This window comes from Heterodontus francisci, chromosome 47 (assembly GCF_036365525.1).
Source record: "Heterodontus francisci isolate sHetFra1 chromosome 47, sHetFra1.hap1, whole genome shotgun sequence".
NCBI classification, from domain to species: Eukaryota; Metazoa; Chordata; class Chondrichthyes; order Heterodontiformes; family Heterodontidae; genus Heterodontus; species Heterodontus francisci.
This window is the reverse complement of record NC_090417.1, coordinates 11,482,343-11,554,431: the sequence shown is the minus strand read 5'-3', so window position 1 is coordinate 11,554,431 and position 72,089 is coordinate 11,482,343. Positions and strand designations below refer to the sequence as shown.

The window sequence follows — 72,089 nt, the reverse complement described above, 5'->3', positions numbered from 1 at the left end:
ACAGATCAATGATGAATTTAGCGTTTGATACAACCTGTTCACCTTTCAACACACCTGCTCCACAGTTGGTCATAGGTGGCACATAAGCACTCATGTCCGAATGGACCTCATGGAGATGAGCCTCCACGACAAGTGAATGTCCATTCTTTTATTTCAGCGAAGTAGCCCATTTGGCCCCTTGAGCGTGCTCCGCCATTCAATAAGATCTTGGCTGATCTGATTATGGCCTTAACTCCACTTTTCTGTCTTGACACACTTGTCGATGAACAAAAATCAAACTCTGCCTTAAATATGTTCCAAGACCCAGCCTCCACTGCTCTCTGACCCACAGAGAAGAAATCCCTCCTCATTTCCATCTTAATGGAAATCTTATTCTGAAACTGTGCCCCTAGTACTAGATTCCCCCATGAAGGGAAGCATCCTCTCAGCATCTACCCTGTCAAGCCCCCTCAGAAACTAATCTTTTTGAAGAAGATCACCGCTCATTATTCTGTTGATTTCGGAATTTTCCTCTTCCCTTCAGGCTGAACTTGCCAGAAGGAGAGGGACAACTTGTTGGCTTCCAACTGTGAACCTCAGACATGTTGTTGTGGGTTTTCAGGTTTTGAAATTTGACAAGCTCAGCTTTAGTACCATCACTACCCACACGTGTATTTATATAGCGCCTTTAACAGAACAATCCATCGCAAGGTACTTATCAGGAGTGACTGGCTAACAAAATCTGACACCCAGCCACAGGAAGTGATATCAAGACAGGCGACCAGAAGCTCAGCCCAAGAGGAGCATCTGAAAGGAGAGAAGTAGAGAGGTAGAGAGGTGGAGAGGTTAAGGGAGGCAATTCCAAGGATGACTTTGAAGCTTTATGCTTCAGATCACAAACAATGGACTACAGAAGTGCCCACAAGCTGGAAGGCACCAGTGTGCAGACTGCTCAGTGCGAGGGCTTGGTAGCACCAACAGCCCACATACCCTTCAAGTACGAGCGAGCTCGCGGGGTCCTCGCAACTTGCACCCAGCTGCATACAGCTTTGCCCCTGGAAAGCACCAGGAAGACAAGCGAGGAATCTGACTTCGACTTAAAATATAAGCTATTTATTCCTCTTAGTCTGCTGGGTTTTGTTAGTTTATTGATATTTCTGCTTCACTAGTCATTTGAGCTAGTGCAAAAGGGAAGCCAAGTTGTTGATAGCTGCTGAAAGCTGGCTGCCAATTGAAGGTCAGGTTCGTTTAGCACATCGAGGTGGAGGGTCACATCTTTGCAAACTGCTTGTTGCTGAGTCTTGCCTCAACAGAGTGCTTCAAGTGTGCCAGCTCCTCCTGCATTCAAACTCAGCTCCTGCAGGCTGAGTTTAGCCATCTGGGACATGACATCGTCTGCGCAGAGTGCCCCACAGACCAGAATCCATCACCCTCCAGAAGACAGAGTCCTGGGCAGTGCCAGTCCTTCACACTCTCAGACTGCATTTAGTGCCTCCATTCAGCTTTCTATCCCCCTCTCACTGTCTACCTCCTGGCTCCATTGTAATGTCTCATTTCCATCAAACCACTTCGTACCATCATCAGTAACAGTCAGAACTTGGTGTTCCTGTCAATTTGAAAATTGGTCAGCTGGCATCCCCTTCATCCTCCTCCGATCAATTCAATTCCTTCATACCAATTCCTATGCTTCCTCACTTTTCCCTTGGACCTTAAAAATAGTAACAGGTCCTTACCTCCTTCAGTCTTTCCATTCCCGTACAACCGACAAGCTCCTAAGTGTCTTCTCACTTGGGTTCAAGGAGCTTCCACATTTCTGCATGTGGAACTGTGGAATCAAATAGAGACCGAGGGGCAGCTGCAGTCATTTGTTGGTAAGCTGCAGGATGATGCTCACCAGAGATCAGCCATGTCGTCAGAGTTAACTCAACAACAGAACACCCTCATGGACATGGCAGTTGTCTGTGGACAAGTAGCACTTGTATCAAACTCTGCGGCTTAACCTCCAGCGCACACTTGGGGGATGAAGTATCTGTTCTTAGCTAAATGGTAGAGTACACAGTCTACTGGGCAGACATTCTACATTTGTAGATTTCGCATTCGGTCGCACTGAAGTAAAGGCCTGCTACCCGACGGGACCAGACGACGTGTTGGGTTCGGGTCCGGTCGGGTCCTGGTTGGACACACACACACACCAAGAAGTGTTAAAAATAAAAAACCTACCTGAGCTGGGAGTGCGGGACTTCAAAGAAGGAAACTCTGAGTCTGCGCAGTGAGCGTCTCGATGACGTCATCACGTTCATGCTGCAGCTTCCTTCTGATTGGGAGTTGGAAGGTAAGTAAAGGGAAGATTCCAGTGGTCTGGTAGGGTCGGATTTTTTTTTTTTGTGACTTGAGCAGACCTTTACACTGAAGACTTTTTAACATGCTGCTGGGTTTCCCTGGTCAGAAACCAGGACAAGTAAGAAATAAAAATGAAGATACAGGCTTTTAAAACCCGTATCAGCTGATTCTTCTTCACCCCCACTCACCCCCCCCACCCCCAGTCCATTCAACTTGAATGGTAGCCTGTCCATTTGACCTTTAGGCCTTCTCCAGAGTCTTTCAATATTTGTTAGACAGTGAGACAAGGACTAAAACATGGCTACTTGGCAATGAGTTGACCAAGTCACATTGGGTTCCAAAAAGTCATGAACCTATTTGAAAATGTTGATATTGAGATTGTAATGTCCAGATTACAAGCAACATGGTCTGCATGGAGTCATGGTGGGCAAATGTTCTCTATCTTGCAAAATCCTAACATCAACAGTGTCACCCCAAATTACTATCCGACTGGCAGAATTTCAACGAAGAATACATTTCGGCTGCAAGGTGAAATTGGGGTCTGTACCTTGAGCTTTGTGGTGTTTGAAGCCAATGATGGTGATAAATAACACACTCTGTAGGTTCTGGGTAATTCCAATTTACTCCCATTTCAGGTGGAGCTCAGTTCACTGAATGCTTTCTAAAATTGCAACTGCCATCTCTGGGTCTAGCCTGACTCAATCACTCACCGCCATCAGTTTTATATCTATCATCATACCAATACCACTCTTAACAGAAACTACAAACAAATTTCAGGCTATCCCTGGAATGGAACTTCTATCAGTCCAACAACTTGTCAACACACTTCACCACCAAGATTCCACTCCAGAGTGCTATCATGGTGAGAATGACCCAACACTCGCTCTGCATTCAGTGCCCTTTTCTCCTGTAGGTCACTGCTACTGACACTAAGCCTAGGGACTCGTGATTATGATTCCCAATCTGCAAATTCCCATCAGATTAACTTGGCAACAGGTCAGAAAAGCCAAGGGAACTCCCTCCACTCTCATACCTAAATACCAGCACTTGCTTCTCCTCAATAGCTACAGAGTACAATCTGCAAACAAAGGAAAGAAAGGAAAGGAAATTCAGTCTTCACATGGGAGGAGGGCAGCTGAACAAAAAAAATCTTCATTGTCTTTCTCCTTTCACATCTACAATTTGTATGGATTACATCATAAACCTCCAGCAAAAGGCACAGGCTTACCTCTGATCTCATTTTTATCCTAAAGCTTGGCAACATCATTCAAAACCTTTCCACATGTATGCTGAGGGCACTCAATTCTATGTCACCACCTCTTCTCTCAACCTCCCCCGTGTCTCTGATTTATCAAGCTCCTTGTCCGACATCCAGTCCAGGCCTCAAACATAATATTGGAAAGGCCCAAGACCCTACCGTAAACTCCATTCCAAAACCTCCCACTCCCTGATTAGTATCTGAACAGACCATTTGAAAGCTTGGCGTCCCATCTAAACACATAGCCTCTCAAATCAGCAAGCCCACCTATTTCATTGTCTTTTTTTAAGGGGTGCAAAAACCACAAGACCTTCGACATACAAATCTGAGATGTTGCAAGGACACATTCAGAAGGCTGTGAAAAAAAAGTCATTCATACAGGATGCTGTTTTCATGAACTCTGCAGATAAGGAATTAGTCCATCTCTGCATATAACAAGGCCTTGCCAACATTCAGGCTTGGACTGGGAAGTAGGAATTCACATTCACACAACACAAGTGCGATGCAATGACCATCTCCAACATGCGAACCTAACCATTTGCCTGTGACACTGAAATATTATCATTGCTGAAACCGCGACCAACATCCTGGAGTTCACCATTGACCAGAAATTTAATTGGACCAGCCACAAAAATACTGTGGCTGAAACAGCAATTTTTCTTTTTGTTAGAGATACAGCACCGAAACAGGCCCTTCGGCCCACCGAGTCTGCGCCGACCAACAACCATCCATTCTTATAATCCTACATTAATCCCATATTCCCATACCACATCCCCACCATTCTCCTACCACCTCCCTACACTAGGGGCAAATTACGATGGCCAATTTACCTATCAACCAGCAAGTCTTTGGCCGTGGGGGGAAACCGGCGCACCCGGCGGAAACCCACGCGGTCACAGGGAGAACTTGCAAACTCCGCACAGGCAGTATCCAGAACTGAACCCGGGTCGCTGGAGCTGTGAAGCTGCGGTGCGAACCACTGTGCCGCCCAGAGGCTGGGAATTCTGGGACACAAAATACACCGAGCTTCCTAAAGCCTGTCCACCATCTACAAAGCACAATTCACGAGTGTGTGAAATACTCCCTCCTTGTCTGGATAAATGGCACTATAACAATACTCAAGAAGTTCAACACCCTCCAGGACAAAGCAGCCCACTTGATCGGAACCCCATGCATCACCTTTAACATTCATTCCCTTCTCCACTGGTGCACAGTGACAGCAGTGCATACTGTCACTTAAGATTCACTGCAACAACTCTCAAAGCCTCCTTTGATAGCACCTTCCAAAGCCGTGACTTTCCCACCTTGACGGACAAGGGCACCAGTTGCATGGGACCACCTACACGTGCAAGTTCCCCTTCAAACCACACAGCATCCCGACTTGGAATTTTATCACAGTTCCTTCATTGTTGCTCCATTGAAATCCTAGAACTCCCTCCCGAACAGCACCATGGGTGCACCAATAGACTGCAGTTGTTCAGTAAGGCAGATCACCACCTTCACAAAGGCAATTAGGGATGGGCAATAAATGCTGCTGTTGGCAGTGATGCAAACATCTCGTGCACTGATTTCAAAAAGTGGCTTCAGAGTATAAAAGCAAGTTCTGTTAAATATTCATGGAGCACTGGCTAGAGGATCACAATCAATTTGGGGCACCACACTTTCAGAATGATTTCAAGCTTTTTTAAGAGGGTGCAGAACAAATTTACCAGAATGTGAAGCAGGGATGCAGCACTCAGGTTATGTGGACAGAATGGAGAAGTTACATTTGCTCTCCTTGGAGCAGAAAAGGTTAAGGTGAGAGATGACAGCAGTGTTCAAAAGCATGAAAGGTTTTGCTAACAAGCATCAGCAAACAGAAAATACAGATTGAAGCTCTTTGAAGAAGAACGAGAGGGGAGATGAGGCTATGGATATTTACACAGCAAGTTGTCATCATCATTACCTGAAGCAGGTAACAGCAAATTACAAAAAAAATAGAATATTTCAAAAGAAAAACATCTTCAGGGAAATGGAGAAAGACTAAGGGAGTGGGACTAAGTGGATAGCTCTTTCAAACAGCAGGCACCAGCACAATGGGCCAAATGGCCTCCTGTATCCATCACTCTACCCAGATCATCAACATATCCAAGTGCAGCTCCTTATTCTTTTACGAGTGCCAGCACTGGACCAACATTTGATATCATTTTTATGCCCTTTCAACACAACACGGCAGGAACATTCAGGAAGAAGGCTACAGCACAAGCTGTTTAAAGCAATTCTTACCTCCTTATGCCAACTCTCCAAATCATTGCCTTAAGCTGCTGGGGATTTTGTCTGGAGAGACATTGTCTGTCTCTTGTTTTGATGTGATAAAGCTATTCAAGAGTGGACTTGTGGCTCCAGCTTTGCTGTTTCACAGCACTGGTTGCAGAAGGACTGGGGAAATATGGTAATGCGGCAGCCACTGTCATTGCGGCTGCCAACCACATCCAACAGTAGCAAAAGCTGCAGTCGCTTTAAGAGGGTGAAGGAGGTCAGGCCTCAGGAGGTCTTCGAGGACCTGAGTCTTCAGCTACAGAAAATAATACCTGAACGGGACACAGGAGCAGGAGCAGTGGGTCGGAGGCTGACTGACCTAGGTCACCTCTTTGTGCAGGAATTTGACTGTAACACCATGACACGCAGAAATGCCCTCTGACTGCCAAGGTAACCATGGCCTTCTATGTCACAGCTCCTTTCCTCAGAGTAGTGAGAATGTGGCTCTCACTACCACAGGGAGTAATTCAGGGGACACTGGAAAAACACACGAGGGAGAAAGGAATAGAAGGATATGGTGATGGGGTGACATGAGGAGGCTCACGTGGAGCATAAATACCAGCACGGACCCGATGAGCCGAATGACCTGTTTCTGTGCTGTACACACTTAGTAGCTCTTTGTCAGCTACAACAGCGACATCTGTCAAATTGCTGTTCATATGACCATTGGACAGATGGCAGATTTCATCTTTGCAAAGATATAGCAAGAAATCACATTCAAAGTAGAGGCTGTTGAGCAGAAAATTCTCAATGCTGTGCTGGAAGACCCAATGCAAGTTGCAACATAAGTACCATTGCATGCAAGCTCACTGACAGCTGCCTCAAGCAGTTAGAAGGTCCCTGTAAATGGCAATCAATCTTTCTCTCTTGACTCTACTCAAAGTCTTAATCTGTGACTTCACCCTCTGGCATGCTGCTTCCTCAGCCATCCCAATTTCCCAGTCCATGTGCAGTCATGCTGGACAAGTCTCCAGGTACTGACCCATCTCAGCCATCCATTGATGAACACATGGTGTCAGTCTTTGAACTGCTGCTTGCGAGGTTATGCTCAAGTGATGTGGTGACTTAATTCGTGGCTCAGTCACCTCCACCTCTGATTCACAGATTATGGGCTCAATTCCCACTCCAGCGACTTGAGCACAAGCATCTCGTCTGACATTCCAGTGCAGTACTTAGGGAGTGCTACTGTCGCAGATGCTGTCTTTCCCATGTGAAACTGAGATCCGGCATCGCATCTCAGGTGGATGTGCACAATCCCATGGCATTATTTCAAAGCAGTGCAGGAAAGTTCTCCCTTGTGTCCCAGCCTTAACCCTCAAACATCAAAAAGGAACCAAACTGGCTGGTCTTGACCATGCTGCTGTTGCTGGGATCTTGCTGGGTGCATAATGGCTGCCACACATGGCACACTGCAACAGTGACTACACTTCCAAGTACCTCATTTCATGTTTAGAGCTTTGGGACATCCTGAGAGTGTGAAAGGCACATACCGAAGGCAAATTATTTGGGTTTTTTTCAGACTTATCTCGACTGCTGCCCTTGACCTCTGGATGCACTACATTTGCTTCACCTAAGAAAAAAAGGCATTTCGTATCATGGATAAGTGAAGACAGATGAGTGGTTGCTGACAGCAGCTAAACTAAATCAAACAGCATGTGTGGCCAAGATAAGCAAGGAGAGAAAATAAGATGGCCAAAATCTCTGCAGTAGCCATCCTCCATCCCAAGCTGAGCCATCTTCCTGATCTCCATAACCTTCTCCTCAACTGGGCAGCAGCTATTAATGGACACCAGCCCTTCTCCTGTCCATGCCTCTCCCCACTTATGGTTGCAAGCTTGCCCTCTAACAAAGGGGAGTGTTATTGCTCGCCCAGCGAAATACTTTGCAAATATGCATATCAAGTTTAAATAGTGGTGCATGTGCGAGGAGGTAAACCAAGTAATGGTAAGGAGATGAATGGCTGCCGATCGTAGCAATGGGAGCAGGCGGAGGAGTCTCGTGTTGCAGTGAATGGACGAGCGTGCTCTGAATGGGAGGAGGGAAGGGTTGAGAGTGCTGGAGCTACAGCTAGTGCAGGATTAAGCATACAGTAATGCAGATTTGACTTAGCAGTCTTAGCTGGTCATTCTTAAAGCACCAGAGCCAGCGCTCATTGCCCTGACAATGCCAAGCAGTCTGAACGGATCCCTTCCTGCTTCCTGTTGAGAAGAGGAAGCCCTCCTCCTCTTCAACACTACCACATCTCCCAAGCAATGTTGAGAACTCTGGCTGGCTTCTCGCTCATTCTCTTTGCTCTCTCATTGTTAGAAACCTTCAGTGATCCTTGCCTGCAGCCAAAGTGCACCTCCCCTTTCAGAGGTGCAGCCTCACTTTAAATAGCTGAATGTTCCAGCTGAGTTTCTGGCCCTTTGAGTTAGAACAGGGGGATTTGCTCACCCAGCCTGACTCAATGCCAGGGCTCGGAGCTAGTCATCATCTGAGTACCACAAATAAGCAGACAGTTCCTCTGGAACAATAACAACTTCCTAATATTGTCTGTTCCCACTGGCATATCCAATTCCAGTTGTGAAACGATCCCCTCAATATTACAGAGACTTGACAAAACAGACCTTGAAAATAAGCATCCACAACCCTTTTCCTACCCATTGCCTGTCTTCTGTCCTGTTCTAATAAACAGCAGTGCAGAAAAGCAACACAAAGGATATTACATGTTAGATACTTAGCAACCAACAAAAAGGCCAAAGGCACTGGCAGGAAAACTAAGTATGCATGTGAGACACAGGGTGAGTGTGGTCCGGAATGCAAGGAATGTAATCTATGTCTTACACCCAACCACTGTAGAAAAAATACTAAGCAAACTTGGGTGAAGTATTCTCGCACCTGTGTTGCTCATCAGGGATGGAGGGATTCCTTTAGAAAGCGTGAGACTGGCCACATTCTGACAGCTTAGTGAGGGCAATACTTCTTCCCTCCAGCCTCAGTACCGACAAAATATCCATTGTGTATAAAGGCAAAACAACAGCAGTTTCAACAGCCATGTCATTATATAAGGAATTCCAGTCAGAATATTTCAAGCAGCCAAGAGGAGCTAATTCTGCACAGAATCAGCAGTGTGCTGCAGTGGATGCAGTTCGCACTTTGCAGGATCAGAGGCATCAGCCATCTCATCAGGGTCAGGAAACTGTCCATAGAAAAACAGGCCCATGGAGCAGCAAGGTGGATAAGGGAGGCAATGCATACCAACACCATCTTCAATAGACAACACTTTGCTGCTCCTTCATCATTTGTCTACTTTGAGTCTTGCAACTCGCGACCAAACAGCACGATGGGGGTGCCTTCACCACATGGACTGCAGCGGTTCAAGGAAGCAGCTCAAGCATCTTCTCAAGAGCAATTAGGGATGGGCAATGAATGTTGGCCTAGCCTGCGATGCCCAGAGCTCATGCTTGATTCAAATAAAACCCAGCAGACCTTTGTCAAGGGATTCACGATATTGAACACCGTGCAGGCCTGGCACAGGTTTCGCTCACTCCAAGCAGAGACTGGTGGAGAGCACTGACCTCACATAAGTCATTTAAGAGGGTCCTGTATTGAATTCATGAGGGACGCCCGAGTCAGCATGGTGGAGATTTAATTGCACCCCTCATCCGTGAGAAAGTTGGTTTACCTTTCTTTCCTGCAGAAGGGAAGGGCCGAAGTGGTGATAGATATAACCTACCTGAAAAACAATTCTATCCGCTAAGATTTAACAGTTCTTTTCTGGAAAGAGAGAAAAGGCCAAGGGATGACCTCAGGTTTGATAGGATAGCTGCACAGAGGGGGAAACCAGAATGAAGGGCCACGAATAAGATAGTTATTCATAAATCAGAGAGAATGCAGGAGAAACCTCTTCACCCAGTGAGTAGTTACAATGTGGAACTCACTACCACACTGAGTACTTGAAATTAAGAGCACAGAGATGCATTCAAAGGGAAGCGAGATCAAGAAAAGGTAGAAATTAATACAAGGATGGTGACGTGGTTAGAAGAAAATTATAAAACATTTGCATTTATATTGCACTCGTCACAATCACGAGATGGCTTAAAGTGCTTTACAACCAATGAGGTACTTTTCACGTATAGTCACTGTTGTCATGTCGGAAATGCAGCACCTCATTTGGACACAGCAAGCTCCCACAAACAGCCATGTGATCATGACCAGATAATGTTTTTCTTTTGTGATATTGAGTGAAGGATAAATATTGTACAGGACAGAGAATATCTCCCCTGCTATTCTCTGAAGTAATGTCCTGGGATCTTTTACATCCACCGGAGTGTTTAACATCTCATAGGAAAGATGGCACCTCCAACAGTGCAGCACTCCCTCAGTAATGCACTGGAGTGTCAGCCTTGATTTTTGTGCTCAAGTCCTGGAGTGGGACTTGAACCCAGAACTTCGTGACTCAGACATGAGCGTCCCCAACTGAGCCATGGATCACACCCAAGAAGGGTGGGAAGATCCTCCTGTGGATTACTAAATACTGTGTGACTGATAAGGTGGTCACTTTGCCCACAGCTCAAGTTTCACTCAAACAGCTATCATATGAGTGGAAGCATGGTGGCTATCAGTGATCCATTCTGCCAGTTTGCTGCTTTGAGTTTCAGTAATGTGTTTGCAGAAAGCTTTGCTTAGGTCTAAAAGTACCTTTTTATCTTCTGCCGTCAGATCCTGGATTGAAGCACAAGCACAGATCAAACCTAGAATCGATGCCAGAACCCTCCTGTCAAAAATCAGCTCCAGGCAAACATTGGACTCAATAACCTGTCTTTTTCACACATAAGATTTTCTCCTTGGACAGAGTTCAAGACCACAGAAACGACGACTACTTCAGAAGTTTTTTTTTAAATACTGGATGAGAGATCATGTTGTCCTAACTATACACCTTCAGCTATTCATCTATTATATTACCATCTCCAAATAAAAAACTGTTCTTAAGTATATGGCCCAGCAGTGTGTTATTTCCCCACTGATTTCAGTGAGGTGAGGTGGAGTTCATCACAGTGTAACCTGCGCTCTTTTTAATGGGAACACGAGCCCAGATAACACTGTGCCTAGGGTCACAGTTTGGTCAGGACCTTTTGTTTGGTCGTCAGAGAAGTATTTGGAGCAAGCCAGAATTCCACACCCTCTTATGGTAAACTCTGCACCTACTTGCCTACCTGCTCTTTAAACATCATTTTCTCAGCTGCACTGTTGGCTCAGAGGATGACAGTGTCGCCAGAATTACTGCTTCTGCTTGCTGTCTGCTGGCAAGCCAATGCATTAGGCGAGGATGGGATCTGTCTGAATCGTGATACTGCTCCTTGTCCAATAGGCTGCTGACACTTGCTTTCTGTGCTCACGTCAAGTCCAAGTACCCGAATGTGACTGGCACCTGTGAAACCAAAACCCAGCAAGACCTTTAGGTGAGGGAGAAAATTGGAAGAAAAGCACAAAATAATCTTTGAGGAAACAACAGGACTAAATTCAATTTCATGACCATTATTTGCTTGTTGAAACCCATGAGCTTCCTCTTTATCAAGACATGAAGTCTGTTTATCTGCTGCACAAAGCACATCACCAGCAGCAATCACAGGTAGCATCCAATCTGGACTTCAGCTGCTAATCTAGCTTGTCCTTTTCAGGTCACTGTTCAGTTATGGAAACAAGTCAAAAGCAAGCTCGTAGCTGCCAGGCACTTGGGTTATTTCAACTGCTTGGTAATTTCATGCTTCTGATGAATGACTACCCTACTTTTTAGTTTGCATCTCCAACAAGCGTGACATCTGGATATCTAGGTTTGGTGTCAAGACTTGCATCTAGTGGCTGCTTGCAGGAACTTGCTTTGCTGCCGTGTTTACTTCAACAGTGACTACACTTCAAAAAAATAAGTACTTGGTTGCCTGCAGAGCATTTTAGGATGCTGTGAGGAGGATACAAAGAGTCTGCACAGAGTTACAGGTAGATCAAATGTGTGGGAAATAATGTGGCATCTGGAGTACAACGTGGGAAAATGTGAGCTTGTCCTCTTGAGTGGGTTCAATAGAAAAGCAGATTATTTACATGGAGAGAGACTGCACAATGCTGCGGTATAGTGGGATCCAAGTGTCCGTGTGTATTGAACGCAAAAATAAAAACATGCAAGTACAGAAAGTAATTAGAAGGCAAATAGAATGTTGACATTTATTGCAAGAGGAACAGACTTGAAAAGTCAACAGGTTTTGCTGCAATTGTACAGAGAATTGGGGTACAGGGCATTGGTGAGACCGAGAGGATGATGTACAGTTTTGGTCTCCTTACTTAAGAGAGATACTTGCATTGGAAGCAGTTCAGAAAAAGTTCACTAGGTTGATTCTGAGGATGAAGGTGTTGTCTTATGAGGAAAGGTTGGGCCGACCCATACTCATTGGAGTTTACAAGAATGAGAGCAGATCTTTTTGAAACATACAAGATTCTGAGGGAACCCAACAGGGTAGATGCTGAGAGGATGTTTTCCCTGGTGGGACAATCTGGAACTTGAGGCCACGGTTTCAAAATAAGGGGTCCCCCATTTAAGACATAGACAAGGAATTTCTCTGAGGGTTGTGAATCTTTGGAATTCTATTCCCCATTGAGCAGTGGAGTCATGGTCATGGAATATATTCAAATTCATTTAATCAGATTTTTGGTCCACAAAGAAGTCACGGGTTAAGAAGGGCAGTCAGCAATGTGGAGTTCAGGCCACAATCAAACGATCCATGACCTTAATGAAAGGCAGAGCAGGCTCGAGAGGCTGAATGGCCTACTCCTGCTTCTATTTATGACCTTATGCGGTCATGAAAGGGGCTTCAAAAATGCAAGTCTTACTTTTTTGTTTTCTTCTCTTCTGCCATCTTGGTCATTCTTTTAAAGAGATTCTGCTGCCACCTTAACTACTTTGTCTTGTGCAGGATGAATGCCTCAGTTTCAAAATTGTCATCATGGTCATGTTCAAACCTTTTCATAGCCTTAACCCTATCTGTAACCTTCCCCAATTGTACAACTCTCTGTGCAGCCCAAGCACTCTAATCTTCAGCATCCCAATACTCCCTTTGCCTCACCCTTGATGGAACATGATTAACCTGTCTTGCTGCAAGTTTCTGGTATTTTTAGCCTGACTTTTTTTCTTCTGGTGCCTGTCAGCCTTACAGCCCATGACTCAATCACCCTGCCATTCATGGTTTCTCTACAGCCCTGCGCTGCCTCAGCAAGATAGAATCCTGTGGGGAAATGGGTGTCTTAGTTATGCGCCCAAACGTGTGCAGCATGTTCCTGTAACACTGTCAGCCCTTTCCCATTGTAGACTGTTGACAAGTTAGACTGCTCATCAGTCTAGCTTTGATTAAAAGCCTCGTACCAAATGGCTCACACACACATGTACCAAAAGCACCATCCAGCCCCTGGCAACAAGGTGCTCTGATTTAAAGCCTTTTCATGCAGTAAAATGTCCCGAGATACTTGGCAGAAGTACTGACAAAAAGTGTCACCAAGTCAAAGGTGGCGAGCCTAAGGTGTGTGACCAAAAGCTTAATCACAAGTTTTCACGAATGTCTTAAAGGAGGAGAGGCCAAGAGGTTTCGAGAGAAAATTTGAGAGCAGAATCCACAATGGCTGAAGGGGTGACCATCAATGGTGGGGCTAAGGGAATATGAAATGCACAAGGCAAGAGTTGGAGGATTGCAGATTTCTTGAAGGTTTGCATGGAGACTTGTACAACTGGAGAAGGTTACATGCAGCTATGGCTGAGGGATTTGAACACTCCAATGAGAATTTCAAAATTGAGGCATCACTGCACCATTGGACAATATAGTTAAGGAAGCAGGGGGAGAATGGGTTAAAGAGACTTTGTGAATGAGATTACAGGCAATGCAGTTTTGAATGAGCTTCAGTTTAAAGAGTGGAAGATGGGAAGCCGCCAGCTGTGCATTGGAATACTTTAGTTTGGGGGTAAGAAAGGCATGGATGAGGGTTTCACTGGCAAATGGGCAGAGTAAAGAGTGGCGATGGGAGGTAATGTACTTTGGATGATATGGGCCTGCCTGTGACAGTTGAAGGGATGAAAATGGGTGGCTCGGGAATGGAATTTGCTGTGGCGGGCAAAGACAGTGGGTTTGGTCCTCCCAAATGGTGACCTGGAGGAAGTGAAAGCAGAAGAATATGACCACATCAATGAAGGGACCAGACCCGTTAACTTCTCATCTTTTTGAGCAGAGCTATTTTCGGGTTTCCCAAATCTGATGCAGCCTCAACATCCGAGCTGCCTGTGCTGACTTGGGGCATACTTCTGACACTGTGTATTCGACGACTGAAAGCCCCCCTTGCCAGCAGCACACTGACCATCTGCACTTGTTCATCAACCCACACTGTCAGCTGCTGATTTCAATCATCCTACTCTGGGTTATTGGCAAGGCCAAGCCAGCAACTTGGCAAAAATACATTATACATCCATTATTTTCATGCTAGTTGTAATCTCTTCCACCTGAGCAGAAAGCATCAACCTGCATTTAAATAATCTTTCTCGACCTCATGATGTCCCAAAGCCACTAATATACTTACGATTTTCATGTAGGAAATACAGCAGAGATTTTATACACAGCAAGCTCCTACAAGCACCAGCTGGACTACTTAGTTATGTTACTTGAGAGATACATGATGATCAGGACACTTGGTAGAGATCTCAGTTGTGTTTCAAACTGTGCCATGGAATGTTTTACATGCATCTGAGGGGGCAAATGGGGCCTCAGTTTAACATCTCATTCAAAAGGCAGCTCTTCTGACAGTACTGCACTGAAGTGATCAGGACGGAAATCCAGACCAGCAACAGCCTACACCCCCCACTTGCAGTAGATGGCAGCTTTTTTTCCCACAGAAGAAGAGCCCAAGGTGGTTCAGGCCCCATGTGGAGGTCCAGATGTACAAGCTGCTTAGGGCAGCACTTGGGCTGAAACCTGTGCACCACCTACTGACTAACATGTTGCTAATGGTTTCATTTGTGGCTAAAAACAAATGAGTTGTTTTCAGGGCTTAAAGAAAGAGAAAAAAAAACAATCCTGCAACATGCAAGCAACAGAGATCATTTACCAGGAAGTGTGTTTTGTCTCTTAACGCACTTGATATATGAACCAGCACACGATCAGTGCTGCCACCCAAGTCTTGTCGCACAGATCTTCAAGGAACAAGGATCCACGATATTGGCTTCCCATCTCTCGCTCTCTACAGGTTGCTGGAAATTCCAGCATGCAAGTTGAAAATGACTTAGGGCCCCATAATTTTATAAAATTCAACAAGCAATTTAACATGATACCTCCAAAACATGTTGCAACCATTATCAGTTGTTAAAGCAAGCACTATATGCATTTTATGAGCTGTTACTCTGGATATTTTTGCCTTATTGGTTTCCGACAACTCCCACAGTGCTTTCACTTACCCATATTTCATGGTATAATCAGTCATGCAACCAGAGAAGAAACCAGGAACCCTCTTCAATGTGTTCCAGTTGCTTGTTTTATCACTCTCACGTTCCCCCCACCTTATCTGATCTTCGCAAATCAGCACCCATTACACTGGACTGAGACGACGGTTTTAACTGCTGAAATTATTTCTTAAATGGTTAGAGCAATAAGTAAATAAGAGCAACAAACAATATATAAATTGAGTGACGTTTAATAACTATCTTCAAGCAGAAAATCAAAAGTTGTTTGCTGTTAATCCGGGATAATCACGTACGCAAGCCTGGACAGGACACAGAGGACAACTCCCTTGCTCTTCAATTCAGTGTGCAGAATCTTGTATACCTACCCGGGCTTATAGAAAAGGCTTCAATTTAATCTGTCATCTGAAACGGCACCTAAAACAGTGTGGCACTTCCATGATACTGCACTGTACAATCAGCCAACATAACATGTTCAAGTCTCTGGAGTGCAACTTGAAGTCACCACATTCCAATTCTGAGGCAGGAGGCAAGACTGACACCTAAGACAGTCTGTTCAGTAACTTCAAAAAGTGAGTAGGACCAGCAAATTTAACATAAGTGAAGAGCTATTCACTTATATTTGAAACAACAAGGTGTTTGTATTTAAAATGAGTGTCTTGTCTCTTGTCAGGCATCTGCCCAAAAGGTACTCTATCAGCAGTAATGCTCTCAAAACTAAGTGGGCCCAATCGTCTGCAAATGAAGCTAGTTTTATCTTCAAGTATGAAGATAGAATCAAAGCAGCTCAATAACTAAATATTCATCAAAAAAGCTTGATTTTTGACAATCCTACATATTTTCTATGTTAAAAAGGTTGTTAAACAGCCACAGCAGATAGCAGAAGAGTTGAGACTCATACTTGCAGCATTTTTCAGCTCCACCCATGGGTCAAGGAGAAAATTACAACTCAGTGCATATCAGCTATCATTAAGTCTGAGGCTAATGCTCAGTCATCTGGTCTTGACTGAGTGGCAACAAGTTACTCCAAATTTCATCAATGGCGCTAGAATAGAGAGGAATAAACAAGGGCTCCTGCTTCAGATCACCTTTTGGCAAGTGGCTCAAGTGAGCGTCTGCTATGATGCTTTACACAGCCGAAAAGCCTCTCAACATGGACTGTCTGGGCTCACATGAAGAATGGTGACCTGGAATTGATACCCACAGAATCGTGACAGTGCAGAATGAGGCCATTCGACCCATTGAGTCCACACTGGTTCTCCGAAAGAGTAATTCCCTCAGTTCCACTCCCCTGCCTTCTCCCCATAACCCTGCACATTCTGCCTTTTCATACAACTGTTTAATTCCCTTTTGAAAGCTTCAATTGAACCTGCCTCCAACACGGTCTCAGGCAGCCTGTTCCAGACCTGAACCACTCGCGGCGTGAAAGATTTTCCTCATGTCACTTTTGCTTCTCTTCGCAAATATACGAAATCTGTGCCCTCTTGTTCACGATCCTTTTACGAGTGGGAACAGTTTCTCTCGATCTATTCTGTCCAGACCCCTCATGATTCTGAATACCTCTAACAAATCACCTCAGCCTTCTTTTCTCAAAGGAAAACAGTCCTAACTTCCCCAATCTATCTTCTTCACTGAAATTCCTCATTCCTGGAACCACCTGCTTGAATCTTTTCTGTACTCTCTCCAATGCCGAGTGCAACTTTACTTTACCCAAGGGCAACTGATAACTTGCAGACACCCAAAATATGTGGCAAGCCCTTCAGATGAGAAGTGGAGAGGAAGACAAGTAGAACTGATTTACTATTGGAATCTGTAAAAGCACTCACATATATCATGCAGGTGATTCCAGTTTCTGCTCAGACAGCTATCCACCACCTACGCCTAAGTCTGGACTCGCTAAGACTCGCCTTCCCCAATACTGCTGGAGAATGGCCCAACTTTCCTGGGTTCCAACATGTAAAAGAGTGGCTTGGATATTGCACACAGACATCAGCAGACAAGTTTCCCATCCTGCTCCTGTCTGCAGGGTTGGTGCCAATACAGAAGTGAAAACTCTCTCTTTATCCTGAGGTTTTGGGTGGCGGTGGGGGGGGGGGGGGGGGGGGGGGGTAACAGAGGGGTTAAATTTAAAGACAAACTGCTCCATTTCAAGATACCTGGGACAAATGGAGCTTCAAAGAGACCAAGAATAACAGAAGAATACAAAGTTAAGATCTGATTTGTAGCCTTCTAAATAGCTGTCACAACCCATCATCTTGAGTCTGTTGCATCAATCTTACTACTGCTTGTGAAATTGTCTCTTCCTTCCAAACTCCAATTCCACCAGAGCACAGATCAGATACAACTCAAAGCAGTCCTGCGTCAGTCATCTTCACTCACAATTCTGAAGGGTCATTGTGGCGAGGACAGAAGTTAAGGAAACCATTGTGAGGGCAGGGTTAGGAAGAGAAGTGTCCGAGTCCAAGTCACTCCTTTGTCAGACCCTAACATTTTAGGATTGCTTGCATCCCGTAGCGTTGCTGTTATAATCCATAAATTTTTAAAGCTTCTGATTGTTATTCCCCGATCAGGAGCATAGATTTAAGATGAGAGGTAGATGGTTCAGAGGGGATTGGAGGAAAACTTTTTTCACCCAGAGATGGTTGGAATCTGGAACACACTGCCTGATAGGGTGGGAGAGGCAGGAACCCTCACAACATTTAAGTAGTATTTAGATGAGTACTTGAAATGCAATAGCATACAAGGCTACGGGACAAGTGCTGAAAAATGGAATTAGAATAGACAAGCTTGATGGCCGGCATGGACACGATGGGCCTGGTTTTGTGCTGTATAACTCTGACAATAACTTCATTCATTTCACCTCTCCTGGAAGAAACTTTACTGAGTTGACACTCTTTGTCCAGGTTGAACTGTCAAGTCTAATCTCCACCAGTGAAAAATAACCTTTGCATGCTCTTGTGTGAGAAGTGCTGCATAAATTTAAGTTCTTGGGTGCAGAAACCAATTGTCAACTTCCCAAGTTGATGGTCTTTCCTTTTAATGCCTCACAGGTTTGATAGTTACTGTTATATTGCCAACTGGTGGTCCAGCAGACAGTGCTTAGCCAGTTGAGTTAAGAATGTCTCACCTGAGTACTTGTCCTGGAACTTGAAATCATGACCACAAGGCGAAGGTACCAAGACGGAGAAGACAGCTGCCAGAATTACACCAGCTGTTGCTTTAGAGATCAATAACAAATGAAACTGGACACAAATTAAAAACACCAACCAACTAATAGCCAACAATTTTATTGTGAAAACAACATTGACTTTTTAAAAAGAAAAGACCCACTTAAAAAAGATTAAGAAACAAATCAACACCATACAACAAAAGCCAGTAGAAATGTGGATATCAGGAGGTACAAACAGGAGGATTTTATGTGACAATTTCAGTTCCCTGCATTTTGTCAAGTCCATGATTACAGTGAGAGGAGCTTGCAGTCAACTCCCCCAACATTTCACAAGAAAGTCCACTTGAAACGCAACCTGCTCTTTTCTCTTCATCTTCAAGGATTTTTCGTGACAGCCCAAAGCAGTTCATCAATTCAACGGAAATGCGTTTAAGACATCAACTCAACACATTTCTAGCCATAACTTGTATAATAATGTAAACAGTTCAGTGTTTTTCTTCTTCCACATGAAAATATATAGCAAAGGAACCATGTGAATCTGTAGTAATGGAAGGAAATATGGTGCACTTCAAAATGGTAACCTGCTGGATTGTCCTCATTGCACATTTTATCAGTGCCCACACCTGGGGGTGTGCTGCTGCTGCAGAAGCTACAAACTCATCACATGGACCATTACCATCACCTGAGGTTCAAAGCTTTATAATAACCAAGAACTGTTCAGTGTATTATTTGTCAGACTGCAGAACTTCTGTTCAGATAAACAGTACAGCTTGACATTGCCTAAATACTACAAGTAGTTATTTTTTGTTTCAGTCCCATTTTTGTTTCCCCAGGTCCAAGTTAGTCAACAAAGGTAGAATGGCAGCATTTTTCCAAATTAGAACGCCAGTTCTTATTTTTCAGTACTAACATTTAGTTGCAAATAATCTCTCAAACCACCTTCATGCAATAAACAGAAAATGCACCAATTTAACCCAACTTCAACGATCTGAATGCAAATCACCTAGTTAGGAGCAACTTGAGGAGTCATGGCTGCAAATCATTGAGATTTGCTGTGAGACGTTAAACAGTGTCGAATGGAAACTTGGCAGTGAGATGAGAGAAAAGCAACTTGGAGAGGTTTCTGTGTGATTTTAAACTGGAAAAGAGAGCAGATGCTCCTTTCACCAATTATGAGATAGTGGATATTAGATTGCAGCCTCATTATCTGCTTGAGTATCTAATGTGCAGATTTTCCAGTTGGTGTGACATTTGTACCTAGTTTTATGGGTATTTCTGTGTTAACAGATGCTCTTATTGTGCGTGGAAATTTTTGACAAACTGAAATGACCCAATGCACTGACATTCTAACACAACACAAACGAGTACTGAAATAAGCTGGAGCACATCACAAGGAATTTCTTTAGCAGTCTGGGGAAGATGATGATTCTCAGGACCTGAAGCTATGCTGAATGCTATCAACTGCCTGAAGGAAAAGCCAAGTGTGTGGGCAGTCTCTTTGGTTAGATTATTGCACCACGGGCCCTCCCCCACTGAAAAGTAGAGAACGATATATTGATAAGTTTTGAGCTACTTAAAACAATTTCAAAATTTGAGCTCTAAATGAAAGCACAGGGCCACCTCCACAGCTGCCATGTGGCAACATCCCAGAACTGCTCCACCCAGCACAATGTGGTTTACTTTGGACTGATCCACCATGCCCAGCTGGGAGTGTTATTACTTCAGAATCATCTCGCTCCAACTCAGCTGTGAGGATGGCTCAAAATTTCAGTCCCACGATTTTCAAAGGTGCTGTTCTGGGAAAGCTCATGGTCAAGGTCAACACCAAGTGGCTGGCACTTGTTATTTGAGGGACAGGTGAAATTGGAAAATGTTAATTCAACAAAAATATTTCTTTGTTGGAAAATATATTGAAATTCCATGTGGATGAAAGTAGATTTAATGTTAACAGCTTCTCAAATTTCCATCCACTTGAAGCTTCACTCAACTCAGACCTGCACTATTGACACCGTTAGACACTTCAGCACAAAACACAAAGTTCTCTTGTACAATCAAGCAAATTGAAATGACAGGAGGCCCTTCATTTTGATAGAGCAGTATTTACATTTCAAATAAATAAATATGGCGAGAAAGAATTGTAATTCATCTGTTACATTTATCCCACAGGCAGCAATATTTCCATTATCACACTTGTAAGAAGATCTAAACATTAAGAGCAGCTTTAACTTTTAATATCTTATAGTAGTGTCAATTCAGGCATTCTCAGATGCCATTAAATTGAAAGCGTGGCTAACTTCAACAGTGATGACAGGAGCCATTGCAAGCTCATGAACATAGTTTTCTCTTCCCAAGCAAACTAAAAATAATCCCCAATATGGCATGCTGATATTTGGAATCTAACAAAGGGGAGTTCCAGACTCCTTTAGAACCACCCACGCCAAGTATTTCCAAAGAAACGGGAGAAAACAGACTTGTTAAAAAAAAAACACGCATAAGATGCCCTTGCACAATCATATGTTAATTCACTTACACTAGGCCTCAACACTCTTGGGCTGAAGAAGAGCTTTTATGTCTTTAATGTTGGTCCAACCTGTGGTACCATTGTCTGCAGGACACTTACCCTTTTAAAAAGGGCCATGTAACAACATGGAAAAATATTTTACCCACTTTCACAAGGTAAGATTTGGCTACTTGAGAACAGCCTGTGATTAAAAATAGCAGTGGTGAATTTTACCCATCAACTTTGTGCAGCTCAGTGATGGTGAAGAAAGTTGAAATGCTCTCTCTCTTGGACTTCATAAAGTGTCAAAATTAGACTGCATAGCCTTCTTCTTTGCCCTAACTTTTACTGGTTTCATCACGACCTGGAAACAAAATTTCATTTTTTAGATAATAGGCAAACTGGATTTTTTTCATGTTATAAATGATCTAACAGTATCCCATGCCCTTGTTTTGACTCATAACTTGTGTGTCGGGTGTTTGCAGGAGCAACTTACTCTGAGCAATCCGCACTGTGTTACCAAAGTGCTTCTTATCTTCAAGATTTTATTTTTTTGAAGCCTCCTTAAACATGAGAAAATTCCATAGATGCTTTTTTAAAAAAAAACAAGTTCAACAAAATGACACGAGACATTGTTGGAAAAACACCTGTGCTGGAAGTCTTGTGCTTTGGGCTCCGAAAAAAACAGAACCCTTGGTGACCAGGGGAAAAATAGTTACAGAAAAACCACCTCAAGGTTTATGGAGGTCAGGAGATCGACACTCTGGGGTTGGGGCATTGTTTTCAGTTTAGTTGGGGTGTTAACTGCTCGAAAACAATCGGTGCTTTTTCTGGCAAGGAAAAAGAAACCACCCAGCTCACCACCTTCGCTACCTCTTGGCAGAAATCCTGCGAAGATCCCGTGTGGGAGAGCTAAAATTCATGGTGCTGCAAAGCTTCCGAGAAGCTTGAAAAAATCCTGTGATTCATGTGTACTCTGGCACAAAACCGTCATGCCACATTTCTCCAAGAAAGCCTACTAAAATAATTCCTGCCATCTACACAACCGACTGCTCCTGCAATGATGCCCAGTGACCGTCTCCAAATATCCGGACACGAGACCAAAAATGGGACAACTGACTATCTTCCATATCTTGTATTATTTTGCCTTTTTTTTTTGTACTAGATCTCTGTAGAGAGAACTTATGTATTTTTTTTGTGTGTGTGTTTAAGTGTAATTGGGCTCTTTTAAAAAGGGAACTTGCACATTTCAAACTGTTTTGTCATTTTGTTGTTTCTTGAAGCAACCTGGTTAGTGTATTTTATTCTGCGATTTAAAAAAAGCATATGATTGGCTGCACCGGAAGCAGGGTAAACACTAAAATATACGTTATGACCTGTGGAACTAGAAAAGACAGTGCACTCCTCCCACCTCGGTTCTAACAACTGATTGAACAGTTGAAGCAGCATCTGGATTTTTAAAACAAAGTTAGCTTAGCTGGCAGCTAGCAGAGGCATTGCAAGTAACCTCTGTATCGCAAAGTTTTGGGGGGGGGGGGGGTGGGGTTATGCAGACTGACCAAAAAGCAACGAACATTCAGCAGGATTCTTGCTCCAAATTATACTCCAGTGAACCTTGATGAATGTTCATTTGCAGAGACCTTCACAGGAGATGAAGAAACTTGGCCCAACAGTGGAAGACTCCACCTCGAATAATATCAAACTGGGAGAGAGACAGTCGAGAGGATTAGAGTTACAGCTGCCAGGAAGGGACAAAAGTAGAGGTGGTGCTGAGTGGTGGGGAAAGAGGCGGGGGCAGTGGGGTAAGAAAAATGGTTTAAAATACTTGGATTATGTATAATTTTTGATTTGAAAAAGTGATTCATGGTTAAACATACAAAAAAAAATCAATTTTTTTTTAAAAAGGGCTTCTTGGAAACCTGTTCTCCAGCACAGATTGCAATTCAAGTCAAACTGAATGCAGTTCTCATTTCCATCCACTCGGGGCCCTCAAAGCATCACAGAAAGCAACCTGCAGCACTTCAATTTTAAGAAGTCTAAATTTGAAACATATTTGGAGCTTTGCAAATTAAATTTGTAGTGAAATTCATTCAATAACAAGGGGAAGGGTACAGCTGCAAAAAAAAAAACCAATCTAATTCACACCAACGAAGCTATGAAAGACATGATGACAACGTGAACCTGACAAGCAGAAACCTGGTTTAAAGTGTGTCTACTTCAACGCCAGGAGCATCCAGAATAAGGTGGGTGAGCTTGCAGCATGGGTTGGTACCTGGGATCTGGATGTAGTGGCCATTTCGGAGACATGGGTAGAGCAGGGGCAGGAATGGATGTTGCAGATTCCGGGATTTAGATATTTCAGTAAGAACAGAGAAGATGGTAAAAGAGGGTGGGGGTGTGGCATTGTTAATCAAGGAGAGTATTACAGCGACAGAAAGGACGTTTGAGGACTCGTCTACTGAGGCAGTATGGGCCGAGGTTAGAAACAGGAGAGGAGAGGTCACCCTGTTGGGAGTCTTCTATAGACCTCCAAATAGTTCCAGAGATGTAGAGGAAAGGATAGCGAAGATGATTCTCGACAGGGGCGAGAGTAACAGGGTAGTTGTTATGGGGGACTTTAACTTTCCAAATATCGACTGGAAATACTATAGTTCGAGTACTTTAGATGGGTCTGTTTTTGTCCAGTGTGTGCAGGAGGGTTTTCTGACACAGTATGTAGACAGGCCAACCAGGGGCGATGCCACATTGGATTTGGTACTGGGTAATGAACCCGGCCAGGTGTTAGATTTAGATGTAGGTGAGCACTTTGGTGATAGTGATCACAATTCGGTTAGGTTTACCTTAGCGATGGGCAGGGACAGGTATATACCGCAGGGCAAGAATTATAGCTGGGGGAAAGGAAATTATGATGCGATTAGGCAAGATTTAGGATGCGTAGGATGGGGAAGGAAACTGCAGGGGATGGGAACAATCGAAATGTGGAGCTTATTCAAGGAGCTGCTACTGCGTGTCCTTGATAAGTATGTACCTGTGAGGCAGGGAGGAAGTTGTCGAGCGAGGGAGCCATGGTTTCCTAAAGATGTTGAAGCTCTTGTCAAGAGGAAGAAGGAGGCTGATGTTAGGATGAGACGTGAAGGCTCAGTTAGGGTGCTTGAGAGTTACAAGCTAGCCAGGAAGGATCTAAAGGGAGGGCTAAGAAGAGCAAGGAGAGGACACGAGAAGTCATTGGCGGATAGGATCAGGGAAAACCCTAAGGCTTTCTATAGGTATATCAGGAATAAAAGAATGACTAGAGTTAGAATAGGGCCAATCAAGGATAGAAGTGGGAAGTTGTGTGTGGAATCAGAGGAGGTAGGGAAGTGTTAAATGAATATTTTGCGTCAGTATTTACAGTAGAGAAAGAAAATGTTGTCGAGGAGAATACAGAGATTCAGGCTACTAGGCTAGATGGGATTGAGGTTCACAAGGAGGAGCTGTTATCAATTTTGGAAAGTGTGAAAATAGATAAGTCCTCTGGCCAGATGGGATTTATCCTAGGATTCTCTGGGAAGCTAGGAAGGAGATTGCAGAGCCTTTGTCCTTGATCTTTATGTCGTCATTGTCGACAGGAATAGTGCCGGAAGACTGGAGGATAGCAAATGTTGTCCCCTTGTTCAAGAAGGGGAGTAGAGACAGCCCTGGTAATTATAGACCTGTGAGCCTTACTTCGGTTGTGGGTAAAATGTTGGAAAAGGTTATAAGAGACAGGATTTATAATCATCTTGAAAAGAATAAGTTCATTAGCGATAGTCAGCACCGTTTTGTGACGGGTAGGTCGTGCCTCACAAACCTTATTGAGATTTTCGAGAAGGTGACCAAACAGGTGGATGAGGGTAAAGCAGTGGATGTGGTGTATATGGATTTCAGTAAGGCGTTTGATAAGGTTCCCCACGGTAGGCTATTGCAGAAAATACGGAAGTATGGGGTTGAAGGTGATTTAGAGCTTTGGATCAGAAATTGGCTCGCTGAAAGAAGACAGAGGGTGGTGGTTGATGGCAAATGTTCATCCTGGAGTTTAGTTACTAGTGGTGTACCGCAAGGATCTGTTTTGGGGCCACTGCTGTTTGTCATTTTGATAAATGACCTGGAAGAGGGTGTAGAAGGGTGGGTTAGTAAATTTGCAGATGACACTAAGGTCGGTGGAGTTGTGGATAGTGCCGAAGGATGTTGTAGGGTACAGAGGGACATAGATAGGCTGCAGAGCTGGGCTGAGAGATGGCAAATGGAGTTTAATGCGGAAAAGTGCGAGGTGATTCACTTTGGAAGGAGTAACAGGAATGCAGAGTACTGGGCTAATGGGAAGATTCTTGGTAGTGTAGATGAACAGAGAGATCTTGGTGTCCAGGTGCATAAATCCCTGAAGGTTGCTACCCAGGTTAATAGGGCTGTTAAGAAGGCATATGGTGTGTTAGCATTTATTAGTAGGGGGATCGAGTTTCGGAGCCACGAGGTCATGCTGCAGCTGTACAAAACTCTGGTGAGACCGCACCTGGAGTATTGCGTGCAGTTCTGGTCACCGCATTATAGGAAGGATGTGGAAGCTATGGAAGGGGTGCAGAGGAGATTTACTGGGATGTTGCCTGGTATGGAGGGAAGGTCTTACGAGGAAAGGCTGAGGGACTTGAGGTTGTTTTCGTTGGAGAGAAGGAGGAGGAGAGGTGACTTAATAGAGACATATAAGATAATCAGAGGGTTGGATAGGGTGGATAGTGAGAGTCTTTTTCCTCAGATGGTGATGGCAAACATGAGGGGACATAGCTTTAAGTTGAGGGGTGATAGATATAGGACAGATGTCAGATGTAGTTTCTTTACTCAGAGAGTAGTAGGGGCGTGGAACGCGCTGCCTGCAACAGTAGTCGACTCGCCAACTTTAAGAGCATTTAAGTGGTCATTGGATAGACATATGGATGAAAATGGAATAGTGTAGGTCAGATGGTTTCACAGGTCGGCGCAACATCGAGGGCCGAAGGGCCTGTACTGCGCTGTAATTTTCTAATCCTAATTCGAAAAAACGTAGCTCACACCAGCCATCAGCAGTCCAGCCCAGAACCCCACAGAGCAGACTACCCAAGTAAACTGCAAAACTGGAGATAAATTGAAACCAAATGTACAAAATAAATACAAACATCAAGTCCTGTAAAAAGCCTAATGTTACCTGACCAGACAAGCTTACATCATAAAATGGATTAAGGTAACATGTAAGTTCTCACTTATTAACAGTAAATCTATCATGATAACCAGTTCCGTGTTGAAGCTAACAGAACGACAAGGTAACTGCAAGCAATTCTGAACAGTAAAAGCACAGGGCAGAGGGCACTTCAGGCAAGACACTAGCTCTTCCAGCAATTTGCACTGACAGGTCAGGATGCCACTTGATTCATATCAATTTTTCCCTGAGATAATTACATTCTTTTTAAAGAGAACTATCACATATTCTGTGCAAGGCAAATACAGACGAGGAAGTCCATTTGGCCCATGCAGCTCATCCATCCAGAAAATAACAGACACTTGTCGTCAGTGTCACTTGAAAGGATCTCACTAATTTTTTTGAAATCTTTTTTCCCAGGTTATACAGGAGGTTCTTACCTCTTTTCCCTGCAGCTTTTTTCTGGCCAGTTGATGGCCCTGGACTCGTCTGGTCCGTTTCATATTTGGTACTTCAACATGACGCAATGAGCTCCTTTGGTTTTCTGCTTCCCCGTCAGACTTGTACTCATCTAGAGAATCACTCTCGTCTACATATTGATTGTTTAAAGCATTTCCCGGGAGTCTTTCAGCTGAAGAAAAATAAAGCACAAAGAGAAAATGAACTTAGTACACCAACATTCATTTCACCTCCCAAATAATACCTCAATTCAAACAATCATGACCATTTCCTCTGCCTCTCTCCGGGAGGCACTGACTTGGGTTGGAATATATGTGTTGACCACCCTTCCATTATTTCACTGAACAGCCATTCTCCACGTGTGATGTTATAGTAACTCAGCAAGCTCCCCAACTCCTCATTGCAACCCCCATCAGTTTCCCAAAAACAAGCACCTGCTGGTGGGCATGACTCGATAATCAACAGGTTTGGGAACCTCAATGTATTTTTCTCTTCAACAAGGGGTGCTGAAGCCAAGTGTACAACTGCAACTGAATTTTGAACCTTCTGGATATGTACAGCTCAGAACACACCTCCTTAGGTTTTCTCTGGGCTTCCCCAATGCCGTTCAGAGGTGTGTGATGACAGCTAATGATAGCTCTCAAACTTTTCCTCAGCCTCTGGTTTCTTTTAGCTTGACCCAAATAGGATTCCACACCTCAGGCTTATCAAACTGAAATGTTTACACATTTTAGAATGACTTGGTACAATATTCTTAAGCTGGTGATCGTAACCATTTGATTTACTACGTGGCCACAAAGACGTCATTTGGGGACTTTTCAGCATAAACGGAAAGGCATGCAAAGAAATAAATGGATGTTCCACAGGAATACCAAGGTCACGATTTGTCCTGATGAGTTAGTTACAGACCAGCAGTATAGATCATCTTTTCCAGACTTGCAAATGGGAGCAAACTTTGCCTCGAAACATAGAAACAGACCATTTGGCCCCATTCGGTCCATGCTGCCATTTATGTCCCATTCGTTCTTCCTCCCATCTTTGATCATTGCAAATCATCATAGCCCTCTATTCCCTTCTACCTCATCGGCTTTCCAACTTCCAGTGAAACGCATCCATACTATTCGTTTTCACCATCTCCATGATAGCGTTGCACATTCTCACCACTTTCCTTTTGAATTCTGTACTGCATTTCTTGGTGACTGCAGCAATTTTTAAAAAAGTAATAAATTGAAACCACAAACTGTACATGGACATGACCCATTGCCAAACTCAAGAATTGCCTGAATACTGCATTTGTTGTGCAGAGCACAGTCGTCTCTTCACTTATACGATCATGTGACCCATGTCCCTTTTCACCTTTGAACAGGGAATAAAGCTAACTTTATCTTCCAACTGATTATGCTGTATTGTCCCACGTTTCCTCAAGACCACATCTACAAAAACAATACAGACTCACAATACTCCACTCGTACGGCTGAGATGGGCTTCCTTCCCATCAGTTCATCAGGATAAAGCGGGTCTCTGTAATGTGCTGGCTCATCGCCCTGAATGCTCGTTAAATCTTGCATGCTGAAACTACGCAGGCGTCCAGCAATAGCTCCCTGACTCTACAGTATGGAAAACAAGAAGGACACTTCACTCAAACAGCTAGTACATTTGATTGAAATAAAAACACATGTTGATGGAAATATACAAGTGGTCAGCATTTGATAGAGAAAGGCACAGCAACATTTCCAGGGTGACCGTGTCATAGAATAGTAATTGGAGCACAAATGCTGTGCATGCCAACAAGGAAAAAAACAAAGTTGGCAAACCTGTTATGCATCTCCAGTGCTTTTTCTCTTTCCATCTCCAAATAACAGTTACTACTATCCTGGAAGTACTCATGTTTAGCAATTTTTTCATACATTCTGTTTCAAAACTTGGTTGCTGTGTGTTCAAGTGTTACCACAATTACCACAGACAAAATTACAACAAATCCTATCGAGCTTGCAATCAATTCGATGTTAGCGTACATAAGTAAATCCTAATTAAAAAAGGGTGCAGCAGCATTGCCCAGATAACAGACCACCAGCCCACAAGAAAAATATTCAAAAGCTCATATTGCACTTGGATAAACAAAAACAATTAACAATGAAGCACAGCTTCACAAGTATGCAAACATACTGCTTATGCTACAGAGGCTGCAAATTCAGGTTCCATCGTTAAAAGTTACGAAACAAAATTCATCAACTCTGCCCATTTTTGGCTATAAAAGCGAACTTTTCTGAAAATCATTTCCATTAATGCCCTTCAAACAAGGGAACCTGCTACCCCAAGCTATCCAACATGCGACTCAAGTCCCATAACCAAGTTCTTAATTCTGAAATGACTTCTTAATGGCCGAACAGTGCTTTCAATTATAACAAGCCACCCTTCTCTAAGCAACTGCAATAGGAAATAAAGGTAGCTTTAGCAAATGTCACATGCATTGAGAAATCAAATCTGCAGGGTGATCCAGTTAAGTTGGTATGGTGTTTGCTTCATGCTCTTTTGCAAGGTCCTATCTTAGACAGACCCAATGGTGGAATAATTGATCCAGACAAGGTTATTTTTCAAATCCCCAAGAAAGCTGGACTGTGTTTGGAGTACAGGATATTTGAAGCGTACGACTACTTGCCTTTGTGGCAGCACTTACAGCAGCAGTTGCTGCCATGTTTAGTCCTTTCCTGCCAAAATTCACCATGGTTTCATAGCCACGCTCCTTGGCTTGCATGATGTAGCAATCAATTGCCTAAGAGAGAGGGAAGACATAAAACCAAAAGTAAAGCATCTGCTTCCTCAAAGGCTTTTTTTTTAGTATAGACCCTTCAACTGAAACAATTTCTCTGTTTGTTAAGAGACCTCAAACATATCGAGCAATTTCTGTTAAAATTAAATACAGTGCAGTAAACCTGAAATAAAGCATGTTATTCTGCAAAATGTGCCAAACACATTTCGGCTGCTCAAAACCTTGAAGGCAAACAATCACATTGAAATTTAATAATTGAATTTATTCACTGAAAGTAAAGATGACTGCCTTTCTTCCAAAATAAAATGGCCGTGACAGCCAGCAAAACTATCAGATTAGATGCACTGGAACAGTTGACATATACATGATTAACAGGCCCACAATCACAAATCTGCCTTTCTAATAATGAGAAGATGCCACACTTTGTTACTTGATATTTTTTCAAAATATTATTCTCCCCTTACCTGTCCATTTTCAAGCTGGAGGAGGCGTTGACATACACAGGACAATATTTGCTTGTCCTTCAAGCAAGGCAAATTCAGTTGGCCCTGCTGTGTGGCTCATTTGTTAATCAGAGGTTATGGGCATAACACCCACAACTGAGTTTGAAGCTCGAGTCAAAGGTGACACTCCAATAATGTTCAGAGGGAGGCCTGCAGAATACAAGGTAACTTTTTTGGGATACATCCCATCCGATCTGTTGGTCATGAAAAAATGATCCCACAGAACCAGGTGAAGCACAGGAAGTTGTTCTGATATACACTGTATTTGCTAAGCAAATACCACCAAAACCTATTTGGCCATTCATTTTCTTTTTGAGAGATCTGCTGCTGCATTTGCCTGTGTAGCATTATTAACTGCATTTCAGCAAGACCAACATTTCAGCAAAGGGTGAAATATAAAGCATTTTTTTGGTGAAAAATGTAAATGAATCAAGAAACTCAAAGAAATGGCTGTGGACTGTATCGCTCTGGGACATTGGAAACAGGAGCAGGCCATTCGGCCCCACGAGCCGACTCCGCAAGTTGATAGAAAATATTTACTAAACGAAGACTGAGGATTTTCAAACAAGATTGCAGCTGCGAATTCATTTTTCCCTCAATGACATTGGATTTCACGTTGCTGGTTGTGAGCTTTTGACTTACCCTGGCAAACATATTTGCATTAACAGCAGGTGAGATCAAGATTGTTTCGGGTTGACTATTGTATTAAATGACTAATTAATTAAATACAATTAAATTAAAGCAAGCCCAGCTCTTCCGGATCCTTCTTCCCCTTCACTTCCCTCTGACCCCATGCCTTCTGATAAGACCCCTTGTCGAGTATTCACTAGACCCTCTCTGACGCTGAACAATCTGTACTCAATAAAGAACTCTATTTTATCCCCTTACGCCCCCACCTCAATGAATTTCGCACTCAGCAGAAAATTGAGCTCCTCTTGCGTCACTTTCGCCTCCAGGCTCACTTCTTTGACCAAGAGTCCTCCCCCTGACCAGCAGATCCATTCACCCATCTCCAGCATTCACCCTCCACCTGGACCCTTCCCTCTGGCCTCTTCCCCACGACAGTCTCAATTTCTCCACTCCCTTCAATCACTGTAACCTGTCTCCCTCTGAACTTGCTGCACTCGGTTCTCTCAGGTCTAACCCCGACATTGTGATCAAACCTGCTGACAAGGATGGTGCTTTTGTCTGGCATACCGACCTCTACCTTGCAGAGGCTGAACGCCAACTCTCAAATACTACTTCTTACCTCCCCCTGGACCATGACCCCACCACCGAACATCAAGCTATGGTCTAAAGGACTGTCACTGACCTCATCTCCTCTGGAGTCCTCTCATTGTCCCACAATACCGGACAGCCCACCTCTACCTCCTTCCTAAAATCCACCAACAGGACTGTCCTGGCAGACCCATCATTTCATCCTTTTCTGTTTCTGCTCCACTGAAGTTATTGCTTCCTATCTTGACTATCTTTCCTCCCCTGCTCCAGTCTCTTCCAACCTACAACCTTGACTCTTCTGACACCCTAAGTCATTGCGATAATGTTTTGTTTCTTGGCCCTAACTGCCTCCTCTTCACTATGGACATCCAATCTCTCTGAACCACCATGCCCCATCAGGACAGCCTGAGGGCTCTCCGCTTCTTCCTTGAACAGAGGCCCAAACAGTCCCCACCCACCACCACCACCACCCTCCTCCGCCTGGCTGAACTTGTTCTTACATTGAACATGTCCTTCAACTCCATTATAACAAAAGGTGTTGCGAAGGGTACCGGCTTGGGTTCACGTTATGCCTGTTGCTTTGTGGGGTATGTTGAAGATTCCTCGTTCCAGCCATAATCAGGGCCCCTGCCCAATCTCTTTTCCCGGTGCACTGACGACTGTATCTGTGCCATTTCCTGCTCCCGCAACAAATTGTAAAATTCAAATTGGCTTCCAATTTCCACCCTTCTCACCTTTACATGGTCTATCTCCAACACTTCCCTTTCCTTCCTCGACTTCTCAGTCTCCATCTCTGGGGATAGACTGCCATTAATATTAATTATAAGCGCACCGACTCCCACAGCTACCATGAATACACTTCCTCACAACTTGCTTCCTGGAAGGACTCCATTCCACGCTCCCAACTTCTCCAACTCCGATGTAAGCTACCACAACAGCGCTTCTGATATGTTTTCCTTATTCCTCAACCAGAGATTCTCCACCCACTGCGGTTGACAGGGCCCTCAAGCGTGTCCAATCCATTGCCTGCACTACTGCCCTCACCCATTCCACTCCCTCCCAGAAACGCGACCGGGTTCCCCTTGTCCTCACTTTTCACCCCACCAGTCTTCACATCCCAACGTTCATCCGCCACCTCCAGCGTGATCCAAACACCAAACACATCTTCCCCCTCCCCTCAAGTCAGCTTTCCGACGGGATCATTCCCTCCGCAACACCCTGGTCCACTCCTCCATCACCACGACACCCGGTCCCCTTCCCACGGTACCTTCCCATGAAATCGCAGGTGGTCTAATGCCTGCCCTTTTATCTCCTCTCTCCTCACTATCCAAGGCCCCAAACACTCCTTTCAGGTGAAGCTGCGATTTACTTGTACCTCTTTCAATTTAGTATACTATTTGCTGCTCATAATGTGGTCTACATTGGGGAGGCCAAACGCAGATTGGGTGACTGCTTTGCGACACACCTCTGCTCGGTCCGAAAACATGACACTGAGCTTCCTGTCACTTGTAATTTCTACACAGACCCCATGCTGTCATGCCCACATCTCTGCCCTGGGCTTGCTCATTTACCAATTAGGCACACTACAGCTACAATAATTTCAGAGCATGACTGGTACTTGTGTCTTTTATTTGATTTTTTTTTTTGTTTTTTTACCATGTGCCTGCTGACTGGTATTTTCATGTTTGTGCTTTTTACTAGGGCTGCTCATTATTCTGTCATTAACACTCCCTCTGCACTCATGCTTTGTCTTTCACCACACCATTAGCACACACTCTTTGCCAATGCCCCATGACCTCCTTGTCAGTTAATCGGTCCGGCCCTCTGTCCTATCACATACCTTCCCTTTTCTTCTCTTTTCCCCCCCAACCCCGCTTTATTTGCTTAGAACCGATTACATCTCCAATATTTGCCAGTTCTGACGAAAGGTCACTGACCTGAAAAGCTAACTCTGCTTCTTTCTCCATAGATGCTGCTGGACCTGCTGAGTATTTCCAGCACTTAGTTTTTATTCAAGCTCTTGGAATTGTGCTCAGCTATGCTGCCTACATTTCAACAGCCTGATAATATGCTAAGATCACAACTGAAGTGTGGGCACTTATGAGAGAAGATTTAAGAGAATAAAAATTTAAGAGAAGAAATGAAGCAGTTAATTTCGCCTCATTTCCAACAGTCAGGTGTGGCTTGGTGGGTAGTAATCTCATCTGAGTCACGAGGTTGTGTGTCAGTTTTAGTCTAAATCCAGGCACTTCAAGACAAAAATCTCAATTGGCAGTCCAGTGTTGTACTCAGGGAGTGCTACACTGTCAGAGGTGTCATCTTTCAGATGAAAGGGAGGCCTTGTCTGATCTCTGAAGCATACAATTCCATTGCGCTATTACAACCAAGAGCTGTGCACAAATTGTCTGCTGCCTTTCCTACCTTACAACAATAACGACATTTCATAGGTTCCTCATGGGCTGTCAAATGCTCTTGTATGCCCTGAGGTTGCGAAAGGCACTATATCAATGCAAGTCTTCATTTCTTTTCACTAAAAGTTTGAATATTTTAGTCACAGTGAGGTGGATACCATTACTAGAAAACTCTAGTTACCTTTTCGACAAACAACAGTTATTATGACCTGTCAATTCTAGCCTCCAGCAAATCACATTTTAGATCACCTCTTGGTATTTTTATGCCCTTTTCAAAAAAATGTCAGATTTAGGCAATGATTTACCTTCGATACTAATTGAATTGTAAATAAAATTCATCAATATTTACTTGGTCACAATCTGCTTTCGCGAACCAGGTGAAAGGCAATCTATTCACAGACGGATGACTTCAGCACCAAAAGACAAACAAGTAATAAAATTTCCCATGCTCAGTTCCTACTTTTAAAATCAAAGCACCCCTGTTCACACTTCCTCAAGAATACCATTCCAACAGCCAAGGAAAATAACACAGTGAGTTGAGGGATGGAACACAAGTCCAAACTGCATTGCGATACTGAGCAGAACTCATCTGGATTCACTGCTGCACTTCTGGTCATCTAACAATAGGAATGATATGGCTTCTGAAGTTTCAAATTTGGGTAAAAATAAATGCTTGGCCACTGTGAAAGTTCCCACACATGGGTTAATTTTTTGCCGAGTGCTGTTTTCCTTTACTATTTTATGGATTTTGTAATAAGCAAGTATGAGGGAACAGAACACTCCTATTTTAGACACTTAAGCCTAAGTATTTGAGTCTTCTTGCAATTCAGTCTCGAGTTACGAAGAACAAGCAGATCTGAAGTACAGTGTGATGATTGCACGCAAAGTTGTGTGGTCAGCATCATAATCCTTCAGAGCTCAAGTTGTGGATATCTGCAGTGAGGGATCTGGTTAAAGCATAGGAAAATGTAACTTCCAGCCAAGTGAAAAGGGATGAGCAAACAGATGTGGTCTAATAGGAGTTTAAAATATTTTGGAAAGGCTTAAAAAGGCATCTCAACTCATTGGTCACCTTCCCCAGGAAAAGTGGTCATATTTGATGTGCAAAGGTGCCGTAGGAAATGCAGTAGAGTGCACCAAATGGAGTTTGCAAGCCAAGCCCTTGTGCCCCATGTTACCTGAAGCTCCACTGTCCATTTTTTCAGCTATCCCAGGTCTAGTACAAGACAGATGAGATGCAGGGTAAAACTCCACTATGCACGCAACAACTGCATGTCAAAGCATCTGTTGTCACAAAAAATATTTACATATCCTTCACTGTCATAACACAAGCAAAAACTTCCAACTACTACTATATTAGTTCATTTGTAAATAACTGATAAGTTTTGAAAAAGCTTTTCATAAGTACAATAAGTCATTAAATACTGCAGCTGAACAGAAACTTAAAGAGACATAAATAACTCAATTTCTTTACCTTCTCTTTCGAAGAGAGCGTGGGATGAAGAAACTTCCTGTAAATCATGCTGGCACCCTTAGTGTATGGGGACAAAAGCCAGACAACAAATGCAACCTTGATTTCATAATAGAATGGGAACCTTTAGGTGGAGAAAGAATTTCAGATCATTCAGTAAACGACAATTACACACAATCATACAAATTTACCCTAAAATCTCTGATGACAAATGCATAAGCGAGACGTCTGATTAAGATTCATTCATAAGTTTGGGAGGACCATTACAATATTGACAATATCCGACCACACAAAATCTGATAACCAGTTTAAGTTCAGGATTCAGTGCTAACCCAATTTACTGGCAGTCACACTGCAATACATTAGTCCAATAGGTCTTGGACAGCTGCAATAGTTAACACCTCAGAAGGGATGCGACAGAACAAATCAGTCAGGATAGTGAGTTCAAAATTCACAGTGCTGGCCTTCTGCTTGGGGAGCCAGAAAAAAAGGAGCAATGATAATGACATTTGGTTTTGTGGACAGCATGCCTTTGCCACTAAAAGATGCAAAAACGATTTTGGCAAACAACCATTACTCGAAAATAAATCCATGCCCCAATCTATGATTTAAGACCCATTCTACTTAAGAAGATTAATATATTATTCACCAACAGCACAAAAACCATATCAACATGCAGTCAAGATTCCCATTTCAAATTCCAGTGAACAGCGTTACCCCTCTCGACCCCTGCTACTCACATTTCTTCAACCGCTCACTCTCCAGTAAATCTCCAAAAATCACTTAGCTTCAATATGTTTCAGACAGTTTACAACTTACCAGGAAATAAATATGTCCGTGAAGGTTTCTACAGTTGTGAAGATTGCAAACACAATCCAATACATCATCCACCGGACCTAAGGAGAAATCAGATGCCTATTGACATAGTTGTATTATCACCCGCACACAAGACTCTGTCCAAACTTTTGGCCAGAGTCTAAGCTGCTACTTGGTTTCATTATATGGTTACAAGTAAGTGAAAAGCAGGAGAAAAGGAAGCAACCTTGAGGAAGAGACTTTTTTTTAAATATAAAAGCAAGAAAGGGAATAAAGATGTTAACAATACTCCGCCTCCAACTGAGATGAAATGCAAATCCAAGTTTACTGATGGAGTTAGATTAACATGATCACCACCCCCCACAACCCCCAACAAATTCAGATCAACAAAGTCTAACGGTCACATCTTTCACCAAGGGCCATGAGTTGAGCTATGAAAACTGTTCCTGCACCACATATCAGGGGGAAATTATGAAAATGGAACCACAACACCTTTCCAGGATGGAGGTGAAAAATTCAGAAAATTTTACTTGAAAAGTAGCCAACCATCAGGTACAATGGTTGCAAATTATTTCCTTGAATAATTTAATGGATTTTTATTTCAAAAGGTTCCTTTATTCATCAAGCCATCACACACCTTAAATGTGTATCTATAGCTACTCCTCAGCACACAGTGCTCAACTTGCTGACATATGTAACGAATTCCACCATCCAAAAAGACTCTGCTAGGCATAACAACAAACCCAGGCTTGTGTGCTCTTCAGCCTGGGCAGCAAGCAAGGCTTTGCAAGAAACGACAAAACTCTTAGCTGATGGGGGTAAATGCGAAAGAGACACAACTATCCCTTGAATCCTCCATCTGTATAGCTCCTAAGTGCACATGGGGTGAGGACAGCATCTGGCTTTGCTGAGATGCCTTACTGTCTAAATTCTTGTCAAGGTCATTGAACACACCTGACAGGAAGCATTGTGAGCCTTACTTTCATGAAGCTTGTTGAGTTCTTGACGTTGTTAATGTCTCTTCATCCAAGTGCAAAACACAACTGCATGAAAATATTCAACACCAAGGCAAAATACTGCACCAATATGAATACAGAGTGGCAAACAATGCTGAGCTGAGAAATGAATGGGTGCCTAGATGTTGTTGATCCTTTCATTCCATGACAGGAGGAGACCATATAGCAGTGCATACAGTATTGCAACAACTTGAAGTCACTCACTCCATTATTCAACTGCACCAGACAAAAGGTTCTGAGCATGATCCACTGCACAGCAATATGGAAACTGGATGACCAATGCTAATTTTCCTTCTCTGCACTTCAAACATGCTACATAAAACATATGCATCAAACCAAATCAAAATTTAAACCTCAACACAAAATGACTTTCAGAAGATCATGCTGAGAAATATAAAATTCAAGCTTCAACGGAACAGATTTTCTAAATTTTTGAAGAGAAACAATTGTCTATAAATCAAGTTAGTGTGTAAATAAAAGTTACATTTTAACCTTTGTTTCCACAGTTCAACCTGTTTTGATTGTCGGACAGATTTCACAGCACTCACAGCAACAGCAAGCCTTGCATACATACAAAACAACTGCTTCAATTCATCACTGCAGCTTTTCACTTCGCATTTCCAAACCTGACCAGGTCAATGAAAAATGTACACAAGTCAGAAATGCATAAGACAGTCTAGCGTCAGCTTGACCCCCCCACCTCCAACTATCCATTTTTCCTTTTTATCTCCTCTGTTGCTATTTTTGTCCAGCTACGAAGCAATCACTGACAGCCTTCTCCACTTCATGCAGGAAAAACAATGCCACTGGAGGCAGCTCAGCCAGCTCAGTTACAGTACTTCACAATCACAAGTCTGGGACTCTCATCAGTGGCAGAGATAGCTAACAAAACGTACAATGAAGACTGAAAACCAGAAAGCGTTGTGTTGCTTTTAGGCTGGAAAAATCCTGTGGATCATATTTGGAAATAAAACTTCAGGATCAGCATTTATTTTGATATACTATTTATTTATTTTATTTAGAGATACAACACTGACACAGGCCCTTCTGCCCACCAAGTCTGCGCCGACCATCAACCACCCACTTATACCAACCCTGCACCAATCCCATATTCCTACCACATCCACACCTTCCCTCAATTCCCCTACCACCTACCTATACTAGAGGCAATTTACAATGGCCAATTTACCCATCAATCTGCAAGTCTTCGGCTGTGGGAGGAAACCAGAGCACCCGGCAAAAACCTACGCGGTCACAGGGAGAACTTGCAAACTCAGCACAGGCAGGACCCAAAATTGAAACCGGGTCGCTGGAGCTGTGAGGCTGCGGTGCTAACCACTGCGTCACTGTGCTGCCAGGAGATTTTGCCAGAGAGAATTGACGGCCATTCCATGACTTGCTTGCACTTCGGATTCAGAATGCTTCAGCTTTAAAGCTGACTGTTTGTTACATGTTCACATCTGGCTTGCTTTAAACCTGTCTTACCACAATAAAGGCTACTTAGCCACCTCACAGGGTGGGTGTGAAACAGGTAGAGCTGAAAGGGGAAAAAAATCAACTTAAAAAAAAAACTCTCTCTGATGTTGCACCCCCACTCCCTTTTATTCTATTGACACAACTGTGGACTTCCTAGTTCACACTCCTTACTTGTGCCTTGTAGATGGTGGACAGGCTTTGGAGAGTTAGGAGGTGAGTTACTCGCTGCAGGATTCCTAGCCTCTGACCTGCTCTTGTAGCCACAGTATTTATATGGCCACTCCGGTTCAGTTTCTGGTAAATGGTAGCCCCTAGGATGTAGATAGTGGGGGATTCAGCGATCGTAATGCCGTTGAATGTCAAGGGGAGATGGTTCGATTCGCTCTTGTTGGAGATGGTCATTGCCTGGCACTTATGTGGCACAAATGTTACTTGCCACTTATCAGCCCAAGCCTGGATATTGTCCAGGTCTTGCTGCATTTCTACACGGACTGCTTCAGGATCTGAGTCGTCACGAATGGTGCTGAACATTGTGCAATCATCAGTGAACATCCCCACTTCTGACCTTATGATTGAAGGAAGGTCATTGATGAAGCAGCTGAAGATGGTTGGGTCTAGGACACTACCCTGAGGAACTCCTGCAATGATGTCCTGGAGCTCAGATGATTGACCTCAAACAACCACAACCATCTTCCTTTGCGTTAGGTATGACTCTGACCAGTGGAAAGAATTCTCCCGATTCCCATTGACTCCGGTTTTGCTAGGGCTCCTTGATGCCATACTCGGTCAAATGCTGCCTTGATGTCAAGGGCAGTCACTCTCACCTCACCTCTTGAGTTCAGCTCTTTTGTCCATGTTTGAACCAAGGCTGTAATGGGGTCAGGAGCTGAGTGGCCCTGGCGGAACCCAAACAGAGCGTCACTGAGCAGATTATTGCTAAGCAAGTGCCGCTTGATGGCACTGTTGATGACACCTTCCATCACTGTACTGATTATTGAGAGTAGGCTGATGGACAGTAATTGACCAGTTTGGACTTGTCCTGCATTTTGCGTAGAGGATCTACCTGGGCAATTTTCCACATTGCAGGGCAGATACCGGTGTTGTAGCTGTAGTGCAACAGCTTGGCTAGGGACGCGGCAAGTTCTATAACACACGTCTTCAGTACTATTGCCAGAAAATTGCCAGGGCCCATAGTCTTTGCAGCATCTAGTGCCTTCAGTCGTTTCTTGATATCACGCGGAGTGAGTCGAATTGGCTCAAGCCTGACATCTGTGATGCTGGGGACTTCAGGAGGAGGCAGAGATGGATAATCAACTTGGCATTTCTGGCTAAAGATTGTTGCAAATGCTTCAGCCTTATCTTTCGCACTGATGTTTTCGGCTCCCCCATCATTGAGGATGGGGATATTTGTGGAGCCACCTCCTCCAGTTAGTTGTTTAATTGTCCACCACCATTCACAGCTGGATGTGGCAGGACTGCAGAGCTTCGATCTGATCCGTTGGTTGTGGGATCGCTTAGCTCTGTCTATCGCATGCTGCTTACGCAGTTTGGCACGCAGTTAGTCCTGTGTTGGAGCTTCACCAGGTTGACACCTCATTTTGAGGTACGCCTGGTGCTGCTACTGGCATGCCCTCCTGCAATCTTCATTGAACCAGGGTTGGTCTCCTGGCTTGATGGTAACGGTTGAGTGGTGGATATGCCGGGCCATGAGGTTACAGATTGTGGTTGAGTACAATTCTGCTGCTGCTGATGGCCCACAGCGCCTCATGGATGCCCAGTTTTGCATTGCTGGATCCGTTCGAAATCTATCCCATTTAGCACAGTGGCAGTGCCACACAACACGATGGAGGGTATCCTCAATGTGAAGGCGGGACTTCCTCTCCACAAGGACTGTGCAGTGGTCATTCCTACCAATACCGTCATGGACAGATGCATGTGCGGCAGGCAGATCAGTGAGGACGAAGTCAAGTATGGTTTTCCCTCACCACCTGCCACATACCCAGTGGAATAGCTATGTCCTTTAGCACTCGGCCAGCTAGATCAGTAGTGGTGCTACCGAGCCACTCTTGGTGATGGACATTGAAGTCCACCACCCAGAGTACATTCTGTGCCCTTGCCCACCCTCAGTGCCTCCTCCAATTTGTGTTCAAAATGGAGTAGTAGTGAGTCATCAGCTGAGGGAGGACGGTAGGTGGTAATCAGCAGCAGGTTTCCTTGCCCATATTTGGCCTGATGCCATGAGACTTCATGGGGTCCAGAGTCAATGTTCAGGACTCCCAGGACAACTCCCTCTGACGGTAAATCGCTGTGCCACCACCCACCGGCAGCAGCAGAGGACAGGACATACCCGGGAACGGTGATGACAGTGTCTGGGACATTGTCTGTAAAGTATGATTCCGTGAGTATGACTATGTCAGACAGTTGCTTGACTAGTCTGTGGGACAGCTCTCCCAACTTTGGCACAAGCCCCCAGATGTCAGTAAGGACTTTGCAGGGTCGACAGGGCTGGGTTTGCCCTCGTCTTTTCCAGTGCCAAGGTAGATGCCGGGCGGTCCGTCCGGTGTCATTCTTTTTTTTGACTTCGTAGCGGTTAGGTACAACTGAGTGGCTTGCTCGGCCATTTCAGAGGGCATTTAAGAGTCAACCACATTGCTGTGGGTCTGGAGTCACATGTAGGCCAGACCAGGTAAGGACAGCAGATTTCCTTCCCTGAAGGACATTCGTGAACAAGATGGGTTTTTACAACAATCGACGATGGTTTCATGGCCATTATTAGACAAGCTTTTAATTCCAGGTTTTTTTTTATTAGTTGAATTCAAATTCCACCTTCTGCTGTGGTGGGAATTGAACCCATGTCACCAGAGTAACACCCTGGGTCTCTGGGTTACTCTCCGCCACCACCTCATCCAAGCACGCCTGGAAGTTTCTACAGAGGGCCTCCAATCAGGTGGAACACAAAGCTTCTGAACGGCTCAGTTCTCAGTTTTTGTGTCCCAAGCAGGAAACTTGTGGGTCGAAGCACAATGATTATACTTGGACAGTGAAAGTTGAAACTATCTGAAGTAGATAGCTTTACAAAGATTTAGGTTTGACTGCAGACTTCGACTGAAAAGGCCATAAATAAAACATTGCACAGTGTGAATAGTTGGAGTTTACCTGCACATTCTCATCAGGTGTTACTCAACACAAGTTGGAGATACGTTCAGTCTTCCACCAATCCATTTCCCCACATCAGCTCTCAGTCTAGTCCAAGTAGTTGCCCCACTCACCAACCACTGAGGCCTTGGGTTCTTAGCAGTCACTGGAGACATGGATACCTGGTAGGCTAAGTCTCCATTCAAATATAGAAAATGTTTCCTTTCTTAAAAAACTGTACTATCACACAGATACACATTTGGAAAAGCACCTTGGTAATTAAGAAATTAATGCATTACCCTGAAGTACATTTCATTTTAAGCTGCTACAACAATGTCACAGATTGACAACATTCCTCAGTCAATCAACAACACAATGTATAAAGATGTAAAGGGTTAACGCTCAAGTCATGAGAGCAACCGCTCCCACTCGAAGCGAAGCCATAATCACATGACATTCAGATGAAAACAGCAGCACTAACGATGCTAGCTTTGGAGGCTTGATGAGAGTGTAGAAAGTAACATGTAAATAAACATTTTTTAGTTGACCTTATCCAGAGTCTGAGGCATTCTTCAGAACGTCCCTGTTACGCTACTAAATACAACAGGCTGCCTGCTGAAACTTCTGGTCAAGCGTCATTGCAAATTGGAAAATGACAACATTAGATCATCACTCTCACCTGCCTTGTCTTTCAGTGTCTGTTCTCTCCAAACAACAACACATCAACACATTTTGGGTGAAGTGTCTTGTTCTATTTAGCAGCCTAACATGGACATTCTGGACAAAGTTGACTTTATCCTGACTCAGAGACAAAGAACTGCTTATGATTTATATTGTAATATAGATACTCTCATCAACCTTCTGAACCTTGCATCCTTGATACCGCTCTCTCCTCTCCAGTCCAACCTCACGTGACAATATCAGCACTCAAGTGGGAGGAGGTGCTCTCACAAGACAGAATGCAAAACACAATCCCATTTTAAATTGGGCACGAACATGATTAATTACACAGCAAAGTGCTCCAACTGAAGAGCCAATTACATCATCAAACATGCACATACACAGATCCCCAACAGGCTTCGGTGGTTAAAGGCCCTAATTTCTGCTATTTAAAGCAGATTCGACATTGCAGTGCTTTTTTCCCCGAACAGGAGCCACAACATAATGGCCCAAAAATTGGGTGTGCCTGCCAAGGCAAATGGCACCCACCGTTCTGTATGCCCTCGCACATTGCTGGAAGTGAGATATGCAAGTGGCATAAAGCCCTCTCGACAGGAGTTCTGGGATGTGAGTTCACAGGGAAAAGCAACTGTGGAGCTCCTTAACTAACCACGCTGTGAAATGAACACCACAAGGTCTGAACAATAGAGTCAGAATGGCAAATTCAACGCCAGATCAGGTACAGAAAGAGAAATAAAAGAGGAAAATAAAGAGTGGATTGAGGAACAAAAAAAAAAAGGAGAAAGGTCTTAAACTCCTAGTCTGTGGCCTGTTCAGTTTGCAGCTTCCATGCGAATGCAGGAACTTCATTCCACACAATACATCTGAATGGGGAGCCGGCCAGCAGATGCTCTTTTTGCAAAGACCATGTTTGAGTACCAGATCACTGAGATATTTATCAAATTCTTCGTTTAATCAGGCATCTGCCCTCACCTGAAGTTCCCATAGCATTTGCACGCAAGTAACAGTTCACGCCATTCGCCTTTCTGCTAATGACAGCAATTTTTGGACCCATGTTGGAAACATGGCCCATGCTGGAAATTAACATTTTGTTTCTTGGTTCCAATTTTGTGTACATAGTAGCAATTCTTTTTCTTGGTATCAAAGTTATGAGCAAAGATGAAGGAAGTTACAATTCTTATTATTGGGTAAAAAAAAATGAAGAACTAAAACAATTGGTCATCCAAGAACAGATCAAACAGCCCTATGATTTTCCAGACATTTTGAGGAAAGAGTATCAACTGGAAGTTAATCATAGCAAGGATAATAAACCTGTGAAGACTACTCCAGCTGATAATATAAATGGCAGTGTTCCAGTTTACATCTTACAAACTACCCAGTAATAGAGTACAGTGTGCTTATTCAATCACTACTTCAAAAACAGAGCAAAATGGCGGCTTTCACCAGGCAGCAATATATTTTGCTGTTTCACCTGACAGATAGCAAAACAATCCCCAAAAGAAACGACCATTATCATGTGACACAGAGAAGGAAACCAAAAGGTCGAACCTTTACTTCCCCTTCCCTTCCTTTTCTGAGCTCCTGTGGACTATGAAACTCTGACACACAAGTTGGGCCAAAGGCCTTTTTTTTTGTGCGATAGATCATGTCGTTCTATATAAACTTTCTCCCTTCCTGTCTTGAAGGTGCTGTCACTTGTAATGAAAAATCCATGGGCACCTCACCCAAACAACCAACTACAATTTCATTTTTATTTATTCTTTATTGCCTGATTTTTCCTCTTAGCCCGATCTAAAAATGTTAAGGTGAATTGTAGTGAGTCAACTGAGATCCTGAAAGTCAGCTGAGATGGTTAACAGTTTGAACAGCAAGGTGGCATTTAGCAACTGATTATATGTCACTCTTGACCAACTGCAACTGTTTGATTGGAAAAGGCATGATAAATATACAGTACTTACATATTCCTTCACATTTTTCGTCTTGACAGCTTTATAGGATGTGTAGGCAGGATAGAGAGTACCAAATATAAGCCTGTTATTTAAAAAAAAAAGACTAAGGGTTAAACAATAGCACTGAAGATAAAATTCAGAGTACAGGAATTCCTCGGATAGTTATGACATTAAAATACAGCGTAGTTTAATGCTCTTTATTGTCCTCACACACACACACACACACACACACACACACACACACACACACACACACACACACAGTTTCAATTTCATGCCTGTGGCAGCATATCAGCAAAGTTTTACCAAACTCATTTCTACAAAAGCCAAATACTGCAGATGCTGGAAATTTTGTGCAAGAAATAGACAATGCTGGCAGTACTCAGTTCAGGCCTCATTTGTGACGAGAAAAACACAGTTAGCATTTGAGGTCTGTGACCTTTAGTCAGCACTTCTGAAACATTAACTGTTTTTCTTTCCACAGATGCTGCCTGGCCTGCTGTGCATTGCCAGCATTTTCTACATTTATATCCTAACCTTAATAAGGCAAAGTCAACATGAAAAATGATTACTGGTGAGGGAATTCAGAGCGAGGTACATTTCGATTTCCTTCCCTTGCACGGAATTTGACAGACCCCCTGACATCAGGGTTCATGGCGGAGGTAGCGGCTCAGAAAATTCCATCGGCAAAGGCCCGCCATGGACCTCGACACTGGGAAGGCCCGCCATGATATTGCTGGCAGCAGCGAGGCCTCGTGGCTGCTCGGCAAGGTGCAGCCCACCCATTGTTTTCACCCGCTGCCGGGACCATAAATTTCAGCCCCTTGTGTCACCAGAAGCAATTGTTCAACAGGTGTGTCAGAAAACGGCATTCAACTAAGAAGTTGCTGTTGAAGCTGAGCAAAGAACCCCAAAGATTTCATTACAAGGGAGGTGGGGAGTCAGCTGACAGCTGATCAGTGCAGGGTTGCTAACAAACAGGAAGTTATTTGAAAAACAGCTGGTTATCACTTCATCTCCATTGTGAAGATTTTCTATTCTTTACCCATCAAATACAAAAAATGCTTTGGATAATTTTCATAGAAAGCAGAGAAGACCAGCAAAAGTCACAAACTTGCATGTAGACACAACTTCGTTTTTTAAAAAAAAAACTCAATCCCCACTCCATACAACTTTCAACATTACAATACCTCACACTTTATCACAGCTAAGTGGCTCCAATGTTAATTTCATTTTTGGACTAGAAAGGTGGCTTTGTTACAGTTATTTTAGGCTTGTGCAGATCAGCAAGAAAATGAAAAACTGAAAGTAAATTAACGAATGGTCGGGTCGGGCGTGGGAAAAAATGGAAGGACTCGGGCCGAGTCGGGCTTGGATCGGATGTGGTCTTGTTGGGCTCAGGTCAGATTTACTCCCAAGCACGCATCAGTTGGCAAGATATGCCAAAATCACGGCACAGGCATGTTCACTTTTACTAACCCTAACCCTGTGGTGTGGTCAAAGACAAAGCATTCGTGTAGAGAGGGTGTTCAAGGACAGAATAATCAACAGCCCGAGCCAAAAGCACAAACGTGGAAAAAACAGTGGGCAGGCACATGGTTAAAAAAAAAAATGATGAAACAAATTACAAGAAAATAAAAAGAAAAAAAAGAGCCAATCAAGCTGATATTTTCTCTCCTCCCGTCAGCATTCCGAAGGGATCGTTCCCTCCACGATGCCCTGGTCCTCCATTAACCACCCCCCCCCCCCCCCCCACCCCAACACCTTGTTCCCTTCCCATACAATTTCAGGAGGTGTAACACTTGCCCTTTTACCTCCTCTCTCCTCACTATACAAGGCCCCAAACACTCCTTTCAGGAGAAGAAGCGATTTACTTGTACTTCTTTCAATTTAGTATACTGTATTCGCTGCTCACAATGCAGTCGCCTCTACATTCGGGAGGCCAAACGCAGATTGGATGACTACTTTGTGGAACACATCTTTCTTTTGGGCCTCCTTATCTCGAGAGACAATGGATACGCGCCTGGAGGTGGTCAGTGGTTTGTGAAGCAGCGCCTGGAGTGGCTATAAAGGCCAATTCTGGAGTAACAGGCTCTTCCACAGGTGCTGCAGAGAAATTTGTTTGTTGGGGCTGTTGGACAGTTGGCTCTCCCCTTGCGCCTCTGTCTTTTTTCCTGCCAACTACTAAGTCTCTTCGACTCGCCACAATTTAGCCCTGTCTTTATGGCTGCCCGCCAGCTCTGGCGAATGCTGGCAACTGACTCCCACGACTTGTGATCAATGTCACACGATTTCATGTCGCGTTTGCAGACGTCTTTATAACGGAGACATGGACGGCCGGTGGGTCTGATACCAGTGGCGAGCTCGCTGTACAATGTGTCTTTGGGGATCCTGCCATCTTCCATGCGGCTCACATGGCCAAGCCATCTCAAGCGCCGCTGACTCAGTAGTGTGTATAAGCTGGGGATGTTGGCCGCTTCAAGGACTTCTGTGTTGGAGATATAGTCCTGCCACCTGATGCCAAGTATTCTCCGAAGGCAGCGAAGATGGAATGAATTGAGACGTCGCTCTTGGCTGGCATACGTTGTCCAGGCCTCGCTGCCGTAGAGCAAGGTACTGAGGACACAGGCCTGATACACTCGGACTTTTGTGTTCCGTGTCAGTGCGCCATTTTCCCACACTCTCTTGGCCAGTCTGAACATAGCAGTGGAAGCCTTACCCATACGCTTGTTGATTTCTGCATCTAGAGACAGGTTACTGGTGATAGTTGAGCCTAGGTAGGTGAACTCTTGAACCACTTCCAGAGCGTGGTCGCCAATATTGATGGATGGAGCATTTCTGACATCCTGCCCCATGATGTTCGTTTTCTTGAGGCTGATGGTTAGGCCAAATTCATTGCAGGCAGACGCAAACCTGTCGATGAGACTCTGCAGGCATTCTTCAGTGTGAGATGTTAAAGCAGCATCGTCAGCAAAGAGGAGTTCTCTGATGAGCACTTTCCGTACTTTGGACTTCGCTCTTAGACGGGCAAGGTTGAACAACCTGCCCCCTGATCTTGTGTGGAGGAAAATTCCTTCTTCAGAGGATTTGAACGCATGTGAAAGCAGCAGGGAGAAGAAAATCCCAAAAAGTGTGGGTGCGAGAACACAGCCCTGTTTCACACCACTCAGGATAGGAAAGGGCTCTGATGAGGAGCCACCATGTTGAATTGTGCCTTTCATATTGTCATGGAATGAGGTGATGATACTTAGTAGCTTTGGTGGACATCCGATCTTTTCTAGTAGTCTGAAGAGACCACGTCTGCTGACGAGGTCAAAGGCTTTGGTGAGATCAATGAAAGCAATGTAGAGGGGCATCTGCTGTTCGCGGCATTTCTCCTGTATCTGACGAAGGGAGAACAGCATGTCAATAGTCGATCTCTCTGCACGAAAGCCACACTGTGCCTCAGGGTAGACACGCTCGGCCAGCTTCTGGAGCCTGTTCAGAGCGACTCGAGCAAAGACTTTCCCCACTATGCTGAGCAGGGAGATTCCACGGTAGTTGTTGCAGTCACCGCGGTCACCTTTGTTTTTATAGAGGGTGATGATGTTGGCATCGCGCATGTCCTGGGGTACTGCTCCCTCGTCCCAGCACAGGCATAGCAGTTCATGTAGTGCTGAGAGTATAGCAGGCTTGGCACTCTTGATTATTTCAGGGGTAATGCTGTCCTTCCCAGGGGCTTTTCCGCTGGCTAGGGAATCAATGGCATCACTGAGTTCCGATTTGGTTGGCTGTATGTCCAGCTCATCCATGACTGGTAGAGGCTGGGCTGCATTGAGGGCAGTCTCAGTGACAGCATTCTCCCTGGAGTACAGTTCTAGGTAGTGCTCAACCCAGCGGTCCATCTGTTTGCGTTGGTCAGTGATTATGTCCCCCGATTTAGATTTGAGGGGGGTGATCTTCTTGATGGTTGGCCCAAGAGCTCTCTTCATGCCATCATACATTCCTCTGATGTTTCCGGTGTCTGAGGCCAGCTGAATATGACTGCATAGGTGTTGCCAGTAGTCGTTTGCGCAACGCCTAGCTGTTCTTTGTGCAGTACTTCTGGCTGCTTTAAGTGCTGCGGATGTTAAATCGCTGGGGGCTTTCTTGTAGTTCAAAAGTGCAATGCGCTTAGCGGCTATGACAGGTTCCAGCTCTTCATTATGAGATTGAAACCAGTCTGCATTTCTCTTCGCACTTTTGCCGTAGGTGGTCAAAGCTGACTCATAGATGGCATCTCTGATGTGGGCCCACTTGGTCTCAGCATCCCCTGTGGGAGTGTTTTGAAGGGCTGTTACAAGTGAATTTAGAAATTTTTGTAACAGCTGTGGGTGAGAAATTCTGCTCGTGTTGATGCGCGGGTGGCCCTTCTGCTTGGAATGATGCAACTTCTTTGGTCTGAGTCTAACCTTGCTGCACACCAGGGAGTGGTCGGTGTCGCAGTCCGCACTGTGGAAGCTGCGTGTGATTTGAACACTGTTTAAGGCGGCTCGCCTTGTGACAATGAGGTCTAGCTGGTGCCAACGACGTGATCTTGGGTGCCTCCATGAAACCTGGTGACAGGGTTTAGTGTGAAAGAACGAGTTGGTGATGCAGAGGTTATGATAGGTACACAACTCAAGCAGTCTCTGCCCGTTCTCATTCATCCTTCCAACGCCATAGCGCCCAAGGCAGGAGGGCCATGAGTCATGGTCGGCCCCAACCCTGGCATTAAAGTCCCCCAGCAGGAATAGGTGTTCGGTGTTGGGGATGCTGCTAATGATGTTATGGAGTTGTTCATAGAACTGGTCTTTAGCTTCAGGTGCGGAACAGAGTGTTGGAGCATAGATGCTGAGTAGGTGTACTGGACCAGAGGTGGTGAGCAGTCGGATGGACAGTATGCGTTCCGAGCCATTTGAGGGAGGCTCTATCATGCTGAGCAAGGAGTTTCTGATGGCGAAGCCCACTCCATGCTGTCTTGGTTCTTCAGGATCCCTGCCCTGCCAGAAGAAGGTGTAGTCTTGCTCTGCTAGAGAGCCACTCGCGGGGAGGCGAGTCTCCTGAAGTGCTGCAATGTCCACATTGAGTCTACTGAGCTCGTTGTTAATGATGGCGGTCTTCCGAGAATCGTTGATTTGTGTAAGGTCACATCTACTCGGTCCAAAAACGCTTCCTGTCGCTTCTATTTCAACACCGCCCTCCCCCGCCACTCTCATGCCCACATCTCTGTCCTGGGATGGCTGCACTGTTCCAGTGAACATCAACGCAAGCTTAAAGAACAGCACCTCATTTACCCTTTAGGCACATTACAGCCGACTGGACAGAACACGGAGTTCAATAATATCAGCTTTACTGGCTCTTTTTTCTTTTTATTTTCTTGTGTCTGCCCACTGTTTTTTCCACGTTTGTGCTTTTGGCTCGGGCTGTTGATTATTCTGTCATTTAACACCCTCTGTACACGAACGCTTTGTCTTTGACCACACCACTCGCACACTCTGTTCGCCTTTGCCCCATGACCTCCTTGTCAGTTAATCTGTGACCCTCTGTCCTATCAACACCTTTGCTTCTGTTTGCTTAAAACCTATTACATTTCTAACCTTTGCCAGTTCTGATGAAAGGTCACTGACCTGAAATGGCAACTCTGCTTCTCTCTCCACAGATGCAGCTAGACTTTGAGTATTTCCAGCACTTTTTGCTTTTATTTCAGATTTCCAACATCTGCAGTATTTCGCTTTTGTTCACTTTGACTTTGTCAGCTGTCTGAAAGAGGGCCTTTGAACTAATCAATTAACAACTCGCTGTGCTGCTGAGACCAAGGCACAAAATCAAGACTTCAGTTTACGCTGGAGTTCCCCAATATTTGAGGGCGACAATCCTGGTTCAGAATGGTGCAAAGTACAATCTGTTTTTAAATTAACTTCCATTGCATCAATCACAACTTGACATATGGGTTTTAGTCAATTATCACCCATCTGCAAGTTCCCCTCCAAGCCACAAACCATCCTGACTTGGAACTACATCGCCGTACCATCAGTGTCGCTGGGTCAAAATCCTGGAACCCCTTTCCAAACAACACTCGGTGCACCGACACCCCAAGGATGGCAATGGTTCCAGAAGGCAGCTCAGCACCATCTTCTCAAGGGCAATTGGGGATCGGCAATAAATGCTGGCCTAACCAGCGATGCCCACATCCCCTCAATGAAAAAAAAATCAAGCTCTATTTATAGTGGTTCAGGCAAAACCATTTTAAAAGCAGCATTTTTCTTGCTTGCAGCACAGAATGTAGCCTTCCCCCCAAATTTTATTCAGCATTTAACATTGCTAATCATTTTCAATGACAAGTATGAAGTGAATTCAGTTTATCTAAAGCCCCAGACCATAACTTTCTACTTATCTGAAGCAAAACCTCTTCCTTTAAGTAAACAATTGCTGGAACATTACCAGCTCACAACCAATGAAGATTAACCCAAGGCACGGGTTGAACACTATCAGCAAGTATAGACAGATGGCAGCAACTTGTGCTTACCATGAGATTTCACACTCATGGCAATAAAAGCAGTATGTGCATTGTCTGGATATAGAAGAGTAATAGTTCATCACTACAATGAACAATTAAGTTTAACACTGCTGAAACAAGGTCAGTTACTAAAAATGAGACTAAAACATGCCACTCTAACTGATGGAGTAAATGATGAATGACAGTTGCTCCAAGTTGATTACATAAAGTTGCACAGCAATGTCCAAGGCAACCATGCAACTGTATCACTTGGAAGATAAAACCCCAGAGGCTTATCCATAGAACTGTGCAGTGTGCACACTGCTAAATCAGGGAATATTAGACTTGAAATCGGATTCCTTCCAATATTGCCTACTTAAACTGAGCCAGCAATCATATAACTAACATTATATTCTGAGCTGTGGCTATAAGTTCCAGAAGTACATCAGTCAATAAGACAAGTTAGTGTGGCATCAAATGCAACAGGTGAAGAAACACACCATTACCCAAAATCCAAACATTCAAAATAAAGCCAAACAATCTGCATTTGTAAAAAAAATCCCAAGGCGCTTCACAGGAAGGTGAGATGAAGTCTGACGCCGAGCCACAAAAGGAGATATTAGGACAGGTGACCAAAGGCTTGGTTCAAGGAACGTGTGAAAAGGAAGGGAGAAGGGTTTGGGCAAGGAATTGAAGAGCTTTGGACTGAAAGCAGCACCATCCATGGTGGAGATAGGAAAATCAGCCAAGTGCAACAGGTCAGAATTGGAAGAGCAGAGTGTGAAGGCTTGTGGCGTTACAACAGGTTACAGACATAAGCACACTCAACCATTTGAAAAGAACGATGAGAATTTTTAAAGCAGAACGTTGCCAAAACGGGAGCCAACGTTAGCCATGACATGGTTAGAGACAGAAATCGAAGAAAGGAATATTCAAAATCAATAGTCGAAATAGTGTCAGAAATGTCTGGATTTAAAGCAGTTTCAATTTTCCAGCCCAGAATACACTAAGAAAATAAAATGTCATCCAAAATCTGGTGGGTGAACTGTGTCCAACAATCTTGAATGCAGATCAAGCTTTTTGAATACAATCAACTCAGCCACCTGAGTTGATAGCAACACTGTGCCAGGCATTTTAAGAAGCATCAGTTTTAACTATTAAATGAAACAGGAGGTGAAACCTCATGGTCTGACAGGATAGTTCATTTTAGATTTGGATATCCTGAAAAAACTTGGTTGCTTAATTGGATACTTTGATTTGAAATTTGGGCGGCACAGTGGCTAGCACCGCAGCCTCACAGCTCCAGGTACCCGGGTTCGATTCTGGGTACAGCCTGTGCGGTGTTTGCAAGTTCTCCCTGTGACTGCATGGGTTTTCGCCGGGTGCTCCGGTTTCCTCCCACAGCCAAAGACTTGCAGGTGATAGGTAAATTGGCCATTGTAAATTGCCCCTAGTGTAGGTAGGTGGTAGGGAATATGGGATTACTGTAGGGTTAGTATAAATGGGTCGGCACAGACTCGGTGGGCCGAAGGGCCTGTTTCAGTGCTGTATCTCTAAATAAATTAATAGATTTGCCATTGGCTGGTTATACATGAACCTTGTTTCTGTTCTTAACCACATTAATTCTAACAGCACAGTCATCGATACCACATCTGCTACAGGCCTTGCACATTTCAGGGTATGTATTCAGTGAAGTATAACTGCAAGGTGAAAATATTTATTTTAACATTCGACAAGACTGTTAATACTCTTGTCTCGCCACTCAACCCTCGACTTAACTGAAACTTCCACAGTTCCAGAAAACATTTATGCTTTGGCTGCAGAGAGAGGATGGAGGATTTCTCTCAGTTGCGATGCTCTCCCAGCAAAATAGCCGAGCAAGACATGTCCAATTGGGCAAGGTGCCAGACCAGATACTACCTCCAGAATCATATCCCAGCACAAGTCAGCACTGTTGGAATAGCAAGACAGAAATGTCAAATGAAAGGAGAAAAGGCTTCTTGGCAAAATAGGTGTCACGTGGCAAACCCACTCCATTCATTTTACCAATTGTGTTCACATTTGTCCCTTCCCAACAGCACTGTGGGTGTACCGACCCAACATGGACTGTAGCACTTCAAGAAGGCAGCTCACCACCACTTTCTCAAGGGCAATAAATGCTGGCATAGCCAGAGATGCCCACATCCCATGAACGAATAAAAAAAAATTTGCCTCCTCAATTATAGCCCCACAATGTCCAACAACTTCATTACATTTCAAAATTGGAGTTAAAAAAAACGAGTACTACAGCAGCATGAGAAAGGACTCAACAATGGGCCCACTAAAAAAGGTTGCAATTCCTTCCATATATACTCCAGAAATCTAGAATTAACTATTTGTGGATGACACCTATTCCCTACGCCATCTGAAGCAAGAAAGCTGATAAAAGACAGGCTTAAAGCAAACAACTGGGCCACTTTTCCCACTCCATCAAACAGCATTATCCCAACTACAGCAAACATGACATCAACATAAGAAACCATCCACACCCTGCTCAAACCTGTCAACACACTGTGCCAATAAAATGCAGCAACTTTATATTTTGCATCTTAATTGTCTTTTCCACACTCACCCAACCACATTTTATTTCAAGCTTTTAAATCTTGAACCTTCAATGTTACTTTAGAAGCAAGAAAACTGGCTAGCAAACACTGAATAGTTAAATGGTGCATGTACAACTATTCGAAAATGACATTCATTTTTTCCCCCCTTGTATCCCTCAACAAGCACATAACACATCATCCCTTACAACTGCTCTTGTTGCTGCATCTACCTCTGGGGGGAAAAAAAAACACCCCCTCCAAATAATTCACAACTGCACTTTCAAACTCAACTGCCCAGCCTTGGACCCTCCATTCACAGCCTCAGCAAAACATTCAGTGGATCCCATCACTGCTGATTCTTGGGGTATGGCCCCCATTTTGGCTCCCTCAACTGCAAGAGATGCGGACTCAAATACATCAGCCTCACAACTGTCTTAGCTAGCCACTGCTGGAGCAACATCAAACTCGAAAGAAGGCCCTGCTGTCCTCTGCACAACCACATACTATTCTATGATCTAGAAGCGCATCCAACACTTTTCTTGTCTCTACTTCTGCCTTAAAACCCATCTCTGCTGCCGGTTCCAACGTCACCATCTGTTACAACTTTATGGATTCGGCAACAAGATAAAAACCATCTGTTTAACTGCCTCTACTTCGCAGCCTCCATCCCCTTTCTCAACAACATTGGTTCCTGGTCCTTTAAAACCTATTTTAAAATTCTCATTTTCATGTTTCGATTGATATATGTCTCCTCCGTGTCTAATCTCTTGGAATCCCATCCCCAAAAATACCTACTTAATTGTCAAGCGCTTTGGGACATTTGCAAGTTGTGAAAGGTGCAATATAAAAAGCTATTCTTCCTTCTCATGGGCATCTGATTAATTTTCTTAACGCATAACTGTTAATAACTCCAACATATGACTGGCATAGCCTTGATTGAAATCTTATAATGGCACCATGTTTCATATATACAAATGGTTCAAGTCTGATGAAACTTATGATACTCTGCTACGCACGACAACAGAGATACAACAATATTTCCCTAGAATCAACAGTGAGCAATGTTAATTGGTAGACAGCCAAGGTTTCCGAAACCTTGTACATCGATAGCCCAAGGGTTGGGACGATGACGAGAAGTCTTTCACCAAAAAGGGTTTACCTTGCAAAAATTAGAGCAGATCTCATCAGAATGGCAAATAGCAGAAGCTTGGATCACAGAGCTTCCACTAAAAAACAAACTTACTGGCTGATATCAGACATTATCTCAGAAACATGAACCTTGTATGATTTGATATCAACTTTTTGTCACACGCACATGCTGTGCTGAAAGACAATTTTTTAATCCATCGGCTGAAACCAGAGTTAAATTTTTTTTGAAGAAGAAAAAGGAACAGATCAAAAGGTGGCTGCTCGCAGCTAAAATATCAACAAGATGTGCATCAAAATCCCTTGCATTCCACTGCATTCAGGGGGAGTCGGGATGTCTGGCCAGTCCTCTCCAGAACAATGATTTGAGAAGTTTGCACTGCATCACCTGGCCAGCCTCCATTATCAAGATATTCAAGCTGACGGAGACGGACCACTCAAAGGTCAGCACTTGAACACTGGCACCCTTATTGAGGGAAGAGGAATTCCCAGACATGAACTAATTAAGTTGCAAGAAGGAACACAGTAAGCCATCATGTGAAAGACCCCACCATCTGTGCCTTTTAAATTGGCTGTTCCCTCTGTGCAGCAGACAAGCAACGGACACTGATCAAAAGAGACCTAAGTGGGGGCAGTCTCATTCTCTCTCCCTCCTCGCAGTCCACCTGGCAAGTTTCTGACCTGGTCTGGTGGTCACCACTACCTCAGCATCACCGCAGCAGACAGAGACCCCAGAGACAGAGTCAAGGAAACTATTTGCAGTTCACCAGGAAAATCAGAAACTGCTGGCCACCTCTCCCAAGCCAGAAGCCTCAGGACCACAAAGTTCAGCCAGAAGACAACAGAGTCACAAATTCCACACTGTACACCCCTTTTTATTGCACCGAAATCTATGCGACCCATCTATCTTTCCCCCCTCTGAAACGTATTTGTACCAGCGTGTGCGAACCTCGCAGGCGTGCGTGTGAAAGTTGCAGTGTCTTTTATTTTACCTAGATTGGTTTAAGTACGGTAAAGCTAACCGGTTTGTTAAACTCAAGAAAACCTGTCTGATTGGTTCTGATTGGCATGTAAACAGTCAAACCCGAAGTGAGGTGGCAACTATTTTCACTTGAAGAAAGAAATAAACCCTGTCGCGGTCATGCAAGGAGGCAGAAGAGAAGTGATTTGATTTAGATTTTTAGGTTTTTGATGGAGAGAAACTTTGAAGGCTGAGGAGACAAAACATTAAAATGAACGCAAGGCCACTCAGCAGAGAAGTTAGGAAAGATTTCTTGACGTCAAGTGTGGAAGAAGCGTGGAACTCTCACAAAAAGCAGCAGACGCTCACTCAATTTACTGTCAACGTCAGATGCGTAGATTTTTTGCATGTCAGGGCTACGCCGGCCACACTCCCTTTTCACCGCATGAGTGTCTCAATAGTCCACTCCTGGTCTCACCACCTCAAGCACAAAACCACACAGTGTTTCGACTGTCATTTTGACCCAAGTGATGCTCCCAGGTGGCTCCAACGCTGGACCTCGAAGTTGACCAAAAAAAAATAAGGGTGGAAAACACCTGAGCAGGCAAACATAGGTCAACAAGCCTTACATTATCAGGTACAGAAACACAGTGGTCACACCACCAGACTAGTAACCCAGCAGCATGAACTGAACTCGAAAAGGCAGGATAAAAAAAAAGCTGGCATCACTAATTATGGGCCACAAAACTACCAGACGACTTCCAACCCCATGTGGTTCACTCATGTCCTTTCAGAAGAAATTTGAAAAACAAAATCAGATTATGGCTTTTCGGTAAACAAACAGGATGGAATGCGCAAAAAAAAAATCAACCAGAACCAAAAAAAAACATTGCAACTTTACTTATGCTGCAGGATTAAACGTTTATTAGCAGACGACAATGTAAATAACAACTTTTTAAATCAATAAAGCGGGCAACAACGCCAACCTCGCCAAGTGCTGCAAACTTCTGAGCTCAATTACTTCTCAAAGCAGCGAGAAAGGTTGCACGGTTTGCGTTGCAGTTGAAGGAACAATGATTAAAAATAAAAAAACAAGCCCCATACTCACACCACCAGCCTGGAGATGAGCCACGACACCATGTTGGACCCGCAATTCAAACTTCAAACCCAGTCCGACCGTTTGGCAGGCGGCACGCGCCAGATCCCGGGCCTCCAACCGCCAACTCACTCTCTAACCGGTCCGCATGCAACCGGCTCCGATTGGCTTGCTCCTACCCGGTCCGCTTTCCTACCCAGTGGGGAGGCTCTCAGGTCGTCTCTACACGGTCCGCATTTCAACCCACCCCACCCCCCAAGCTCGTTGCTGCCTGCGCGCGCATTCATTCACTCCAACTGCTGCGCCGCCGCCCTCGCCCGCTTTCCACCAGGTCCGCTTCGTGCCGCATTTGAAAACTTTTCCCGGCACTGCGCCTGCGCGCCTCTGACCTCCAGCTGGCTTTTTGTTCTGTTTCCGGGAATGCGCAGTGACGTGTTGCGCAGGTTTAATTTTCAGCCCACTTTTATTATTTTTTTCTGATGGCTGCACCATCCTCTGAGCGCCGCCACCGCGTTTCTGCCAGAAAGTGGAATTAGAAGTGAAGGGCTGAATAAAGCAATCTTTCATCAGAAGCAGGTCTTTATTCTTTTATGTTAAGTGACGCCCAGGCTGTTGAAATCGAAGCACTATCACCTTGTCCAGAGCAAGTCGGGTTGCAGCAGGAAGTACTGACCTTGCCAGAAATGCTCCCAGCCCGGAAATAAATTTCAAAAAAACGTTTGCACTTCACAACCTACCTCACCCCACATCACGTCCAACAATTTCAGAACATATCCACAACTCCTTCAGACATTGCTCCTGATGCTGTTATTGCCATTTACAGCTCCTCTCGATCAGGAGTGTCCAACCTTTTCACGTCGGGGGCCACATTACAATTTTTGCCTAACACAGGGGGCGGGGAGACAATTTCAGAAAGATAAAGGCATGAAAAATTTATCTTACTATTCATCAAAACAATAACAAATGTGCATTTTTGCGAAGAAGCTTCAAATGAGAAGTTTCATTTGTTCACTTACTTTGTCATCACTATGTTGGACACTGACTTACAAACATATGAACATCGGAATTAGGAGAAGTAGGCCATTCAACCCGTCGAACCTCCTCTGCCATTCAATAAGATCATGGCTGATCTGTTTGTGTCTCGAATTCCACACTCTAATCTACTCCCGATAACCATTGATTCCCACATCGAACAAGAATCTATGTACCTCCGCCTTAAAAATATTCAATGACCACCTTCTGAGGCAGACAGTTCCAAAGTCGCACATCCCTCAGAGAGGAAAAGTTTCTCCTCATGTCTGTCCTAAAAGAGTGCCCCCTCGTTCCAGATTCACCCACAAGAGGAAACATCCTTTCCACATCCAACTTGTCAAGACCACTGACCATCTGACAAACTTCAATCAAGTCTCCCCTCACTCTTCTAAACTCCAGTGAAAACAAGCCCGGTCAGACAACCCACTCATTCCAGGCATCAATCTAGTAAACTTCCTCTGAACCGCTTCCAACGCATTGACATCCTTCCTTAAATACTGCACACACAATTCAATGTGTGGTCTCACTAATGCTCTGAAAAGCTGAAGCATAACATACTTACTCTTATTTTCAATTCCTCTTGTAATAAAGGATAGCATTCCATTCGCCTTCTTTATTACTTGCTGTCCCTGCATACTAACTTTTCGCGACTCATGCACTAGAAAACTTAGATCCCTCTGCACCTTGGAATTCTGCAGTCATTCTCCGTTTAAGTAATACTCTGCTTTTTATTCTTCCTGCCAAAGTGAACAACTTCACATTTTCCCACATTATGCTCCATCTGCCTGATTTTTGCCTCAGGTACCTGGCATTTCTTTGCTCGCAAGTCGATGAGTGCCCGCACACTTGCAGCAATGCCGAGTATTTCAGATAGATGTCCATCTGTCAGCAGTGATCTTGATCACTCTCTCTCCCTCTCTCTGTCTCTCTCTCCCTGTGTTCCCCCCTCTCTATGTTGATCTCCCCGTCCCTGTGTTGTCCTCGCTCTGTGTTGTGTGATTGACTTTAAGAGTGACACCCCTTTAAGATTTTAGTATGCGAATGCGCTAAGTACCATGATGTGGTCATGTGACAACATGCCAGTCTCACTCTGACACTAGAACACCCAGAGGCAAATCTTGTAAATAGTCAGCTCAGTACTGGAAAATAGTTTAGCTGTTCAATAAATCTGCTTTGAGATCTTCAATCAACTGAACTCCACACATATCATTTATGTTGCACCAGAATCCCCACTGAACAAAAAAAGCTTCTCATTTTCTTATGACACTCTGTGTCTCCCCCCTCTCTCTGTCCCACCTCTTTCTCTGCCCCCACTCTCTCTCCCTTCCGTCACCCTCTATCTGTCCCTCCTCTTCCTCACCGTCCTCTCTCTACCCTCCTCTCCCCATTCCCCACCTCTCTCTGTCTCCCCCATCTCTCTCCCCCTCTCTGTCACCCCCTTTCTCTGTCCCCCCCTCCCCTCTGTCTCTCTCTCTCTGACCCCCTCTCGCTCTCCCCCCTTCTCTCTCTCATTCTCCCCTTCTCTCTCTCTCTCACCCCCTTTCTCTGTCCCCCTTCCCCTCTGTCTCTCTCTCTGTCTGACCCCCTCTCACTCACCCCCTCTCTCTCTCCCCCCTCCCTCTGTCATAGTTGCAGGGAGCAGCTGTGTGGTTGGTCAGTTCCTTAAAAAAGATGGCAAGTCAGTTTCACAGCTGGCAGGTCTGACATCGGAAATAGCGCTTTTCCAACTTTGGCCAGATTTGGGTTTTCCGGCAGGTTTTAAAAAAAAAAGTCAGAACCCACACAGTGGGCGGCACAGTGGCGCAGTGGTTAGCACCGCAGCCTCACAGCTCCAGCGACCCGGGTTCAATTCTGGGTACTGCCTGTGTGGAGTTTGCAAGTTCTCCCTGTGTTTGAGTGGGTTTCCTCCGGGTGCTCCGGTTTCCTCCCACATGCCAAAGACTTGCAGGTTGATAGGTAAATTGGCCATTAGCAATTGCCCCTAGTTTAGATAGGTGGTAGGGAAATATATAGGGACAGGTGGGGATGTGGTAGGAATATGGGATTAGTGTAGCATTAGTATAAATGGGTGGTTGATGGTCGGCACAGACTCGGTGGGCCGAAGGGCCTGTTTCAGTGCTGTATCTCTAAACTAAACCACTGGAAAAGCCCGTATCTGTCCCAAGTTGGGAAGGTGCTGTTCCCGATGTCAGCTGTGAAACTGACAACGTGATGTTTGAAAAAGCAGATCTGAAAGAAGACAATGGAAAATTTCTCAACTCGGAAATACATCCATGGGCTGGTTGGAAAGCTTTGGCGGGCCCTCTGTTGGACAGCCCTGCTCACAATTCATTTTTTGTTTCCACCTACTTTTACCTTGCACCATCGTCCCTTTTGTCTCTTAATCTCTCCTGCATTCCGCTCTTCCACAGACATTTTGGTCTTTCGTCCCCTCGCTCCACTTGCACGACTGCTGGAACATTTTCCACTTCTGACAAAAGGTCATTGACCTGAAACATGATCTTCACAAATGCTGAGTATCTCTGACTGTGCAGTGCTCCTTCAGTACTGCAGTGGAGTGTCAGCCGGGATTTTTACGCTCAGTTCTCCCGAGTGGGACTTCAACCCTCAACCATGCGACTCAGAGAGGAAAGTGTCAGCAACAGAGTCACAGATGAAGTCAGGCTCAGAGCTGACGTAACGATGCTGATAAGGTCGCCCAGCTCTGTGGGACCAGACAATGAGCGTCCATCAGGGATTTGAGACTGTGTGTGAACCATAATTGACTGCGATTATGTCTTCATACCACATCCAGACATGTAGCTTTGCCACAGTGAAAATGAAGAGTGCAATGCACTGACAACCACAAGGTGATGCTCTAGTGTAAAGCATTCACTGGTCTGCAATTTTGCAGAGAAATGGCAAGATGTTTATTGGCTGTTTTCCTCCTGACACCTATTAATATTACAAGGAGTGCATACCCAAGGACCTTGGGTATAGTGAGGTAGCCGGGACCAGACGACCAGTGGGGCGCCCAAAGCTCCACTTCAAGGATGCTTGCAAGCGTGACATGAGGGCCCCTAAATGTCAACTATCGCATTTGGGAGTCACTGGCTGGCCAAAGAGGGAAATGGCGACACATCCTGTGGACTGGTGTGCACTACCACGATGACCAGATGCAACAGCAACATGGTAACAGGCGCCAATCTCAAAAGCAACTCACAGCGTCATTTGGCAGCTTCACGTGCAGCACTTGTGGCAGAACCTGCCTCTCAAGAACTGGCCGACAGCACAGGTGCACCAAAAGAAGACAGCCCACCTAAATGGATTGCTTGCTGCGTGTTCACCATCCTTCATCGATGAAAGGACGCCAACTGTTGTGCCTAACACGCACTTACTCTTAAAGAATCCACGGAATCCGGTTGGTGAAAGGTATATCAATATTTTATTCACACACTTAATCATCAAGTACATGCTCTCACTACTTGCACAGTATACTACCCGTCAAGACAGGAGGCAATCAGTCTCGGACTTGCGGCTGCTCTTCTGTTCTCTGAGCCCCTGGCTCAGGGTATCTTCTCCAGTGTTCTTCCCCGGGCTTCTCGTACCTTCCTCAGTTTCAGTCAGGGGTTAAACCTTGTTTCGAAGACCCGCCCCGCTTACTTACTCATAGGGGTCTGGTGTAATGACATCATGATAATTCCTTATTTGGCTCAGTGTTCAAAACTTTACAGTTTCCCATTGTCTATTATGAGTTGGATCATATCTGGTGTCCATGACGACTCCCTTTATCCGCCTCGTGCAAGGACTGTGTCTGGGTTCCTCCTCAACATCGTTACTATACTATCTACAGTTCCTCGGACATATGTGTGCTGTGGCCCCTTGCTACCCAGCCCCCCCCTATACTTTAACACACTGTTCATTGTTGTGTGACTATCCCCTTTGTTTCAACTAAGTTCTTATGTGTTTTTACTGGGTCTACCCAACTAACATCGACTTATTGAGTTTTGCTGAAATGCATCGATGCAAATCACCTCAACCACTGCCTGTGGTATTAAGTTCCACATTCTCACTACTCTCTGGTATTGCTGACTGGATTAATTAGCAACTCTCCAATACTGATCACCTCCAGTTTTGGATTTCTCCACAAGCAGAAACATTTTCTCAAGAATTACTGTAAAACAGTGCATTTAACATAGATTCAAGTCCCAGGAGGTTTTGTAGAGGCATAATCAGGCACTGAGCAAGAGGATGAGGAATTAACACCCCAGGTGAGCAAATGCTGAGTGAAAGACGGACGTTTTCAGCAGGGGTTTAAAGGAAGAGAGGTTTAGGGAGCAAATTTCAGAGTGTGGGGCCGAGGCAGTTGAAGACACGGCCACTCATGGTGGAGGTGAAGGGAGATGCATGTAAGGCTGCAGTAAGAGGCACATCCTTCTTGTAAACGATAACCACGCTTACCATTTGGCGTCTTGAGCCAATCAGTGCCGATGTGGGAAATTAGGAACAGCACGTAAGCCAGGACACTTGAATGTGATCATGCTCCATCGTTGCGACTTACTCCGCTGGGAGTTCTGATTCTGGACGGAGTGTGGTTCCACAGGTGCCAGCAGCTTAACCAAGTTGTCCAGGTGTGATGGCGAGAGTCGCTGGACTGGCCAGCGACGCCCACATCCCATGAATGAATCAAAAAAATGTCGGCAGGCTATTCAATCACAACAACAGCATTTATGTGGCGCCTTCAATGTAGTCCAACATCCTCAAGGCACGTCACACGAATGTTATCAAACAAAATTTGGCACCAAGCCGCATAAGATGAGATTCGGACAGGTGACCAAAAGCTTGGTCAAAGAGGCTGGTTTAAAGAAGCGGCTGAAAGGAGGAGGGAGAGGGAGAGGTGGAGAGGTTTAGGGAGGGAATCGGGGGATTCTCAAGAAGCTAGAACGGGAGGAGTGCAGAGATCACAGATGGCCAGAGTGTCGGAGAAGGTTACACAGATAGACAGAGAATAGACTGCTGGAGGGATCTGAAAACAAAGGCGAGAGGTTTTAAAATCGAGGTATTGCTTAACCCGTGTTGGGGGGTGGGTGGGGGCGGAGACCGGGGCGGTGGAGTGGGGCATAGCAGTCAATTGTGCTGCCTTGCACATCCTCAAAATGACTCGCTTGGCCATTGGCAGCCATGTCTTCAGCTGCCTGGGCCCGAAGCTCTGGAATTTGCTCTTCAAACCTCGCCAACTCTCTCTCCACCTTTAAGACTTTACTTGAAACCGACCTCTTTGACCAAGCGTTTGGTCACCTGTCCGAATATCTCCTTATCTGGCTTGGTGTCAAATATTGTTCAATAATGCTTCTGGGTGAAGCACCCTGGGATGTTTTACTACATTGAAGTGGCAATATAAATAGAAGCTGCTGGTGAGCAGTGGTTTCAAGGTGACAAACTAGGTTCTCAGCTAAAACAACACAACCATGCTCCTGACCCCAATCTGCCCACATGCAACACCCATGGCAAGCCAGATGGTTTGTAATATAATATGGACAATTCTCTTCAGCTTCAATGCCATGAATGCTAATTACCTCAACGTTAAGTTGAGAAGAAGAGTGGTAGAGCCCATGATTCAGGTTCCTCCTCCCAACTTTTCTGGTGCTCCGAGATTTCCAGGATCCATTCTTGGATGGGCTTGCATCAACACTAAGTCCAGAATAAAAACAAGAAACGCTGGAAATACTCAGCAGGTCTGGCAGCATCTGTGAAGCGAGAAGCAGAGTTAAAGTTTCAGGTCAGTGCCCCTTCCTCAGACACTAAGTCTCGGCCCAGCGTTGCTGTGCTGATGTGTCTTGAGAGGGCCATTCGTGTCCATGAGGTGCTCGTTTCTGGGAATACACCAAGTCCCTGGTGCTGGGCCTTGCAACTGGAAGACTCAAGACCAGTGGTCATGCAGCAAGCAGACTAAGGGTGAGTGGCCTAATGTTGTTTCAGGACCCTGAAATATTATCAGGCGTGGAGGGGAGCCAACCCTGCAGGTCACCAGGAATGGAAGATTAATCTCCTTGAAAAAGCATGGAGGCTTCAAAAAATATATTTTCTTGAACTGAATGTTTTTCTTTGCTTAGGATATTGGAGATGGGGGAGAAAAAGGCCGTTTGACCAGACGGTGGGGTCATGTGACAGAACCCTCAGGAAAAGCAGAGTCGGTGACCCTAAGCAAGCCCTGGGGGGGGCAAGCACTGGAGCTCAGCCCCTGTTTGAAATCAATCCTCCGTTTCCCACTTCAGAGTCACCTTCTATCAGCCTCCCAGTCCAGGTTGCTTTTTTTTTCATTGCTGAAATACTTCTTTGCTGAAGTGGAGGCATAAAATCTGTGCTTCATTTTCCCCATAATGGCGTGATGCTGCACTGCGTTCAAAAGCAACTTACAGAATTGCAACAGCAATTTAGAAAATATACAGAGCTGACAAAGCAGACTTGACAAACACCCATAAAATTGGCTTGCCTTTAAATATAATAACAAGCAGAATATTTTATGATTTGGTTTTTAATATTTGATGACTCAGATGATTTATACAAGGTAATGCCTTGAAACACTGCAGTTACTTAAATATTTAAAGACTCTCTTGGAGTTTTGTAAATTAATTTCTGCCTGTTATTGCCCCTCATTCAAGTCCACTCTAAACTGTGTGCAGCGAGAGATACATATGATTCAACCAGATGCATCAATTAAGCAGGAGATGCCAAAATCAGGGTAAAGACTTACTCACCGTCCTTCTTGTGTAAATCAAGATGATGAATACTGCCAGTCTATGTATGCCCTGTCCTCCTCTAACTTCCACACCTCCTCATGACCAGCCACTGGGTGGTAATTAGGAGCAGAAACCCTGATTGATTCTTTTGTCTGCCTTTATCTGGCCTCGGTCTTAGGTTTTCAAACTGAGTGGGGGTGAGATGGCGCCTCCATGACTGGCAATGGGGATCAGATCACAGTACTTGTTGCCTTCCTACAAAAACAACTTGCTTTCATTTGGCATCGTGAACATTTCACAGGATGATTAGCAAACAAAATTTGACACCAAGCCACTTAAGGAGATGTTAAGACCAAGCTTGGTCCAAGAGGTAGGCTTTATGGAGCGCTTAAAATGATGGGAGGGGGAAAAGAGAACCAGCGAGGTTTGGGGGAAATTTCCAAGCTGCGGGACCAGACAGCTGGAGGCGTGGCCGCCAATGGTGGAGCAATTAAAATCAGAGATGCTGAAGAGGCTAGAATTAGAGGAGCGCAGATATCTCAAGATGCCAAGAGGGCTGGAGGAGGTTACAGAGATCGGGAGGGACAAGGCCATGGAGGGATTTGAAAACAAGGCTGAGAGTTTTAATGATGAGCTGTGGCCGGACCGGGAGCCAGTGTAGGTCAGTGAGCACGGGGTGATAGAGGAATGGGGTTGGTGCGAGTTAGGAGTATGGACAGCAGGGATTTCAATGAGCTGAAGTTGACGAGGGGTGCAAGGTGGTGCCCACCATAGAAACACACTGACCTCTTTGGCTGTATCACACGATCATAGTGAGTATGTCAATCTTTGCAGGGGTCCCTGGGAATGTGCCAATCTTTTCTGGGTTGCGGGGGGTGGGGTGGGGTGGGGAGAAGAGCTCTGAGAGTGTTCCATTATTCACAGGGCGCAAGGTTTTTCCCCACGCACATGAATTTGAAAACCACTGGTGTGGGGTATTGACGGCGATCATGGAACCAGTGCTATGCTCCTGGGAGAGATAAGCTAAAACAGTACGGATCAAGGGTGCGAGCCTCAGGGTTTGCAACACGTGTTGCATTGACTCACGTTACTATGGAGAGGAGGAGAGGACAGTCAAGAAAGCAGAAAAGGTGAAAGTTTGTCTTTCACAGCAACGCAAAACAGGCAGTATCCATAGCATCACCCGATGCTTACATCTCTGTTCTTCAACCCTGGTCATTTGCTTTCCAGAGGGACATGATCACAGTTTGCACAGCACAGGGCCAATATTTAATCAGGCAATGGAGTACATAATGCTGGTGACTCAGATGATTTATAAAGAAACTAACGCTTCACAGAACTGAAATCAGGTCAGCTCCAATGGGACACAAGACAATCACAAGCGCATTGTCCAAAAGGATGGATGAACAGGGATTCTGAACTCTTGAGTAGAGATGTTCAAAGATTGGTTCTGTAACGATACACACAATTTCAAAGCACAGACATCAGTCACAAAACCCACTGATAAATGAAGACACGAGCTTCTTTTTATTCCTTAGTCTTCTTCCCTGCTACCCTGAGCCTTTCTGAAATTTAGTTTCTCAGGTCCCTTGCCCATTCTTCACGTTTATGCCCAGACTGACTGTGAGTAGGCCATTCAACTACATGAGGCAGCAAAGCTAAGACCAATCCTGATGGTCACTCCTCAACATTTGCTTTTGCACCCGAACCAGGTATTTAAGTGTGAACAGAACACAGATGAATATGTTCTACAGTTACACCCTTTCAGAACATTCTCTGCTGTGAGACAGCTCAGGTTAACAAACTAACAAGCTCTGTCTTGCAGAGACGAGAAATAAGCTATCAGAAATTTAACTGAACAGGAAAGGTTAAGGAGGTTGCTGCCCTTGGAGAAAGAGAATGATTTGAGGAGACCTAATTAAAATTAAAATGGATCCAGATAAATTGTTGACTGGGATGAAAGTGACCGACAACGGGGGACACCAACTTCAGACAGTTAAGGGAAAGAACAATTCTCCTTCTAACGTGTATGAGAGCTGTGGAACAAGTCAGAACAGAAGGCCTTTCAAGGAATTGGTGTAACTTGACTGAAAAGACAACTGGATTTGATTCCGCAGAGAGGAAGGTCAGACAGTCGAAGCGAGATCATCGGATCAGAAACATCCATTCAGCGCAATATGTCTGTGCTCCCTCTTTGAAAGAGTTATCCGGTCAGTCCTACTGCCCTGTTCTTTCCCCAAAGCCCAAGCATTTTTTTTCCCCTTCAAGTATTTCTTCAATTCTTACCCAAAAAAAGGATGGCTTCTTGGGTCCATGTTTCATTTATTCCTTTCTTTTGTTTGAAGAGACTCTGATTGTGAGGAAGTGTTTAGTTTGAAGAATGGTCTGTTTGTGTAACTGCCAAGAAGCTCATTTTCTTCAAGTCAGTACAACTGAAGATTCTGGGAGGAACTGCCTCTGAAAAGCCAATCCCAATCAGGCCAGTTGAAGAGTTAGCAAGATGTTATCAAGCACGTCTCCCTGTTGATCGAAAAAAAAAAACCACACACTGATTGTGAAAATGTTATTTTATGATGGAAGAGCATGGACTGAAGATCATTGTATAGGCATCAGGGCTGACTCTCAGTGAACTCAACAACACAACTTGGGCGTACCAATGGAAAATATACATATATTTATCTATTCATGATCATCTTGAGAACTCAACAGTCAGTGGTATTCCACAAGTCGCTGACAATGGAAGACTGAAATAAAAACAAAATACTGTGAATGCTGCAAATCTGAAATAAAGACAGGAAATGCTGGAAATACTCAGCAGGTCTGGCAGCATCTGTGCAGATTGAAGCAGAGTTAACGTTTCAGTTCTGTAACCTTGAATTGTCAGGATCCAAAGCCAAGTGCCATGGCCCAGATTTTACTGACGTCAGGCAACATTTTACCTTGATGCACTTCCACATTTTCCCCACTTATAAAAAGAATATCTTGTGCATTTTTGTGCTGATTAAGGTGAGGAGTGTTAATGTTGGTGTTACAGTCAAGTGAAGAGGGGTCGAAGGATTTCCCTCTTTTACCTCTCCTTGTCTGATCACAACAGGTTTCATTCTTTCATCAAATGGGCGTCCACGCCAATTCACTAGGTGTTTGATTACTTACTTGCTATGATCATAACAAGAACCAATCAGACAGCTTTTTTTGAGTTTAACAAAGAAAGAGGTGAACCGATCCAATGAAAATAATAAACTACGCGCCAACTTTCACTCACTCACTCACACAAGAGATTTATCCACACACAAAAGGGTTACAGAGTGAGTAAAGGCAGATTGGTTGAGTTCGAGGCCATACTAAAAGGGGGTATACAGTCTGTGGCATTCGGAGATTTGGCTGGCTTCCAGCTAAATTCGGTCCTGAGGCTTTTAGTTTGAAGTGGTTCAGTGGGTCTCTTGGAGATAGCAGTGCAGATAATTTCCTACAATGGGATTTCTGATTGCAGCTGAAACAAGCAAAGGTGGTCAGTCAGCAGGCAGAGTTTGAAACTTGTAAGCTGAAATGGGGAGAGAGAGAGAGAGAGAGACTGGGGAGTGGGGGGGGGGGGGGGGGGACTTTGGGTCTGCACGTGTCAGAGTCCTGAAGCTTCTCCTTTCGACTACAGACAAACACAAGCTTAAAACAACAGATGGAGAGGGACTTGTCACATGACTGTGTCAGGCAAGCCCCCAACTGCCAAGAAAGAAGAAAATTAATTCCGCCACATGAACATTGATTTTAAACTACTGATGGTGAAGAAAGAGCTCTCTTTAAAAAACAATTGGAGACTTTGGCTGGACAGAGACATTAGCGTATCAACAGACAAGTACTTCAAAGGACAAAGGAGCTATTCCCTGCTCCAATTTAATCCACAATGGATTTTTGAATACCAAATGTCGAAGCATTCCAGATTAACTACTAAAATGGCTGAATACACAAACAGATGTTGTCGGGCCAGTTTGGTCACATGACTGACTGACTGTTGGAGTTTTTGAATTTGAGCTTCCAAAAGGGAATTTGAAATCAGAAAGCACTTATCTTCTGGACTGAGAAGACCTCTCTCCTGTCTGCTCTCATCTCACACTCACCAGCTTCGGAAACCATTGAAGACATATGAACCCCAAGAGAGACAAGTCTCCCATGGTGAACAAGGTTCAAGAAGAATACTGGGCCTCAAGGAAAAGTCAGAGCTGTCTACAATCAAGGACTATACAGCAAGCTGGAAACATAGAAACAGTAACAAGGGAGCTGAAATGTCAAAGAAACATAGAAAATAGGAGCAGGAGTAGGCCATTCGGCCCTTCGAGCCTGCTCCGCCATTCATTATGATCATGGCTGATCATCCAACTCAGTATCCTGTCCCCGCTTTCCCCCCATATCCTTTGATCCCTTTTGTCCCAAAAGCTATATCTAACTCCTTCTTGAAAACATACAATGTTTTGGAGATTGCCTCAAACCTCGCCATTTTATTTTTCTTCTCTCTCTGTCCCTATTTGCATGTGTGTATCGCGTGTGCATGGGTGCCTTGTATCCATCGGCGTTAACTGTATTAGAGTTTAAGTTTGAGGTCTAATAAATTTCACTTTTCTTCTTTAAACCTAAGAAAGCCTGTTTATGCTAATTTCTATGTCTTATAATTGGAAGGCTGTGAACAAGGATTCACAAAGGGGGAGCTCAAAACACAGTTTGTTTGAAATGAAACCCTGTTACAAAAGGACCAGGTGAAGCCAGTAAAAGACCCCTAGACAGCTTCATCACCCGGTCGTAACAACAGTCACTCGTGATTCAAACACAACAGTTAACAGTTTTCTCTCTTGGTTTTTTCTGGGGAATGAACAGACAGGGTAGAGGCAGGAAGGATGTTCCCGATGGTGGGGGAAGTCCAGAACCAGGGGTCATAGTCCAAGGATACGGGGTAAACCTTTCAGGACTGAGATGAGGAGAAATTTCTTCACCCTTAGAGTGGTGAGCCTGTGGAATTCGCTACCACAGAAATCAATTGAGGCCAAAACATTGTATGTTTTCAAGAAGGAGTTAGATATAGCTCTTGGGGCGAAAGGGATCAAAGGATATGGGGGGAAAGCGGGAACAGGTTCCTGAGTTGGATGATCAGCCATGATCATAATGAATGGCGGAGCAGGCTCGAAGGGCCGAATGGCCTACTCCTGCTCCTATTTTCGATGTTTCTATGACATTTCAGCTCCCACCTCACATGCCTTGCGATGTCGGATACAGTGTTACAAATTCAGTGGCCATCAGAAGCTGCCAGCACAGTCTTTCTTTCTTTAATCTGTTCTTTTTCAAATTCCTTCAACAAAAATATAAATTCAGATCTCCAGTCAGTGGATTCAAGAAAATTATCATGCAATGAAACAAGCTGGCGTGACACTGGGGAATGGAATACTTTCCAGTTCAGACACCAGGGGCTGAATTCTATAAGCCCGCCACCTGCGCAGCTGCACGCCAAATAGCCGGGGCAGGCTGCAACCCCCTCCCCCACCCACCCCATCCCCCGATCACGTGGAGGGGGGAACGGGCCGTCCATCCCCGGCAATGGCGTCAGCTGCCTGTGTGCAGGCGCTGGTGCCATTTTTAAGGGGCTATAAGCCCTACCAGTAAATCAATCTCTTTTGCCCCTCTCCCACTCCCCCAATAACAATTAAATATTTGCCCTAACCCCCTCCCAAATCACTTACCTTTACCATCTGACCTGCTCCCCCTGCAAACTGAACAAACTTTAAACCTTCACCCTTTCCCACCATCCTCTACATCCATGACATTCATTTGACCCCGTCCCCCACCCCCTTCCCCCGCTGCAACTGAGAAACATACCTCCTCCCCGCTCCCCACCAGTGTTGCACCTCGTTTTCCCCGATGGGGATCCAAAGGCACGGCAGTGCCGGCTGCCAGGGTGAAAATCGTGGCGGGACATTCGGAGGTGATAGGAGACTCATTAATTCCGGCAGTTTATTTAAATTGTGATCCCGTCGCCGATCGGCTGGGGGGGGCCGTCACGAGGCCTCGCTGCTGCCGGTAATATCGGGCTGGGTGCTGCCGGCGTCGAGGAACGTGGCCATCTTCAGGGCTCTGTCGAATCCATCCCCAAGTCTCACAGATCAAGTACAAGTCAGACTAAAACTCCAGTTACTTCAAGTACTGAAAGAAAAAGAGACTTGCATTAATATAGTGCCTTTTATGACCTCAGGATATCCTAAACCAATGAAGTACTTCTGAAGTGTTGTAATGTGGAAATGCAACAGCCAATCTGTGCACAGCAAGCTCCCACAAACAGCAATGTGATAATGACCAGACTATCTGTTGTATTATTGGTGCAGGATCAACACTGGCCAGGATATATGGCGACCTTCCCTGCTCTTCTTTGAAATAGCTCAGAGGTCTGACAAGGCCTCGGCTTAACCTGTCACCTGAAAGACAGCACCTCTACTGGTGCAACACTCCCTCACCATTGCTCTGGAGTGGCACCTGAATCACAACCTTCTCACTCAAAGGCAAGTGTGGGATGACTGAGCCGTGGCTGACACGCAAACCTCAACCATTATCTGAGATCGCAAAAAAATGTTCCAGTTCAATTTAGTGCCAGATGAAGGACAAAGGGGCAGTGATTGCTGGCATGAAGACTGTAAACATTGTCCAGTCCCACCCTGCCACTGCAGCCACGCACGACACTGTGTGTTCTCTGAACTCAATAGCATGTGTGCTGTGAGTGCTGTTCGTTCTGTCTGTTCTCTGAAAGCAGTGGTGCTAGCATTGTGAGCTCAGGTGCCTGCCTGTGATAATGACTGGGTCAAATTACACAGTGCAGGAAAACTGTCCTCCAAGGGGTCTGATCAGAACTCTGGTCCAAATAAAAGTAGGCACAGATGAAATGGGCTCATGCCAACTCGCAATTTGGGTGGAACTGGTCAAAGTGGAAAGTTAATCGAACACCTGACCACTGGGAAATGCCCAGAGTTTATACAGCAAGACACTATATTATGTCAGCCTCATCACTCTGCATCACGTCTATTTCCTCCAAATGCTATCAGCACACGAAGTCAAGCCATAGGTGGAGGTGAGGCCATTGATTCATCATCTCAGTGTTTACCCTCATCCCACCATTACATAGAGAAAAGGAACCCATTTCCTCTGCTGTGAAGTGGAAACTGAAGAGAGTGAGATCAGGCATGAAGATGTAGGCTTGTTATTCTGACTGCCGATTTCTACAGCCTTGGCATTTGTAAGTGGCACAGAGGGAAAGGAAAAAGAAATCAACAGCGAGAGAGACAGACAAGCAGACAAAGGAAGAAGAAAAAGTCAAGAGGCAGACTAAGAAACTGATAGAGGTAGAGAGATGGAGACAGACAGACGAAGTAGTGAGAAGGACAGACAGAAAATGAGATGAAGAGAGGTGGAGACTGAGAGAAAAAGAGGCAAAGAAAGTCAGCAAATTAGAAAGAGATGCTTACCAAGACTGAAAGACTGAGAAAGAAAGTGAGCGATCAGCAAAACTGGAAATGTATTTTGGTGTCTGCAAGTGCCACGTGCAGAAGTTTAACTGGTGAGTTTATTTCTGGGACTCCCCAGCTGGTTCCTGTATGGTTTAAATTGGTAAAATCAGGCTAAGGGATGGCATTATTAAACTATAGGACACTTTCAGTGATATAAGATGGAAAATGCAAACTGAAGTGAAGACACAGATTAACAGATTTAAAGTCTCTCCAAGTCAAAGTTGATGGCCGAAAATTCCTTGGGAAAAGAATGGAATTTCTCAACCATGGTAAGCAGGGAAGTGTTATAACAAAGGGCCAGGGTGCGAGGCCACTCACAGACAGCTACGAATGAAATAATCAGGAAGCTGGGTATACTCACAGGGAAATGACGTCTGCCGTGGTGGAACTGGCTGAGCTACAATGAATTCCACAAGAGAAATCCC

The 72,089-nt window shown here is 44.5% G+C and overlaps 1 protein-coding gene across 1 annotated transcript; it reads right to left on the bottom strand.

Moving 5' to 3' along the window:
* Positions 1-18,612: 18,612 nt before the first annotated feature.
* On the bottom strand, positions 18,613-56,679 carry LOC137357242 (receptor expression-enhancing protein 1-like). Its single transcript, XM_068023427.1, has 8 exons — positions 56,394-56,679; positions 44,110-44,182; positions 35,847-35,923; positions 35,031-35,151; positions 29,314-29,427; positions 28,111-28,261; positions 26,636-26,826; positions 18,613-21,374 (listed from the first exon to the last, which is right to left on the bottom strand). The coding sequence occupies exons 1-8, from the start codon at positions 56,423-56,425 to the stop codon at positions 21,306-21,308; spliced, it is 828 nt and encodes a 275-aa protein (XP_067879528.1). The 5' UTR covers positions 56,426-56,679; the 3' UTR covers positions 18,613-21,305.
* Positions 56,680-72,089: the final 15,410 nt, after the last annotated feature.

Excerpts from the sequence above, each read along its gene's own strand:
- LOC137357242 (XM_068023427.1), bottom strand. The coding sequence starts at position 56,425 with ATGGTGTCGTGGCTCATCTCCAGGCTGGTGGT. Across the intron at positions 44,183-56,393 it reads CTCATCTCCAGGCTGGTGGT|GCTTATATTTGGTACTCTCT; the intron begins GTGAGTATGGGG and ends TTTAAATAACAG. Across the intron at positions 26,827-28,110 it reads AGCCGTACGAGTGGAGTATT|CTGAAAGACTCCCGGGAAAT; the intron begins GTGAGTCTGTAT and ends ATTTTTCTTCAG.